This window comes from Triturus cristatus, chromosome 4_1 (genome assembly GCF_964204655.1).
Source record: "Triturus cristatus chromosome 4_1, aTriCri1.1, whole genome shotgun sequence".
In the NCBI taxonomy this organism is placed as follows: domain Eukaryota; kingdom Metazoa; phylum Chordata; class Amphibia; order Caudata; family Salamandridae; genus Triturus; species Triturus cristatus.
The window spans coordinates 3,324,458-3,396,546 of NC_140585.1; the positions used below are offsets into that span (position 1 = coordinate 3,324,458).

Here is a 72,089-nt window from a genome sequence, read left to right on the forward strand (position 1 = left end):
CAAGTAAAAAGGTTCATCTGACCAGAGTGGGTTCCAGTAGATGATTGCGAGATACTAAAATGGGCCGGAGCATCTGTCTCTGGGCTATACTAGATTTCGGCTTGGGTTATCGGTATTGTAAGTGGGTACAAGTTCTGTATAACAAACCTCGGGCTAAACTGGTCTATTTACAATTACAGTCTACCTCTTTTCAGATTTATCGGGGCATCCGTCAGGGATGCCCCTTTCTCCATTGCTTTTTCATTATATATTGAACCAGAGGCGCAACTAGAGCCAAATTTCGGGGGGGGGGGGGGGGGCTGAGCAAAAATTTCTGGGGGGGCTGAACTTTAATCAATAGGCAGAGTGGAGCTGCAGGGGCTCTTAGAAGGGGTGAAACAACAGCGCGGCCTCATTAACATGCAAATGGTCTTTTAAACACCTGTGAAGTGCTCGGGTGCGGCTGCTTTTTTGCCCGGGAAGGTGTCTCATCCCGGGCTGCCACACACGACGGGGGGGGGGCTGAAGCCCTTTGAGTCCAATGGGTGTTGCGCGCCTGTATTGAACCATTTATACTGTCACTACTTCTGAGTACGCATATACTTCTGGTGCAATCTGGGTTAGGTGAGTTAAAGGCCGCCATCTTTGCTGATGATATAGCTGCTTTATCTGCTGACCTGGCAACTTCCATAGAGGCATATCAACAACAACCGGCGATAATTATCTCTAAGCGCACTTAGCGCTAGGATAATTATCGCCGGCTAGCGTGAATTTTTATCGCTGAGATAGCGTGCTATTAGCAACGCTTATCTCAATAGCGATAAAAATCCTCACGCTAACAGGCTAACGTGAGATTATAGCTGGAAACCCAGCGATAATCTCACGTTACCTTGTTGATAGGGACAGGCAAACTTAGCCATGATATCCACCTTCCATAGGATATCATGGCTAAGTCAGAAAAATACCAGACGTAAAAAAGCAGCGTTAACCGCGGTTAGCGCTGCATTTTTTGTCTCTAACAGGGTTAGCGACATTCTTGATAATAGGAGAAATGTCGCTTAGCGACATTTCTCCTATTATTTTACTCTGGAACGCCCCCTTTGCATCTCATTAGAGATGCAAGGGGAAGCGTAGAGTAAAAGGGTGCTAACATGCAAATTTGCATGTTAGCACCCTGTTGCTGATAGGGCGCTAGTTTTATCTCTGCTTTTTTGGCTTTTAAAGCCAAAAAAGCAGAGATAAAGCCCTTGTTGATATGCCCCTAAGTCTTACTAGACACGCTCCTCAAGTTCCTATTCGTAGCAGGTATACCAACGAAGAAATGACCAAAGAATGAAAAGTACCTGCGTGATACTTGCTCCCTGGAAAAGACTGCAGGCAAACAAGAAAAGAAGACATGTAGCCAATTCCTACACCGCAGCGTTCCAGTGAGGCTTCAACGTTCACAAAATTTTATTGAAACACCACACTTCTCGCATTGCCACAATGACGAAGGCACGGTTGGCAAACAAATAATAATGGATGTTGAAATCATCAAACCCAAAATGGAGACACGCTGCGTCATGCCACGCCGGGTGGCTCCCGGCACCAGCGTGCCCCAAATACGTCAAACAGGATCGCCGGAGCTGAGGAGAACATGTCCGTCACAGTAGCTGATGTAGGACACTGTACGAGACGAAAATACTTCAGAAAGGTAAGCGCGTGCAGAACTAGTCACGAGCTTCGTTTGAATTTCATCATGAAGATGTCAGTTGGGTAAAGCTGCAGACAATGGAGTCTCAGCGTTGCCCAACAATCAAAGACAAAACAATGTCTCACCAAACTTTGCTCCTGAGAGCTGTAGTATGAAACTGGCTCAACCGGTAAACAGATGTGTGGATAAAGGTGGTGCTAAAACAGGAATATGAGCCCATGAGGAGGTTCAACTGAAACCGTTCCCAACAACACAAAAAGAAAACAGTTGCTACCCTTAAGAAAGTCCATCCTCCTTGTTGGTCACACTCACGTTGTGCTGACACTTTCCTTGAAGTTACATTGCAAGTAGCTAGACGTGTCAAACGAACACCACCACGTACAAAAATTTAGCAAGTGCACACCGCACATGCCTGTCCCCGCCAAAACACTCATCTTATGGAAACACAGGTTGGCATGGAGGATGACACACAGCATAGCGTCCCTGAAATAAGAGTGGCGGCATACTTTGCATGAAAGCATAGTTCTTGTCGTTGCAGGTACAGCACGCTTGCAATGGGCACTGGTGGGGCTGCCTTGCGTGCTGTTTACATTCCCTTTGTGACTCCTTAAGTTTCTTTGTTTCATCTTGTGGCTCCTGCTTTTTGGGTCTTGTTCCAGTCGTTTGCGCCTGACGTCTTCTCCCTGTTGTTGCGTCTTCCCACCATGTTGTAGAGGCATCTTGAAGTCTCTTCAGGCTACTTGTACCAACTGTAGAGCATAGGGACGTCTCCAACTCGTCGCTAAAATTAATGTGGTAATGAAGACACGCTGGTATGATGTAATCCAAGTAGGTTTATTTAGGTAAGTACACAAGTAGTGTAAATCGTCATCAGCAGGTGTATAAGTGCTGTAGGCCAGCCTGTTAGTCATCATCAACAGCCCCACCAGGAGCAGCCTGCTAGCTGCTCAGGCCCATCCACCAACCGTCATCACTCACCCAGACACTCAAGCATTTCACTCAGAGCACTCACACAGGCTGAGCAGCTAGGAACAGGATAACATAGGAGAAAAACCATAACATCAGAATACTACACACGGGCGTTCCCATACAACCACCCATGCTTTTTGACGCAAAACCCTATCTACTAACAGGAGTAAACAGGGTTTGGTGCCAAAAATTAACGCTGCTGGAAAGACATTTTTCATTTCTCCTTGATTTTTGGACTTTGCATGTGTGCAGCACTGTACAGCAAACACGCAAAAAAGGAAAAGGTGTTTAACTTGTTGAGCCACAGTGATTTGTTCTGGAAAGGTACTCTTCCTGTATAAAACATGTGTGAATCTCTATGACTATGGCGCTCTCCTGCTGTCTCCCTGTCACACAAGGCAGCCTCTTTGGGTGCTGCGCTGCGTTGCGTGACACCTTTGTGAATCTGGGCTTATGCTTGGTTTGATGGACAATTACTGCGTGTAGGGCAGACTGTCTGAATGACATGCTGTACCAAGTAATACTGGGGCTGCCTGGCCAGCGCTGGCTGGTTATACACCGCATATTATCACATTATAGGGATTCTATAAGGAGGAATTATAACCATCTACAGTACCACTCCATATAATCAGAACTCTCACACAGGTAACCGGATGGTGTATCTACACAACTCACACAGTGTCAGTTGAGATAGTGGAGGGACGGACACACACATGTGTTACGATGAGAACCCTCACTCACCCTAAGGTGACATGCTTCATCATTGGGCTCTCTCGTGCTCACTGGGACCGCAAGGTACCCAGTGTGGGCTGCAGCTCTCCTGCAGGAGAGGAGCGTGAGGTGTGTTAAGTCATCCAATGTTGGATAAAGTGAGGGGCAGAGTGCAAAAAAAGTCAAAACGTGAGTTAAAACCATCTCCTTGATAGACAAAGTCAATCCTTTAATCGTGTCCCCAGTGGATAGGTTTAAAAACAGCTAAGTGAGAATAGGGATATGGATGTTTCCCATTGCGTTCTGGTCAACATGTTTCTGCCTGGTTAGACCAAATGGTTCTTGGCATTCCTCAGGATCAAAATGCTTCGTGACTCTGCTAAAAAGGTGAGTAAATCTTAAAGAGTTAACGAATGTACCATACTTTATCTGATAATAGTCAGGTCCACCTTTAATTGGAGACTACTAGTGTACCTCCTCCTTCGAAAAGTCCTTCAGTAACAGGTCGCGGGACTCTGATTCTCCTGTTTCCTGTCGTTTATCTAAAGGCTTACCTCTGACCCAGAGCATCACACGTTTGTCTTGGCCCAGAGCAGCGCATGTTTGTCATGGCCCAGAGCAGATAGTGTGTGTCATGGCCCAGAGTGGCACATGTTTGCCATGACTCAGAGCAGCACATGTGTGTCATGGCCCAGAGCAGTACATGTGTGTCATGGCCCAGAGCGGCACATGTTTGCCATGGCCCAGAGCAGTACATGTGTGTCATGGCCCAGAGCGGCACATGTTTGCCATGGCCCAGAGGGGCACATGTGTGTCATGGCCCAGAGCAGTACATGTGTGTCATGGCCCAGAGCAGCACATGTTTGCCATGGCCCAGAGTGGCACATGTGTATCATGGCCCAGAACAGCACATGTGTGCCATGGCCCAGAGCATCTCACGTTTGTCATGGCCCAGAGCAGTGCATTTTTGCCATGGCCCAGAGCAGATAGTGTGTGTCATGGTCCAGAGCAGCACATATGTGTCATGACCCAGAGCAGCACGTTTTTCATGGCCCAGAGCGGCCCATGTTTGTCATGGCCCAGAGCAGCACGTTTGTCATGGTCCAGAGCAGCACATTTATCATGGCCCAGAGTGGCACATGTTTGCCATGACCCAGAGCAGCACATGTGTGTCATGGCCCAGAGCATCACATGTGTGTCATTGCCCAGAGCAGCACATGTATGTCATGGCTCAGAGCAGCACATGTGTGTCATGGCCCAGAGCGGCACATGTTTGCCATAGCCCATAGTGGCACATGTGTGTCATGGCGCAGAGTATCACGCGTTTGTCATGGCCCAGAGCAGCGCATGTTTGTCATGGCCCTGAGCAGATAGTGTGTGTCATGGCCAAGCGTGGCACATGTTTGTCATGACCCAGAGCAGCACACATGTGTCATGGCCCAGAGCATCATATGTGTGTCATGGCCCAGAGCAGCACGTTTGTCACGCCCACAGTGGCACATGTTTGTCATGGCCCGGGACAGCATGTTTGTCATGGCCCAGAGCGGTACATGTTTACCATGATCCAGAGTAGAACATGTGTGTCATGGCCCAGAGCAGCACATGTGTCATTGCCTAGAGCAGTACATTGAAGTACTGGGTATTTTATTATTATTATTATTATGTGTTCTTATATAGCGCTCAACTTACCCATGGGCATCTTGGCGCTTGCATTGGGAACCCGTCCTGGTTTTTCCCTGTGAGATAACCAGTACTGGGCATCCCCAAGGTGAAAGCCAGGCATCCCGCCGCGGGGGGGCCGTTGTGGAGATTAAGCAAGCTTGTTGCCCAGAGCTGCATAGTGTGAACTCGTGCTTAGAGTGGGCACCGAAGCGAGAATTATCGAGTCCGTGGACAATTGGGCTCCGGACCCTGCCGCGTCGGGAATTGAACCCTGGTCCCGGGTCTGACCTCTGCTTCAGGGTATGCCTCCTCTAACCAGTGAGCTACACTTCTCCACTTTAGACCCAGTGGTGCAGGGGCACACACCCTATGACTTCTGGGTTCACCCTGTTCCAGACCTACAGAAACACAGAGTCTTCTGGGTGAAGTCAAAGATTCGTTTATTGGCTGCAGACCAATTACAGGTATCCTAGAAGTACAACAGCGTGTATGTTCTCAGGAGACTGCCGAAAATCATAGGAACGGGCTTCTCCTTAAGTACAAAATATCATGCTCCAGGCACACATTCCTTGGTTTACGATATGGCCATTATAAGTATACATTACAAACGAAAAAGCAGAGTCATGATGACCATCCCACATTCCAGTTCGGCCAGCCCACAATGATTTACACAGTAAGGTTCAGATCCCACATTTGATGTCAATAGACCCCCCAATAAACATGAGCATCTCCTGTTTTGGGAAACAAGTCATAAAGCAGGAACAAGCAGGTGTGGAAGAGATTAGCCGGGGGATTGTATAGAATGAAAGGGTTTTATGACGGGTCAAGCCCTGATGCTAATCACAGGTGGACGGAGGAAGGGGAGCTCGTGAGACCGGTTTGACCTGGGGCAGCAGAGCCAGCTGCCCAGGTCACAGAGAAGTCAGAGGGAAAGCCCATGTACTGTGAGGCCCGTATTTACTCCATTATAGCCTATGTGAGGGCAATGACAAGATGGCCACTGCTTCCTAAATGGAACCCGCGTAGTGAAGCTGAATAACGTGTACACAGTGCATTTATAGCTAGAACGATATATAAAGCACTCGTACATGCCGCATTTACCATTTGCGGTTTGTTAATACCAAGATAGACAGGGGTAGGGCCCTGTCCCCTACGCGGTCCCGAATATTAAAGTACGACAGACCCTCCTTTTGCCCTTACATAGGCAATCACTATACTCATCTTAATCCGAATCTAGGTCAATGTTCACAAAGTCATGGAGATGTTGCTGTAGCATCATCCTATTACTTAGTTCGTCCCTCGATACAGGTTTCCTTACACATAAGGTAGCACAGAGGCCACATATCGCAGGAGCACACTGTATGCACAGACAGAACAGGAAAAGAATGGCTAAGATCATTCCAATGACCATCAGAACTTTCCAACCCCAGGCAGATATCAATTCCCAGAACCACCCCACCAGTGACCACTCTCCCTTATCCATGTGTATGGATTCAGATATTTTATGGAGTTTGGAGATGGCTTGATACACTGTTGGAGCATTATCTGGTATGAAAATGCAGCAACTGGATTGGATGACCTTGCATACCCCACCGCGGTCTGCAAGAATAACGTCTAGAACCATGCGGTTCTGTAGAGTCATAAGGCGATCCGCTTGGAGCTCAGCCGTCAGATTACTAAGGGCACCAGCCGTTACATTGACAGTGGATTCAACCACACGAGTCAGTTGTCTCAGGTTCCTACTATTGACCATAGGTCCCCAAAACGGCAGGAAACCCAAGAAGAAGTCTCCCGCTTCCTGACCGGCAGTATCCTCCTTACTAATCACACCTCTCACAACTCTGGTCTTGTGATAGTCAGAGACAGCAGTAAATGTCGGCGGTAGCAAGTTCGCAATATAACATGTGCCCGAGAAATCAGGGGGCAGCCATGTATATGCTCGGTCATTACAGATGAAATATGTGCCCTTGGCAGCCAAAAACGCAGGGGAAAACTGTGACGGGAAGGTGTACGTTTCAGTACAGTCACTTCTTCCCAGTTGAGCTCTAGGATTCTGACCATTACCCTGTAAGCAGAACCGACCCATGTGGGGTACGACCCAGATTGGAGATGAGATTTTTCGCTGTCTTTCACCCAGACTAATACTATACCCCGTCGCGTTCCATCCTACATAAGGTCTTAACTCTTCTTTGGGAATGGATGAGTATGCATCGATATCTCTACTCATATCGGCAACTCCTTTCATCAAAGCCTTATTATTGGTGATAGGTCTGATGGAACGCGGTTGGCGAGGGGAATATGTATCTAGAGCATAGAGAAACATGGTCTGGAATGCCCATGACGATCCATTGTAACTATACGGCAGCACCAGGTAGGGAATACCCTTGTTAATGGTATGTGGCATTAACCCACACACCCAGCAATTGGTCGTATTCATTACCAGTTGGTGCTGGTGCAAGAGTTGGATAAACAAGTTATTTACGAACTCTGATCGTCTGGTCTGTTCGTGCTCAGGCAAAGGGTGAAAAGAGTGAGAGGAGGCGGTGGAAAGAGGTATAGGCTGTTCAGTGGGTTCAATGGGCTTTTGAGCGGAGAAAAACACAAATCCTACAATAAACATTGTTATGCTACACAGTGTAAAAAGGCATAAAAAGACAAAACATTTACTTTTTACAATTCTACACATCCTTGCGTTAAAGTTCCTTTCCTCAATCGGTCTCTCCATCTTAAAAAACTCCATCCTCTACTCGGGCCGCTCGCGGCGGATGAGTTTCTTCTGCTAAGGAGTACGCCTGTCAGTCCAGGGAAACGCCCTAGACCAACCAGAACCGTTGACCTAGCGTCTTCGGCCTGTACCCCAAAGTCTTGGCACCGCGACCCTGCGGCAGAACCCGGATGGTGGTTCGAAAAACAAAAATCAAGAAAGTCCTTCAGATGGGAGAGCAAAAAATGTTAAAAAGGAAATAGTGAGGAAATCTTTATTTGTCCATGGGCCTAGGTCTCAAATTATAGCGGAGACGGCCAGGTGCTGTTTGGTCTTGAAACAAAAGTTCAGGCTCAGTGGTGTCCAGTCGATTTGATGGTGGCACAGCTTCCTGCAGAATATTGTCACTCTCTTGGTCTGAAACTGTGTCTCTTATGCGTGCGTCACTGAATGGTACAAAACGAGGTACAGTGTCTGTCTCAGAGTCGGCGATACCCTCCTTGACCCACTGGTCATATGGCAGAGGCAAGGGGACTACTTTACAGCGGGTACCATGGATCCAGTGTTTCTTCCCTTTTACTCGCACTGCTGATCTTGTCGACAGTAGAACAAGATGAGGGCCGATCCAGCGAGGCTCGTCGTTGCTCTTTCGCTGGAAATTTCGGACTAGCACCCACGTACCAGGGTTGATAGGGTGTCCAGGAGTTTTAGAGGCTTGAGGGAGAGTATCGTGTACCTGTTGGTGCAAAACACGCAGTTTAACAGTCAAATCATACAGGTAATCAAGCAGTACTGGATGCTCTATCTCACTGAACTTCGTAGGCCTCGGTACACCCCATATGTTGGCCGGACGGCCAAAAACAACCTCGTAAGGACTAAGTCCCACTCGTGAGTGTATGGTCATTCTGGTGGACAGGAGTGCTAGAGGCAGAGCGTCAGGCCATTTAAGACCGGTGCTCGCCTGGATTTTGGCCAGCTTGAGCTTTAAGGCTCCATTGTAGCGTTCTACTAATCCAGCTGATTGAGGGTGATTTGCAGCATGGAATTTCTGCTGGATGCCTAAACCTTCACATACATTCTTCATCACTTTACCCACGAACTCACTTCCGTTATCACACCACACCATTCTTGGCATCCCAAACCTAGGGAAAAACTCTTTCACAAGGGCTTTTGTTGTGGATAGGGCAGTGTTATCTTTCAGAGGATAAGCCTCTATCCATTTTGAGAAAGCACAAACAACCACCAGTACATATTTCAGGTTGTTGCATCTTTCCATGTGAATAAAGTCCAGCTGCAAAACTTCAAATGGACATGATGGGGGTGCAAAGTGACCAGCTGGAGTTGGGGTTCCCCTACCAGGGTTGTACTTCAAGCATACTATGCAATTTTTGACCACATTCTCTGCACACTTGGGAATCCCAGCATTCTGCCATACTGGAGCCAACAACTTGCATATACCTTTCGTACTGATATGTGCCATTCCATGTGCCATAGTAACAACTGGAAGCACATATGCATCAGGCAACAACCATCGCCTATGTTCTGTCAGATCAATCCAACAACCATTCTCATCCAACTTACCCATACTTTCTCTCCACTTGCTTAACTCTTCCTCTGTGGCTTCAGCTTGAAGCGACTTCACACTCTCTATTGTGTTCTCACACATTCCCACATCATTAACCCATCTTGCGGGGCCTGCAACATACATTCTAGTCTTCACATTCTGTGCTGTTTCTTTCGCGGTCTCATCAGCAAACGCATTCCCACGTCCAACATCATCTGTGACTTTCCTGTGCGCACTGCATTTCATGATCGCGACTTGCAACGGTAGGGTCAGTGACTCAAGGAGATCATTCACCAACTTGCCATTCCGAATTTTAGCTCCATGAGACGTCAGGAACCCACGCTCCTTCCACAGTCGCCCAAAATTATGAGCCACGCCAAAGGCGTACTGACTATCTGTGTATATATTTACTCTCATTCCTTCAGATAACACGCATGCTCTCGTGAGGGCGATTAATTCCGCTGCTTGGGCCGAATTATGTGGCACTCGTGCAGTTTCCACGACCGTGTGCAAAGTCGTGATAGCATATGCAGCAGTCGTGTCACCATTAGGGAGCTTGAAACATGAACCATCTACCCATAAAGTGCCATCACACTCAGTCAGGGGAGTATCTTTTAGATCTACTCTCCCTTTCGTCTCTTCTTCTGTTCTGAACAGACAGTCATGTTGCTCAATCTCATCTGAGTCTGCTGGAATTGGTAACAATGTAGCTGGATTCAGCGTATTGCATCTCTTTATGTGTATGTGATTTGCTAACAGTGTAAGTTCATAACCTGATAATCGCGCACTAGTCAAGTGTTGTGTCTTGGTTCTATTTAATAATGTGTCTACAGCGTGTGGAACCATAACAATCAATGTATTGTCCATTACCAAACCAGCAGATTGTCGGATAGACATCGCTGCAGCAGCTGTCGCTCTCAGACAGCTTGGCAATGCCCTCGCTACAGGGTCCAAGGTTGATGAAAAATATGCGCATGGGCGCGGTCTGTCGCCAAAAGGCTGTGTTAACACTGATAATGCACATCCATCTTTCTCGTGAACATACAATGTAAAAGGCTTACTGTAGTCGGGGGTACCCAACACAGGTGCTGAACATAATGCATTACGCAATTCCACAAAACTTTTCTGGCATTCTTCAGACCATGGGATAGGATCCGGTGTGTCTTTGCATGTTAAGGCTAACAAAGGTTTTGCCAACAAAGAAAAACTAGGGATCCAATGCCTACAGTATGAAGTGATGCCCAAGAAAGCGCGCACTTCTCTCTGTGTTCTTGGCACACTCAACTGTGCAATGGCTTGAATTCTTTCTGGGGTCAGTTTCCTTCCCTCCTTCGATAAGAGATGACCTAAGTAGGTCACTTCTTGTCGACAATATTGCAGCTTAGAGAGAGACACTTTGTGATGGAAAGCAGATAAATGGCGCAACAATGACAATGTGGCTTCTTTACAAATCTTTTCAGTATCCGCAGCGATCAGTAAATCGTCCACGTACTGAATCAGGATAGCGCCACTAGGTAAAACAAGTGCATCAAGCTGCGCTTTCAAAGCTTGACTATATATTGATGGACTTTCACAGTAGCCCTGGGGAGCGCGTTTGAAGCGGAAGCTTCGGCCTCCCAGACTAAAACCAAAAATATCTCTGCTCTCTTCTGCAATTGGGATGCTAAAGAAAGCATTCTTTAAATCAATCACTGAAAACCATGCAGCAGAGGCTGGAATCATCGTTAACAAGGCGGTTATATCGGGGACAACCGGAAACTGTGGCACAACAATCTTATTAACCTTTCTGAGATCGATCACAAATCTGTAAACAGGTGGCTGTGAAGGATCCGTTCGTTTTAAGACAGGTAAAATCGGACTATTGCAAACGTTGCCTCTTGTCTCTTCAATCACACCCTTATTAATCAAGTCGCTGACAATGTCTAACAATGCTTTCTGCCCTTCATTAGAGATCTTGTACTGGGGAATACGTGGCAGTCTGACATTAGCCTTTAAAGTCACCACATATGGCGGTATCTCCAAGAGGCCCACATCATTGGGACCAGTAGCCCAAAGGGCATCCGAAAGGGATGACAATTCAGGCGGCATTGTGTTTTTAGACAAGTACATTGGGGAAATCACTTTCTTGCCTAATGTAAGTTGCACTCCTGAAGGAGAACAATACAGTGTAGCGTGCAATCTTTTCAACAAATCTAATCCCAGCAAATTCTCACCACAACCTGTTGTCAGAATCAGGGGTGCTTTCAGCTCGCAAGGTCCAACAGAAAGTGACATGGGACTAGAAATCGGGTTCCTAACTGGGGCGCCAGAAAAACCTACCGAAACATTGATATCGCCAGACAAAGGTGCGCCAGGGAGTTTTGAATGCATGATTGAACTCTTTGCAGCACCAGTGTCTAGCAGAAAAGGCTCCGTTACATTTGCTGTAGTCACCTCAACATACGGTCCACTCTGATCCACTGGCACTGAAACAACTCCCTCTCTCTGTCTATGGCTGTCCTAGTAATCATTATTTTCTGCATCACCGTCCTCTGCATAATAATCATTATTATAATACTGGGCCGTATTACTAATCGCGTTAGCTTGCTGATCAAAGCTATTGATGGTACTTTGAGGCGGCAGAGGACGCGCATTCTGTGGAACACTTCCACGCCCTCTGCCTCTAGGAGCTTGCTGACCACCCCTACCTCTTGCGCCATACGCATTACCGTTCCGCTGCATTAATTTAGGGCAACTATATTTATAATGACCTTCCTCTTTGCAGTATGAACATTGGTTGGGACCTACAGGGACACGTGGTTGGTAATACCCATTCATTTGCTGATTGTTCTGAAACTGTTGGGGTTGGTGATAGACACCTTGGGGTTGCCTATAATTATTCTGACCTCCACGTGGCGGATAGGCCTGCTGTAAAAGGACCTTTGTCTTTAGTTCCTTCGTTTTCTTCTCTGTTCTATCTTTCTCGTCCTTATCTCTATTCTCAAAATACTGTGCAGTAGCCAGTATTTGCGCTGAAGAAGAAACAGCCCAAGAACTTTCTGAATCTTTTAACTTTTTACACAGGTCAGGAAGTAGATTCTGCACAAACTTATCCACAAACAGCCGTTGGCCACCCTCAGTACTCATATCCTGCCCACTGTGGTCAATAAACGTTTCTTCAAACCTAGTAAAGAAGTCTGACACTGTCTCATCTTTCTTCTGCTTGCATGCAGATAACTTGTCCCAATTTACGCGCATCGCAGGCATTATTGTCTTCATATACGTGATGATTCTACCAGGCAGTTCAGCTACTAAAGGTTCTGGTTTCGCACCACCAGTTTGTCTAGCATCAGCAGCAACAATGTTAGCCCATGTATCCCCTAGTTCTGCATTGTGGTCTACATTACGAATTGACCCCCATAGAGGCTGTGGAACAACATTACCAAACAACATGTCTATGTCTGCCAGATTCATAATGCATGACCCTGCCGTCTGCGACAACTCTTTATAATAACCTGCTGGGTTTTTACGGGGATCAGGCAAGGACTGCTTAAGCGCTAACACCTCAGAGCGCTTCCATGGAACATGCACCCAAACACGCTGGAAATGCGCTGCCACAGCGGGGTTACCACCGGCAGCTGCAACCGCTTCCTTCCATACCGGGGGAACTTCTCTCATAGGGTATTGTCGCGCTTTTACCTTTTTCCCCACAAGGACATCTTGTTCAAACAATGACTGTTGACAATCATCATTCCTAAAGGACAATACAACCGCAACTGCTTTATCTACTCCGCGGTCCACAATTATACCAGTTCCAAAATCGAACCTCACTCTACACAATTCCTGCGGGTTCGGATTTTTACCACTATCCTCCAATTCTTCACAGAGGATTTCGCACATTTTCTCAAACACATATCTCTGTTTTGGGGCATCCCATTGATGGAAAACGTTGACAACTGATTCCACATCATACAGTGAAGGAAAAACAATCCATCTACGCGCCATGTTATCTATTACCTTTTTCTCATCGGGGTTAGGCAATTGGCTACGCAATTGCTTACGCTGTAAACCAGGAGTCGCACCAGATGACTCAAAGAGAGGAGACATTAATGTAGTAACCACATTAGCTAAGCGCTGTCGCGCTGAAGGAGAAGCTGAGGCGAGAACAGGGGGAAAAACAGAGGGAAGAAAAGAGGATGTAGAGACAGGTACTGGAGTGGTGGAAGGAAGAGTGTCAGGGGAGGCACCTGCTGTATTAGGCAAAGTCGCAGGAAGTGCGGGGGCAGTTGGAAGCACAACTGGCGGTCCTTGAGAGGGCTGCGCTACATGGATAAGAGCCGGCTGCAAAGCAACTGGCGGTTGCGGCAAGGCTTGCAGTATATTCACTGGAGGTGGCATATTTACAAGCTGGGGAGGCGCCGTGCCATTTTGAGCATACGGGGGTGGCGAACTCAACAAATGTGACATCAGGGGATCTTTCTCCTTTTCTTCTAACTCATTCTGCTTAGAATGTGGTAAAGCTGGGTAACATTTGTCAATCCCTAACTTGCGCTGCCTATGCAATTGCTCACTCATCTGCTCCTCCTCATTGTCTTTAAATTGTACAGCTGCTTGCATTACTGTCATACCTTTCTCTCTCTTATTCTTTTTCGCTAACTTAATTTCCTTTTGTTTGGCTTCCTTTCGCCATAAGCGGAAAGAGTCAAACATCGCCGGCCGGGCTTTCTTCTTAAACAATTTAATTTCCAAATTATCTAAAATATCGGTATCAAAACTACCATTTTGGGGCTATTTTAAAACACCATCTTTCCTGGTGTAGTGGATCCATACTTCATTATATGCAATGGGGCCTACGCCATGTTTTACATAGAGCTCATAAGTTGGAGTTCCAACCGGAGGAACCGGACATGATTCCTCTAGCTGGAAATCCTTTCCACAACCCAAACAGAATAATCTACCAAATAGTCCAGAACCAGGCATCTTTGCTCACTAGTCTAGATCCAAACGTCAAAGGATTATCGATTACGATAGTCTCGTGAATACACGAGTCCTCTGGCTTTGGCGTTTGCAAACTCCAAAGTACCAATTCAAATGATCCCGAAGGATACCAAAACAAATGGGAGACGCTCCACTTATACTTAACTGAATATTGTTGATCGATGGCGTCACCAGAAGACTCTCTCGATTGTTTCGCTCTCTCAAATTCGTCAAGGGTCCAAAACAGGTCGATTAATCAGGGCAGCAGTCCTTCGTAGCCGTCGGGACGCGGAGAACCTCGCAGAAAAGACTTTCGGACCACGTCGACATGCAGGGGTCGATGAAGTGGCGGCCTTCCTCCGGAATTTCCACACGAAGCTCCTCACGAACCTCTGGCTTGGACTGGTACCGCTGAAATCGTCCCGAGTTGGGCGCCAAACTGAAGTACTGGGTATTTTAGACCCAGCGGTGCAGGGGCACACACCATATGACTTCTGGGTTCACCCTGTTCCAGACCTACAGAAACACAGAGTCTTCTGGGTGAAGTCAAAGATTCGTTTATTGGCTGCAGACCAATTACAGGTATCCTAGAAGTACAACAGCGTGTATGTTCTCAGGAGACTGCCGAAAATCATAGGAACGGGCTTCTCCTTAAGTACAAAATATCATGCTCCAGGCACACATTCCTTGGTTTACGATATGGCCATTATAAGTATACATTACAAACGAAAAAGCAGAGTCATGATGACCATCCCACATTCCAGTTCGGCCAGCCCACAATGATTTACACAGTAAGGTTCAGATCCCACATTTGATGTCAATAGACCCCCCAATAAACATGAGCATCTCCTGTTTTGGGAAACAAGTCATAAAGCAGGAACAAGCAGGTGTGGAAGAGATTAGCCGGGGGATTGTATAGAATGAAAGGGTTTTATGACGGGTCAAGCCCTGATGCTAATCACAGGTGGACGGAGGAAGGGGAGCTCGTGAGACCGGTTTGACCTGGGGCAGCAGAGCCAGCTGCCCAGGTCACAGAGAAGTCAGAGGGAAAGCCCATGTACTGTGAGGCCCGTATTTACTCCATTATAGCCTATGTGAGGGCAATGAGAAGATGGCCACTGCTTCCAAAATGGAACCCGCGTAGTGAAGCTGAATAACGTGTACACAGTGCATTTATAGCTAGAACGATATATAAAGCACTCGTACATGCCGCATTTACCATTTGCGGTTTGTTAATACCAAGATAGACAGGGGTAGGGCCCTGTCCCCTACGCGGTCCCGAATATTAAAGTACGACAACATGTGTGTCATGGCTCAAAGCATCACATGTGTGTCATGGCCCAGAGTAGCACATGTGTGTCATGGCCCAGAGCAGCACATTTGTGTCCTGTCCCAGAGCAGCACATGTGTGTCATGGCTCAGTGCAACACATGTGTGTCATGGCCCAGAACAGTACATGTGTGTCATGGCCAAGAGCGGCACATGTTTGCCATGGCCCATAGCAGCGTGTTTGTCATGGCCTAGAGCAGTACATGTGTGTCATGGCCAAGAGCAGCACACATGTGTCATGGCCTAAAGCATCACACGTTTGTCATGGCCCAGAGCAGCACATGTCTGTTGTGGCCCAGAGCAGATGTTGCAGGGATTCTGCTCATGCACAGAACTATGCGCAGGAAACCAGGACCTCGGTGTATTGTTGTGTACCAAAAAAGCCACATCAATGCCCAGAACCCCAACCCGACTAGCATTAGTGTCTCATGTGTTCTCCGTACTACAGAGAAGCTACCAATGATTAGACAACCTAGAACATGCGACTTAGTAAACTCTCAGGAATAGTGGGAAACAAGAACACTCTTTCGGTCACACTTATACTTGTCCACAACATGAGTAAACAGAGACACTGTATAGTTTAAAATGTTTATTTTAACTAACGTGCTCTGAGGTGCAGTACTCTAGGCAACACAAGCAGCATAATGCATTAAAACAATATAATTATCATTGTTACAATTTCATAAAGCACAAAAGAGGAAACCATATTATAATGACAGTGGAAACAGAACTATAGCTCCTTTGACCACCCTCCCCGTGCTCATGAGCTAGTTTAGAATAATTATAGAAGACCTCTGGGCTTTGTCAGCGAGACCCCATACCTACGAGATCAGATGCAGTGAATCACATCTCAGGACCAGCACAGCTCTTCTATGTTGGAAAGGTTTTCTCCAAGTGCTCTCGCATGCAGGTAATGACATATTAAAAGCACCCGAGTTTCAGTTGGGTCACTGTGCTTCATGTTATGTCTGTGTGCGTGGGACTGGCCAAAGTGAATCAACAGCATACATTGTTATTCAACCTTGAACACACTGTGCAGATAGAGCGCGCGGTGCCCCGCTGGATATGTGAAAGGTAGACAGTTCTCATGTGAAGCAGCGCCAGCAAAGTATTTCAGGAGAACAGAGCCCTGTAGTGTTGTGTTCAAAAGCGGTAGAATGGCAGCCAAGCGTATACTTCTCATGCTAACTTAGCAATGTCTGCAGTTAACCCCATTTCCTCACTACACAGATAGTGTGTGTCATGGCCCAGAGCAGCACTTTTGCCATGACCCAGAGAAGAACATGTATGGCATGGCCCAGAGCAGCACATGTGTGTCATTGCTCAGAGCAGCACACCTGTGTCATGACCCAGAGCGGCACATGTTTGTCATGGCCCAGAGCTGCACATATGTGTCATGGCCCAGAGCAGCATGTTTGTTACTGCCCTGAGCAGCACATGTGTGCCATGGCCCAGAGCAGCTCGTTTTTCATGGCCCAGAGCAGCACATGTTTGCCATGACCCAGAGTAGCACATGTGTGTCATGGCCCAGAGAAGCATGTTGTTCATGGCTCAGAGCAGCACATGTTTGCCATGACCCATACCAGCACATGTGTGTCATGGCCCAGAGCAGCACGTTTTTCATGGCCCAGAGCAGCACATGTTTGCCATGACCCAGAGCAGAACATGTGTGTCACGGCCCAGAGCAGCATGTGTGGTATTGCCCAGAGCAGCACATGTTTACCATGGCCCAGAGCAGCACATGGGTGTCATGGCCCAGAGCAGCACGTTTGTCATGGCCCAGAAATGCACATAATTGTCATGGCCCAGAGCAGCACAAGTGTATTGTGGCCCAGAGCAGCCCGTTTGTCATGGCCCAGAGCGGCACATGTTTGCCATGACCGAGGGCAGCACATGTGTGCATGGCCCTAGAGCAGCACATTCATGTCATGGCCCAGAGCAGCACGTTTGTCGTGGCCCAGAGTGGCACGTTTGTCATGGTCCAGAGCAGCACATGCTTACCAGGGCCCAGAGCACCACATGTGTGTCATGGCCCACAGTGGCACATGTTTGTCATGGCCCAGAGCAGCACATGTTTGTTGTGGCCCAGAGCAGCACATGCTTGCCATGGCCTGAGTGGCACATGTTTGTCATGGCCCAGAGCGGCACATGTTTGCCATGACCCAGAGCAGCACATGTGTGTCATAGCCCAGAGCGGCACATTTGTCATGGCCCAGAGCGGCACATGTTTTCCGTGGCCCAGAGCAGCACATGTGTGTCATGGCCCAGAGCGGCATATTTGTCATGGCCCAGAGCGGCACACTTTTGTCATGGCCCAGAGCAGCACATGATTACCATGGCCCAGAGCACCACATTTGAGTCATGGCCCAGAGCTGCACATGTTTGTCATGGCCCAAAGCTGCACATGTTTGTCTTGGCCCAGATCAGCGCATGCTTACCATGGCCTGAGTGGCACATGTTTGCCATGGCCCAGAGTGGCACGTGTTTGCCATGGCCCAGAGTGGCACATGTTTGTTGTGGCCCAGAGCAGCACATGCTTACCATGGCCCAGAGCACCACATGTGTGTCATGGCCCAGAACTGCACATGTTTGTGATGGCCCGGAGCTCCACCTGTTTGTAGTCGCCCAGAGCAGCGCATGCTTACCATGACCCAAGTGGCACATGTTTGCTATGGCCCAGAGTGGCACATGTTTGCCATGGCCCAGAGAGGCATGTGTGTGTCATGGCCCAGAGCGACACATGTACATTGGCCCAGAGCGGCACATGTGTGTCATGGCCCAGAGCGGCACATGTTTGTCATGTCCCGGTGTGTACACTTCCCGCTGAAGTGTTCCCTTGGTGATTCCTCCTGGTTCAGTTGGTCATGGGGTCCGGGTACTCGTTTCCACTGATTCCGCTTCTATCAAGAGCCCTACTGAAGGCGCGAAAGAAGAGGAACCTTGACGTTGACTCTGATTACTACAAGGGAGAAGAGGCTTGTGCGTCTATTGGGATCAAATCCCGAAGGAATGCCATAAGGGAGCACCTGGTCCTCCTGTAACATTAACTCATCATGGCCCAGAAATGCACATAATTGTCATGGCCCAGAGCAGCACAAGTGTATTGTGGCCCAGAGCAGCCCGTTTGTCATGGCCCAGAGCGGCACATGTTTGCCATGACCGAGGGCAGCACATGTGTGCATGGCCCTAGAGCAGCACATTCATGTCATGGCCCAGAGCAGCACGTTTGTCGTGGCCCAGAGTGGCACGTTTGTCATGGTCCAGAGCAGCACATGCTTACCAGGGCCCAGAGCACCACATGTGTGTCATGGCCCACAGTGGCACATGTTTGTCATGGCCCAGAGCAGCACATGTTTGTTGTGGCCCAGAGCAGCACATGCTTGCCATGGCCTGAGTGGCACATGTTTGTCATGGCCCAGAGCGGCACATGTTTGCCATGACCCAGAGCAGCACATGTGTGTCATAGCCCAGAGCGGCACATTTGTCATGGCCCAGAGCGGCACATGTTTTCCGTGGCCCAGAGCAGCACATGTGTGTCATGGCCCAGAGCGGCATATTTGTCATGGCCCAGAGCGGCACACTTTTGTCATGGCCCAGAGCAGCACATGATTACCATGGCCCAGAGCACCACATTTGAGTCATGGCCCAGAGCTGCACATGTTTGTCATGGCCCAAAGCTGCACATGTTTGTCTTGGCCCAGATCAGCGCATGCTTACCATGGCCTGAGTGGCACATGTTTGCCATGGCCCAGAGTGGCACGTGTTTGCCATGGCCCAGAGTGGCACATGTTTGTTGTGGCCCAGAGCAGCACATGCTTACCATGGCCCAGAGCACCACATGTGTGTCATGGCCCAGAACTGCACATGTTTGTGATGGCCCGGAGCTCCACCTGTTTGTAGTCGCCCAGAGCAGCGCATGCTTACCATGACCCAAGTGGCACATGTTTGCTATGGCCCAGAGTGGCACATGTTTGCCATGGCCCAGAGAGGCATGTGTGTGTCATGGCCCAGAGCGACACATGTACATTGGCCCAGAGCGGCACATGTGTGTCATGGCCCAGAGCGGCACATGTTTGTCATGTCCCGGTGTGTACACTTCCCGCTGAAGTGTTCCCTTGGTGATTCCTCCTGGTTCAGTTGGTCATGGGGTCCGGGTACTCGTTTCCACTGATTCCGCTTCTATCAAGAGCCCTACTGAAGGCGCGAAAGAAGAGGAACCTTGACGTTGACTCTGATTACTACAAGGGAGAAGAGGCTTGTGCGTCTATTGGGATCAAATCCCGAAGGAATGCCATAAGGGAGCACCTGGTCCTCCTGTAACATTAACTCATCAGATGTTCAGGATTGAAGCTGATGTATGAATGAATGAAGTCAGAAAACCTTTTAGGTTTGGCAGATTAGAGATGGCAGGAAAATGGTACCTAAAAGGAGGCGATGATATCAACAAAGGGTGTGTGGTGGATGCTAAATGCAGGGCTCGGAATTGGCACTCAATCTGCAGAGAAGTGACTGCTAAATCCAGGACATGCGTGTTAGTCCCCATTCCAGGCCCTGGAGCTAGGAATAGGCCAGTGAAGGGATGGAAATTCTGGGTGGAATGTATAATCCTGGCCCTAGTGTTTCTGGGCCCTGTACCAGCCACCTCTAAATGAGAGCATATGAAGCTAGACAGTAGTGAGGGCTCCACCATGTAAAGATGGTTTGGAGAGTTCTTGAGAACGGTCACGTATGATCTACTGGATTCAAACCAGAGTGATAGCTTCGAATGAAGGGCACCACCTTTCCAAACACCCCGCTCGTCTGAAGATCACTAGCACTCCGTAGGCGGGGGCTTATGACTCGATTGGATGACCACACGCGACTGGAGTTTAAATTATATACTTTCACTATTTTAAGAGACTAGGTCAATAATCTCCAGAAATCACAGAACCCTCTGCCTCTAGTCTGCTCCTCCTCACTCCTCTCTTACACCCTACGTTCACATCCTTGCTCCCGCCACATTTATGAGTGAGCGAGCATGCTTACTTTTTCTGCTCTCATGCATAACTCTAATGCGGTGATAATGCTAAGGATGGGGCTCTACAGACTGAACGTCCACAAACTCAAGAATTAGATTATTTCAGGGGTCTTCAATCCCTTCTAAAAAGAAAACTACTTCTAGTCAATGAAGTTCATCCTGCGTTACTGTGAAATATAATAACTAATACACTAGTTACCACCTCAGACAAGGTCATCAGATTTTTATGAAGCTTGCACGCCTACATTCCTGCACTCAAGCTTTTCTGCTCTTCCTCCCAGCCCTGTGCTCGCACATACACTGTGACTAGCAGTGCAGGCCTGGTTTACGACCAGTGAGATGGCTGCTTTTCTGTCTGATGAGTGGTCCCATTGTAGGCCGTGCGGTGGAACTCACCTTGTGTATGTGCTCTAGCCTGGGTTTTGGCCTGGGCTTTGGCTAGCTGTCACTTCAAATGTCTGCAGAGCAGTTCTATTGCCTCCTTCTGTATCCAAGACGCAACATTACTCCGGACCCTCTGAATCATGTGCTATGCTCAATTCCATGTCCAAGAGCTACTTATTGACACTTGTGCTGCCAGTAGCTCCCAAGCTCCCGTTGGAGACCCCTGCTTTAGTTCAAAGGATACAGTGGGGCGAGAAGGCTCAGAGGTGATGTGCTCTGTGTGTATGTCCAAGTTTATCTCCTCACTGAGTTGTGCCCGGGTTCTGACTGTACTATGCCGTGCTGTGTCTAGACACAGTACAGTCAGAAGTTTGACACAATGTCTTACCAATGTCAATGTCATATGCAAATCTGCCATCATTGGTTTATCTTTCTGAAATGCTGAAAATATTGAAGGCAACTTTATTATGTTTACATTTGTTTGATTTATTCAGCATAGAATTTACTTTATTTTGTAAACTGTGAGTAGTTAATTTATTGATTTTGCTTATTTTAAAAGCGGAGATGGGAACAATAGTCAACGTATTATAGATTTGTTTTAGATCTTATGTAGTTAAATTTCATCAGAGCCTCTTCTAATGATGATTCCAAATGTTTTTATATCCAACAGGGAGAGAGTCCTTAAATATATATGATATTGGAGGAAACATCTAAAAGACTGACTACATCTGATATCCCCTGGGAGAACCTGAGCATAAGGCCCTCATAATTCAGAAACAGACTGTTTCTCAATCCCCGGTGCACAACTTCGAGGGTGCCTCAGAAGCTGCGCTTTAAGTTACTAGCCACTTTTCCCAGGTAGCCGGTCCCACGTCGCTCGTCGCCTCCACGGATCTCAGCTCTGCTGTAGATGTGGATCAGGGTCGGAGAAGTCTGGAAGTCAAGGCTCTGGTCAAGCTCTGCAGTCGGTTCCTCGTAGAACGTGGGCAAAGCAAAGGGTAGTCTCTTGATGGTGCCTGTTTGCACAGGGTAGCCACTCCTTGGCTACAAGGGAGATTCTTCAGTCTTCTTCTTTCGTCGAATGTCGAAGGTCCAGAGTTTCTGTTCAGTTTTGCAGGTTCAGGATAATCTAAAGTCTTGAGGCCCAACTCCCACTCTTATACTAATCTGGGGGGCTGGGATACCTGCTAGGTCACGCCTTATGGGTGGGACCTGGGAGGGGGTGTTACACCCACTTCCCTTTGTCCAGTTTCGCGCCAGAGCTGGGGCTGGAGTGCCCCAGCGCCGGTTTGAACTGGACTATGCAAGGAACACCTTGTGTGCCCCAGGCATGTCTCATTCCTTTCAGCCCACCCTGCCCCAATCCACTAAAGGCTGTCTGGGGAGGTGCTAGCACCTCCCCAAGCAGGAAACCTATTGTCCAAGCCTCCCTTGCCAGGGTCACTCCCAGCAGCAGGGGGTCAGACTCGTGTCCGTGGCAGCAGCATCCATTTTGTGATGCTGAGGCTTTGGTTAGAGTTAAACAGTTGAAGTATGATCTTAACATGTCTTTCCCTCTAGAAGGGGGGAATAATATTCTCATGTCCAGAAATGGCATGGGGGTATTATTCCACAGTGTTAGACACCTTACACGACATGTTTATAGTTACCATAACCGTCTAAGATTATAAGGCACTTTAAGAGTATATGGTAGGCTATATCATAGAACAGCTATAAGGACAAGGTTCCGAAAGCTGCAGACAGGCTCAGCTCATGCTAGAGCACCATCTCACATGTTACCAAGCACTCTGCCTCCAGGATTGTTAAGGCCTGCCATAGGAGTGACTGATAGGTACACATGTGTCTATATGTAAGTTAGGTATAGGAATACTACACCTAAGCAAGGGGTGATTACACGACCTTGCCCCAGCTGAGTGATCAGCCAGTTGTGTCAAAATGGAAGGCCAGGCCAGGGGTGGCATAATACATGCTGCAGCCCCTGGTAGGCCTAGGGTACACCTATGCCCTGGGTACCTAGGGTACACTGTACAGGGGCCAATAAGGTGATCCTATCCAAATGGGTTATGCACCTAAAGTACATAGTATTAATTTAGAGAGAGAACAGCAGGGCTGTGGGTCTGATTAGCAGGCCCACAGCCACATCTAAGTCGAAAACCAGTAAAGCAAAAGCAAAAAGTGGGGGTGAACATAGAAAGCAGACCCTACTCTCCTACACAGACTAATCAATCGAAAGACAGATGAACTCATGCGTGAACAGACATTATCCCATAAGAAGCATGACAGATGGCCTTGTCAGTTCAAGAATCTGAGCTGAGGTCTGTTATGGAATTGGAGTGAAATACCTCAAGTCTAATCAGTCATGTCAAAGGTACTGATATGCAGTACAACCCATTTTAACAAGAGACATAAATCGGTCGCAGTGTAAGCTGGTTATCACAGTGCCCAGAGGTCTAAGTGTTTAACTGCATGCATGCATCCATTTTAAAACCTGTGTACAAAATCACCATAACAGTTCTAGAAGGTACAGGGGTAGAGAAAATAAACCAGACCTCTGCTGCGTAGGAGGATGAGCGTTATCCCAATAATCTCTGTCTTTGCAATGCTGCCAGTTCTTTGATCCTGTGTTTGGAAAACAAGCTTGAATGGGGACTAGAGAAGCCAGACTTCTGTCATGGGTGGCTCAAACAGTTTGAGGACCATCCAACTTTGATTTGTCAACCCACAGCAGAACTATCACAGGTAGCAGCTAATAGGAGACATCTCTTGAAATTCACCAATTATGAAACATCTACAGAAACAGTCATTGAACGTATGCAAAAATGTACAAAAATTAAAGACTAGATCACCAAGGCAAAAATCATACACATGCAGCAAGTGTAAGAAGACCTTTAGTTTTATCTCCCAACTAAAGCGTCACGAGCAAACACATACAGGAAAGAAGCTTTTCCGATGCCTTGAATGTGGTAAAAACTTTAACTACTCATCACATCTAAGGGACAATCCGAAAAGACACACTGGAGAAAACCATATGTATGCAGTGAATGTGGGAAGAGTTTTAATAGATCATACGACCTAAGGAGCCATCAGCGAACACACACTGGAGAAAAACCGTACAAGTGCAGTGTATGCAAAAAAAGCTTTATAGATAATTCAGCGCTAAGGCGTCACCACCGGACGCACACGGGAGAGAAGCCCTACAGATGCAGTCAATGCGAAAAGAGCTTTATTAGGTCATCCCACCTTAACGCTCATGAGAGAACACACACTGGAGAAAAACCCTACAGGTGCAGTGAATGTGGGAAGAATTTTAGTGCCCCATCAGGACTTCGATACCATCATCAAATACACACAGGAGAGAAACCATTCAAGTGCAATGAATGTGGGAAGGAATTGAAAGGTTAACACCAGTGGTATTTATTTTAGGTAAAGGCGCCACAGAGAATGTTCACATATATAGTTGTCCAGAACTGAGTAATCGACGGTGCTAAAAGGTGAGAAGAACCACCCAACTTCCCAGAATCATGGGCCTTGACCCTGTACAATATAAAACAATCCTTAGCACACGTTATAATTTTCAATGCCAATACATATAGCGTGTTTCCACATAAGCTTCAAACAAATAAGCATAAGAATGAATTTGTCTTTCTTCTTCTTGGTTGTTCTTTTATTAATTGCAAGTCTTCTCAGTTATTCAAAACAGCCACAAGCAAACACGTGTTTCGTCGCTACTGGGGAGTGTTGTCCCGCGACTTTTTCAAGGCTGTGTTCACATGAGAGAATAAAGACTGGTGTATATATATTGTGAAAATATATATGTTGAAAACAGTATTAATACCACAACACCCAGGTAGTGGAACAGAAACCAATGCGGGGTGTAAACAAAGTTTACATCCAGTTGAATACTTATATCTTAGGAAGAAGTTGCCATAATAAACACATAGTGTACCTCTGTGAGTAAGAAACAGAAGGTCTATAATCCTAATCAAGATGGAGAGAGCTGCCAAGAGTGCACTAGGTGAAATTTATCTGTTCATAATCGACTTCAATAAGTGCTGAAAGTTGACCTGTTGGATTTAACGATATAATGTGAAGGGAAAAATTCTAGGTGTTCAAACAGTCCAAGAGAGTGAATTAACGGTCCTTGACTAAGTAAAAACACTCGTGCTGTGCAATAGTGCAATTACTGTGATTCGAGCTTAATTCGTTTAAAACATAGCTACCTATTTCCTGCTTGATTGTAGCATCTGGAAAAATTAATGTCACATAGTCAGACAAACGTCAGTAGAGCCATTTACTGTGACATTTATTAGTAAATAGCAGTAATAAAAATCGAAGTGAGACCTACTTAATAGGCGGTGATAATTCCAAACCGCCAATGGTTTCTGGTGTGGCGGCGTCACACGTAACCTCAAGAATCTGTAATCCTGTCCTTGCATATTCAGTTTACCTTTCAGTGCTGTAAATATTAAGTGAATTCCACATTTAGGCTGTTGCTAGTAACATAACTTTCAATAAAACTACAAATATCCATCTACTAGTACAATCTATAATATAATGCTCATACCAGATACGAGTCGCATCTGAAACAATATACTAGTATCTAAATATACATAGGTGAGTATGCCCATACAGATGCCTTCAAAACTAGCGTGTGTATCCCAAACGGGAAAATATAATCTCACTGAAATCCCCATATCTAAAACTGGTCGAGTCTCTATCCACACGTTGAACATTAGCTCCTATCATTCCTCAACTATCTAAACCAAGGGTAACAAGTTTCGTTCGTAAATTAACACGGTACATTCCCTCTACATTGCCTTTCTAACAACCTTCGATCAGTATGTATATACACTATTCAAGCCTTTGAAGGCATTCTTTCATAAAGTCTTGGTCTCGACCTCTAAGTGCTCACCTTATTCGACTGGTAAGGTAGTCCATATGTGACGCCTGTCCAAAATCAGTGCCGAGTGCGCTCATGCAGGTGGTATCCTTCCCGTATTTAAAGTTGGAAACCGGAACCGTGTGTTCTCGTTAGTTAGTGAGTCCCGTTCCAACTCTCAAAGGGAAAATAAAGGTAGGACAAAGAGTGTCTGTCTAATCCGGTGGCCATTTTAAGACGTGACTAGGTGTCACCTTATTAATCTATATTCCGGTATTTAAACACGATTTTGGCTGGGTAAGCCGCAATTAGTATGCTTGACGAAAATAAGCATATATTTAATGCCAAATGGTCTCTCCATCTATTAGACTCAGTACATTAAAGAGCCTAAGACTTGTCATTTCATTTAAAATAATTCCTATGAATCATTAGCAACATGGTAAATAAGAAACATTATTACACAATATCAACCAAAATGTAATTCATCTGGAAAGGGAAAAAACGCAGATTGCACAGTAGAAAAACAATAATGTCCAACAAGTTCATAGTATAAACACATTAAGTCTATCTTCTGGACTTGATAGCGTTCTATTCAAAGTGTCCGGAGTTAAAGTGAGTAATAATGTTCCTAATAGGTTTTGTTAGTTGGTACTTATATATGTTATATCTATTCTTATTTCGTAGGGGTATACTTTCTTAGGAGTCCAAGTGTAACCTGATCAAATAAAGTCTGATAAAATTATCAGATATGGTATTACTTGCCTAAAAAGTAGTGTAGTTCATGGTCAATATTAAGACCCTGTTCCACACTATGCAATTTCAAAATCCAGTGAGCCTCTTTCTGTCTTAATGTGAGTTCCCTATTCCCCCCCTCGGGTTTCTTGGGACATGTTCTATTCCGTAAAATTTGAAAACACGATTAGTTGATTGGGCAGAGCAGATTGACATGTGTGCTGCAAGAGGGTATCTCATGTCACCCTGTTTGTCTGCTCTCGTGTGTTCTCCTATTCGTTCACGTAGTGTTCTGATCGTACTGCCAATATATTGTTTTTTACATTTACATTCAATTATGTACACTACAAATTTTATTAGGCAGTTGATGTTAGTATGAATTTAAATTTCCTGCCTCCTGGTCCTACAAAGTCAGTCTTTCTGTCTTCTGACCTAGTCACGTCTTAAAATGGCTGCCGGATTCGACAGACACTCTTTGTCCTACCTTTATTTTCCCTTTGAGAGTTGGAACGGGACTCACTAACTAACGAGAACACACGGTTCCGGTTTCCAACTTTAAATACGGGAAGGATACCACCTGAATGAGCGCACTCGGCACTGATTTTGGACAGGCGTCACATATGGACTACCTTACCAGTCGAATAAGGTGAGCACTTAGAAGTCGAGACCAAGACTTTATGAAAGAATGCCTTCAAAGGCTTGAATAGTGTATATACATACTGATCGAAGGTTGTTAGAAAGGCAATGTAGAGGGAACGTACCGTGTTAATTTACGAACGGAACTTGTTACCCTTGGTTTAGATAGTTGAGGAATGATAGGAGCTAATGTTCAACGTGTGGATAGAGACTCGACCAGTTTTAGATATGGGGATTTCAGTGAGATTATATTTTCCCGTTTGGGATACACACGCTAGTTTTGAAGGCATCTGTATGGGCATACTCACCTATGTATATTTAGATACTAGTATATTGTTTCAGATGCGACTCGTATCTGGTATGAGCATTATATTATAGATTGTACTAGTAGATGGATATTTGTAGTTTTATTGAAAGTTATGTTACTAGCAACAGCCTAAATGTGGAATTCACTCAATATTTACAGCACTGAAAGGTAAACTGAATATACAAGGACAGGATTACAGATTCTTGAGGTTACGTGTGACGCCGCCACACCAGAAACCATTGGCGGTTTGGAATTATCACCGCCTATTAAGTAGGTCTCACTTCGATTTTTATTACTGCTATTTACTAATAAATGTCACAGTAAATGGCTCTACTGACGTTTGTCTGACTATGTGACATTAATTTTTCCAGATGCTACAATCAAGCAGGAAATAGGTAGCTATGTTTTAAGCGAATTAAGCTCGAATCACAGTAATTGCCCTATTGCACAGCACGAGTGTTTTTACTTAGTCAAGGACCGTTAATTCACTCTCTTGGACTGTTTGAACACCTAGAATTTTTCACTTCACATTATATCGTTAAATCCAACAGGTCAACTTTCAGCACTTATTGAAGTCGATTATGAACAGATAAATTTCACCTAGTGCACTCTTGGCAGCTCTCTCCATCTTGATTAGGATCATAGACCTTCTGTTTCTTACTCACAGAGGTACACTATGTGTTTATTATGGCAACTTCTTCCTAAGATATAAGTATTCAACTGGATGTAAACTTTGTTTACACCCCGCATTGGTTTCTGTTCCACTACCTGGGTGTTGTGGTATTAATACTGTTTTCAACATATATATTTTCACAATATATATACACCAGTCTTTATTCTCTCATGTGAACACAGCCTTGAAAAAGTCGCGGGACAACACTTCCCAGTAGCGACGAAACACGTGTTGGCTTGTGGCTGTTTTGAATAACTGAGAAGACTTGCAATTAATAAAAGAACAACCAAGAAGAAGAAAGACAAATTCATTCTTATGCTTATTTGTTTGAAGCTTATGTGGAAACACGCTATATGTATTGGCATTGAAAATTATAACGTGTGCTAAGGATTGTTTTAGAATGTGGGAAGGATTTTATTTTCTCATCCCATTTAAAGCAGCATGAACGAACAAACACAGGAGAGAAACCATAGAGGTGCAGTGAATGCGGTAAAAACTTCAACCACTCATCACACTTAAGGAACCATAAGCGACTACATACTGGCAAAAGGACATACATATGCAGTGAATGTGGGAAGAGCTTTAATCGATCATCAGATTTAAGAAACCATCTGCGAACACACTCTGGAGAAAAACCATACAGGTGCAATGAATGTGAGAGGTGCTTCAGTGATCCCTCCACATTAAGAAGACGTGGAGAAGTGTGGCTCAATGGTTAGAGCGGCAGACCCTGATGCAGAGGTCTGGCCCGGCACCAGGGTTCAATTCCCGCCTCGGCGGGTCTTGGCGGGTCTTGGGCTCATAATTCCTCGGACCTCGGTGCCTATTCTAATCATGGGTTCCACGCTGCAACTCTGGGCAATAGCTTGCTTAATCTCCACAACAGCCCCAACAGCGCGGGGATGCCTGGCTTCACCCTGGGGATGCCCAGGAGTGGACATTTCACAGGGAAAAGCCAGGAAGGGTTCCCTAGCGGTATGAGTACAGCGCCGGGAAACCCCGAAATGGGGTAGCTGTGCGCTATATAAGTACAAACACATTTAAGGCGCCATCATCGAGGACACACCGGAGAGAAACCATACAAGTGCAAGGAGTGTGGCAAGAGCTTTATTAGACCATCACATCTAACCGCACATGAGAGAACACACTCTGGAGAAAAACCATACAAGTGCTATGAATGTGGGAAGAGCTTTAGTGATCCCTCAACTCTAAGGTGCCATCATTGGGTACACACAGGAGAGAGACCATACAAGTGCAGTGAATGTGGGAAGAGCTTTCAGAGCGCATCAATTTTAAAGACCCATCAGCGAACACACACCACAGAAGGAATGATAAATGTGATAATAATAAAGGAAGAACCTTAATCACCTTTCAAACCTAAGATGCCATCATCAGAGGAACACAGGATGAAATCCATACAGATGCCATGCATGTGAAAACAACTTGTTTCAAAGACAAAGAGACTTTTACTAGACTGTCAAATATAGGAAGCCGGCTAATGCCCAGAGCCTATCAAGTATATATGCTATATACACACATACGTGAACACTCGTTGGTCCGAGAGATGGACCAGGTTTTAGAAACAATCATGCACGGTTCTGTTGCCTGTGCAGACTGTCATCAATAACGTTACTATGAATGCTGTCTGTAAACAGCTCTTGGTGAGGCGGTCACTCACTAAACCCTTCTCCATTTCGAACATGCAGTGACGGCCGAAGAGATGGGCTTGATCTTTCATTGGCATATATTATTGAGTGAAGGGAATTCAATGGGTAATCTTGCGGTCACGGTCCTACTTTCTGATAAATACAGTTACATTAGGAGCTGTCTGGCGTCTCTTGTACAGCTGAACAGCTTGTGGCATTGCTAAGAACCTGAAAGCTTGACCGCACAGACCTCAAATCCCACATTTAAAGACGGCTTGTTTTGGTTCACTGGTTCTGGATCCACTCACAGCCTGTTTCAAAGTTAGTTTATGTTAGTATTCTGTATTTACACTTTTCTCTGTAATGTTATTTACCGTAATCTCGATGCAGATTGGAGGAAGAAGTGTTTGTGGTCTTAGCACTTGCAATTACATATTTGGGAATTTTTTGGTCTGTTAGCAGAGGGAGACAATGGGTTGTTTAGGTAGAAGTTAGTGCTTGTATTAGTTACTGGTAATGTTTATTCCTTTGAGTCCGGATTGATTTCATCCCAGTCCTTCCTTCATGAGGAGGTCTCCCTCAACGAGATAGGTTTCCCAGTAGATAAGTAGATAAGGTGAAACTGGGAAGAAGGCTTTTTGCGTCTGTCTTCCCTTTCTATGGTAACGTTTCGCCCTTCCCCCTTCTAACACCTCTTCCCCTGCAGTGTCACCTGTAAAAGCTAAAATAAATAAATACAGACTTCAGAGTGTTCTGTGCAAGAGATAAAGACTGGACTGTGGGAATAAGACTGGACTGTGGGAATAGGACTGGAATGTGGGAATGAAACTGGACTGTGCGAATAGGACTAGACTGTGGGAATAATACTGGACTGTGGGATGCGGGGATAAAACTGGACTGCAGGGATAAGACTGGACTGTGGGAATACGACTGGACTGTGGGATGCGGGGATAAAACTGGACTGCGGGGATAAGACTGGACTGTGGGAATAGGACTGGACTGTGGGAATAAGACTGGACTATGGGATGTGTGGGTAAGACGGGAATGTGGGAATAAGACTGGGCTGTCGGAATAGGACTGTACTGTGGGATAGGACAGGACTGTGGGAATAGTACTTGACTGTGCGAATAGGACTGGACTGTGGGAATAACACTGGACTGTGGGATGTGGGGATAAAACACGGACTGTCAGGATAAGACTGGACTGTGGGAATAAAACTGGACTGCGGGAATAGGACTGTACTCTGGGAATAAGACTGGAGTTGTGGTAAATATTTCTCCTTTACCGGGACTGAATTTGGTACAGAAACATTATAAAATAGCTCAGTAAAATGAGAGGCAGAATCCGTGATATTAGAGTTTCGGAATGGGCTTTATTACAATAAGCGATTATAATCGGATGCCTCAAGTTCCATCACCACGGGGGTTCAGGAAGTGAAGTACATACTTTATTGACAAGCAGTAACTTTTATAATACATACATTGTAATGAAGTGAATACAGTAGGTGTAACAATTGATAAGGACATTGACGTTTGGTTTGCGTAACCGAAAATGGGTGTAATAATGAGTAAAAAGGAACATGATTGGTTGTGATGTCATGTATAGGTGGATCTATAAGATAATACTTGGCATGGATGCGCGCGCAGCAGTATGACGTGTAATTGACGTGTAACTAGGGGGTGACGGGGACTTGACATTTAGCTCTATATGTGGAGACGAGAAGTCTGGGAGGTCAAGTCAACCTAATCCCAAATCATATCTAACATCCTATGTTTAAAGAACTATGTTATCCAAAAAGGAGGACTCTCGGACAGAATCTATTCTATACTGACTGTGCGTGTACAAGCGTCTAAGTGTCTACACTGAATGCGAGGGGGTAGGAATATTCCATGGTAACAAGGCTATGAATTACTTGCATGAGGACAGAGAAGATGGGTCTTTTTGCTTGGTAACTGGAAGAATGTTTACTTAAACTACTAGGCAGGAATGTATCGGCTGAGGGGGAAGCAGATAATTCGAAGGTGAAATACAGTTCTTGGCAGAGAGTAAGCTGATGTCAGGCTTCGTGAGCAGCGCAGAGAATGAGACAAAGTTCATGGTCACAGATGCAGGCTCGGGCTGGAGCTTTTAGAGGCAGAAGGCAAGAAGAGTTTGATGACAGAATCAGGGCCTACTTGCCTGGACTGAAAAGTGGCATAAGTGAACCATATAAAGCCGGTGGCCTTTCATATTTAAGAATGGAATATCCGGCCTATTCATGGCGGATCTGGCAGAGGACATGTTGACGGTGGACACGCATGTGTTTGCGTCATCAATACTGGAACTGGAGGGAACATACATGTACTTGCGACATGCACATAGAACCGTTGGGGTCCAAGATAGGGGACATAACTGACCAGGAAAATCCACATTTCCACATTCCCTCCTTGTCCCCTACTTGCCCTTCAAGAGATATCAATCTTCATCAATCCATTGATCTGTTCATGTAGCATCATTTGTTCTTCTTTCTTCTTCCGGGATCTTGAATGAAAATCTTGATGTGGGATACACGATGTGGCACACAGACCACAAATCGCTGGTCCACATTGTAGACATAGACAGCAACTGAATAGTATGAGAAGGCCAATACCTAGGAAGGATAGAACTCTCCATCCCCAGGCTGATACCACATTCCAAAACCAACTGGACCAAGTCCAAGTGCCTGGGTTCTGGTGTATCTGGCTTACAATCTTATGAAGGCGAGTGATGGCTTTATATACAGATGGCGAATTTTCTGGTATGAATACGCAACAGCTTGATCCGATGACCCTACAAGCTCCGCCCCTATCAGCCAGGATGACGTCAAGGACAAGACGATTTTGAAGCACAACAATCCGTATAGCAGACTGCTCTTCCGTTAAATTGCCTAAGGCGGAAATAGTCTCATTCACTACTGCTTCAAGGGTTCTAGTTAATCTACGTATCAGCTTACTATTAGTAACAGTACCTATATAGGGAAAGATGCCTTTATTAAAATCTACATACTTGTCCCATGCCGTCTCAGTATAATCGACAATGGGGAGATCTCTCCGTTTTCTGTTGTGTACTAAATGAATATTTCTGTAATAGTCAGGAGGAGCTAGGAAAACAGGTGGCAAAAGGAATGCAATGTAGCAGGTACCATCCCAATCTAGGGGTAGACGCATACATGCAGTCTGACCACATATAAAGTAGGAGTGGCGAGAAGCTCTGAATGAAGATTTGCCTTGGTCACTGAATTCTACGGTAGTAGTGCATTGACTGTGGCCCATATGTATGGAACCAACCTTTCTTACACATAATTCACCTTTTGCTGGGAATACTGACATGGTGGGTAAGACTAGCTCAACTTCGGATACGACATTTAGAATCATGAGATTAGGTGTAAAATTACCTAATCCATATACTTCATTTTCTAGATCAGTTCCTGTTCTTTTGGGGCGACCCTCCTTGTCAGGGTAACAGACTTTGAATAAAACTAGGTTCAGGTTTCCCCATATCCAATGGTCTTGGTAAACTGCTGTGTCTGAGTCTATGGAATTAATTAAACTAAACCATGCTCCACAGGAGCCATTATGTGTAAATGGATGTGGAAAGAAAGGCAGGACTCCTTCATAATTCTGGTAGGGAGGGAGTCGGCCACACACCCAACAATTGGTGGCGTTACTAGTCTGATGGGAATGATGTAACATACTAATGAAAGTGTTATTGCGCAGCGCAAGTCTATAAGACAATTCATGCGGAGGTAAGTCACTAAAAGAATGTTCAGCAGCAACATTATAAACATGTCTAGAAATAGGGTAATATATGTGCAACAACATACTTGTAATAATTATTAAAAGACTCAATAAAAACAAAATTAATAATGTCACTATGCAGTGGCTACGCAGTGATTTACAATACGCCTGTCGTTTCAACATTTTTCGGGTATTTTCTCTACTCAGGTCCAAGGGATACATGTCAGAGACAATTCAACCGCTTCACCTTGGAGAGGACTTAAACAATCAAATTGCTCGACTTGGTGGGCCTAAGCTTTAGTTTGTAATTTTCAGATTTGTTCGGTTCAACAAAAGGAAGCTTTGTATCAGTCTGTGAGGGAGTGCAGGGCACAATGTCTATATCCGAAGATAGTCCATGAAATTTCTTGATGTGGCTTGAATGAATCCAGCCCTTGCGGCCCTCGATCTTCACGGCTGTTCTTGTGGTCAACAGGACCAACTTGGGTGCTTTCCACCTGGGCTCCAGTTGAGTCTTTCGGTCGAAATTTCTCACAAAGACAAGATCCCCCGGAACCACGTCATGGGGTTTCACCTCAGTGTTGTCGGGAAAGGCTGCAGCTACCTGTGAACGAGAAGATTGTAGTGCAGACATCAAGGAAGCCAAGTAATCTGTCAGCATATTACAGTCAATATCAGTTATTTTGCGTGGTATAGGCGTCCCCCACATATTCGGTGGTCTACCGAAGATCACCTCATACGGGGATAGCCCTGTTCTAGAGTGTGCTACCATTCTCATGTAAAAAAGTGCAACTGGTAATGCTACTATCCAGTCGACCCCTTTCTCTCTGCATATTTTGGACAGTCTGATTTTCAGTGTCTGATTATGTCTTTCTACGAGACCTGCTGCCTCGGGATGTCGGACACAGTGGAATTTCCACTGATATCCCAGCAGAAGTGAAACGTGTTTCATTAATTCGGATGAGAACGGCTGGCCGTTATCTGAGTAGACAACACGTGGTAAACCGTATCGTGGGAAGAATTCTCGAACCAACTGTTTGGCAGTAGTCGGGGCAGTGTAATCTGAAACCGGGTACGCCTCTGTCCAACGGGACAGAGCGCAGACAACTACGAGAACATATTTGAATCCTCGACATCGTTCCATCTGGATATAATCCATCTGTAGGACTTCAAAAGGGTGATCAGGAGGATGAAATCCACCCTGTTCTACGGGAACACTTTTTCCTGGGTTGAACTGGCAACAGATCATACAGGTACGGACCTTTTGTTTTGCTGCTGCTCGTAAATGTTTATTGAACCAAATGTGTTGAATGCTGTCTAGCATAGCTTTTTCTCCTAGATGTGCCGGACTATGTATAGTGTTAATTACGATTTGGACCATTGAATCAGGAAGGAACCATACAGACCTTTCCTTCATCATCCATCCTTGGTCCGTTTGGATCCCTCCTAACTCGGTCCATTTCTTTATTTCGTCTGGTGTAGCATGTGTCTGTATGTCAATTACGTCAAGAGTAGGATCTTTAACGGTCATACAATGTGTCGGTGTCGGGACTATTGTCTTTGTCATGTCGGGGGTCTGAGCTTGAGCAGTCAGTTTAGCTGTTCTGTCGGCTAGATCATTGCCTTGGGAAATGATATCAGTAACCTTCGTATGGGCCTTACATTTCATAATTGATATTTCAGTGGGTAGATGTATTGCATTTAATAATGCGTGAATGAGGGGTCCGTGCTGAATGTGGGCACCGTGGGAAGTTAAATAACCTCTCTCTCGCCACAGCACGCCGAAGTCATGTACAACTCCGAATGCATAACGTGAATCAGTGTATATGTTGACTTTTTTATTCGTGGCTTGAATACAGGCTTGCGTCAGAGCGATGAGCTCTGCGGCTTGAGCTGACAAAGTATTTATACGATTAGTTTCAATGACTTCAGTATCTGTTGTGACTGCATAAGCGGCTACTAACTCTCCTGTACTTGTTCTCATGCATGAACCATCGACATAAAATGTCAAGTCTGGATCTGACAATGGAACATCGGTCAAGTCTTGTCTGGGTTTTGTCGTTACAGTAATAACTTCAATACAGTCATGGGCTAGTGGGTCTGTTCCGGTTACTGGCAAAAGTGTGGCTGGATTCAATGTGTTACAGCGTCTTATTTCTATATGTGGCTGAAACAATGTAAGTTCATATCCTGTAAGTCGCGCTATAGTCAAGTGTTGTGTTTGCGTTCTATTTACAAGAACCTCTACTGCGTGGGGTACTTGAACTGTCAATGGATGTCCTAACACTATGGCATCGCTTTGTCTGATTGCTAAAGCTGTCGCTGCTACTGATTTCAGGCACGCAGGCAGAGCCTGAGCTACGGGATCTAATGTACTAGAGAAATAGGCACATGGTTTGTGTGCTCCTGCTTGATCCTGTGTGAGTACTGACAAAGCAGTACCTTCGCGTTCTGTAACAAAGAGTGTAAACAGTTTTTTGTAACATGGCGTTGCTAAAACGGGTGCTTGACATAAAGCTTTCTTTAGGCTTTCAAAAGCTTGTGTGTGTTCCTGAGTCCAAGGGAGAACAGTCGATGTGGCTGCCTCCTGTGTTGTCAATTGAATGAGTGGTTTTGCTAGAAATGCATACTGAGGGATCCACTGCCTACAATATGAAGTGAGGCCTATGAAAGCCCGTACCTCCTTTTGTGTCTTGGGTATTGGCATGTTAGCTATTAACTGAATACGGTCGGGTGTAAGCTGCCTTCCCTCCTTGTCCAGCGAGTGTCCAAGATAAACAACTTGCTGGACACAGAATTGCAGCTTAGAAGGGGACACCTTGTGCCCTTTTTCGGCCAGAAATTGTAAAACTGTCAGTGATGCTTTCTCACATTCAGGTTCGCTTCTTGCGGTAATCAGCAGGTCATCGACATATTGAAGCAAAGCAGTGTTGACTGGCATGTGGATACTGTCAAGTTCTCGTTTCAGTGCTTGGCTATAGATGCTGGGGCTTTCTGTAAATCCTTGAGGTGCGCGTGTGAATTTAAAGCTACGCCCATTTAAACTAAATGCGAACAAATATTGGCTTTCCTGATCTATTGGGACGCTGAAAAAGGCGTTTTTGAGATCAATTACAGTAAAGAATGTCGCTTCGGAATCAATGGCTGTCAGTAATGACGAGATATCTGGAACCACAGGGAATTGTGGCACAATGCATTTGTTTAATTCGCGCAGATCAATAACCAATCGATATACTGGCGGCGCTGTAGGATCTGTTCGTTTAAGAATCGGTATTATCGGTGAATTACATATATTGGAGTCTGTTTCCACAACTACTCCTTGGGCAATGAGCTCGTCAATGATTTGTAGTAAAGCCACTACAGCATCTGGTGGTAACTTGTATTGTCGCATTCGTGGTAGCACCACTCCTGCCTTTAGTGTGACTCGATATGGTGTAATATTCATGCAACCAACATCAGTAGGGCCTTGTGCCCATAGGTGTGTAGGTAAAGTCTGCAGTCGGGGATCCATGTCTCTAGATACATAGTGACCTTTAAAATCACGTAAAAACAACCTTACTCCTTCCGGAGAACAACATATTATGGCTCCTAGGGCTTTCAACGTTTTTATTCCTAACAAGTTTTCTGGACATGATTTAGTAAGCAGTAAATCTGTAGTTCGGGTCAGAGGTCCTATCGTAAGTGGCAAAGGCTGTGACACTTCATTAACAATAGGTTTTCCTGAAAAACCAAGGGAAATATTCTGTGAGCCTGAGAGGGGTGCCCCTGGAACTTCACTACCTTTTATAGTTGTTCGACTTGCCCCTGTATCGAGTAAAAAATTTCTATCTTGACCTAATAATTTACTATGTACATAAGGTCCTTCTTGATCTACAGGAATCTCGATAAGGGGTAAGTCAACTTCCCTCTCTAGGCTTGTTCATGCGTAACGCTGATACTCGGGATATTCATACTGTGCGGTCTGATACATTTGTCGTGTTGTCGTCTGTGTGGCAGCAGCAGGCAACGGTGGTGCAGCTGGCACAAACTGTATTGGCTGTTGTGAGGCTGGCATGGCCTGGGTATGCTGCATAGCTCCTTGTTCATTCTGATCTTGTCTTAGTGGCCGTGATCTTTCTTGTGTTTTACCTATGGCGATATTATGTTTTAAAACTGGACAATCGTGTACGTAATGGCCTGGCTTTTTACAATAATTGCATGTCCCCTTTACAGGTCCTGCTGAATCGGAATGTGTCATACCCTTTTTATGTCCTTCAGCTGGAACTGTCTGGGAAACTAGCATTTCCATTTTCGTGTCTTTCATGCGTCTGTGTTCATGTTCTTGTTCCTCTTTAATTCTATTGTGGTGGTACTGTAACATTTGTAACATTTGTGTTGGAGTGTTACCTTGCCAGGTACTCTCGAATTTTAATACTCTATTCTTTACTGGGGGCAGAGCATTTTCTACTAATTTTGTTACAAACAGATGTGGGTATGATTCGCTACTTGCTTTTATGCCACTATTTATACCAAAACATTTTTCAAAACGGGCATAGTAATCACTAGTGTCTTCGTCTTGCTTCTGTTTACAGGCTGAAATTGTACCCCAATCTTCCTTTTTCGTAGTTAATAAACGTGGCAGTACCTGTACTAGTAGTCCTGGTAATGCCTTAGTTTTGTCCCCAAGCCCCGAACCTGGACCTCGGGCCCTTTCTTCTGCTTCTAATGCTGACCATTCTATCTTTTGATCACCTACCTCCCACTCTTTTTCCTTGAGTTTCTCATAAATGCCAGCAGGCATCAACACCTTTAATATTGTCATAATGTCGGGGTAGGTATATTCTCCCATGAGTAACATGTCTTTAATTTCTCGGTGAAACCCCGCTGGGTCCTTGTCATGACTGGGTACTACTTTCTTCATTTCTAACAATTCTATTTTCGATATAGGCGTATATACAAATACGCGTTTAAACTCGTTGTCCTCACCCTTTATTGGGTGCACTTCTCGTAAGGGATTCTGTCTATCTATGTGATACGTAGTTCTTTCCTTGACAGACAATGGAACATGTTCTGAACATACAAAAAGAATATACTGCTTTCTTGATTCTAGAATTTCTTTAATTAATTCAGTACCTGGACCTCTCCATTTATTCATAAGTAATTCAGTCAGTATGTCAGGCAAGGGACCAGGGTCCGAATGCTGACTCCGATATAGTATAATGAGTTGTTGAATCATATAAATCCCAGCTAACCTTTGTTCATCTGGGGTAAGATTCAAAAATGTGCGTACTACTGTATCATCACTGTATTTTCCGGGACTGTCCACCCAATGGACAGCTGCCCTGGCTAAATCTTGTTCATCCATAGAATCGAGGAAATGATAACCCCTTCGTTCTTGTAGTAGTTTGTCGGCGGTTTGGAACGAATGCTCGTTAGACCTTATGTTAATTATAGGTATTTGAAAATTTCTGTTATTATCTGGACATATCGGATGTATTGAGTCAGTGTGATATCTAGTCTTACTCCTATTACAAGATCTTCCTCTACCTACATAGGCTATGGTGTCCGACTGTCCTGTGGGCAGTCCTGACCCTTCTTCCTCGTTTTGTTCGAACTCGTCTACCTCTAATCGCTCTTCGTGTAGGCGTTCTATTTCTTTACGGATCTTTCGGCACATGGCTATTATACAGTTTTGTTTATCATGTCTCCCTTCCGATATATTCTGGCTCCATCTTGTAAGAATTTTCATGGCTTCCGGGTCTACCCCCGGTCGGTCTTGATTTCTGATCACACAGTTTATGAGGAAACGTAACAGTTCCCCCTGTATCTCTACTTTCTGGTATTCCATAGCTCTGTAAATACATTCTGGATCTCGCCCTGTTTGGACAAAATGATATATATTATCTAGATGCGCAGTCATTCCTGGTAACTTCGCTAAATACACTGCGGCTCGTCTGATACGCAATGATGCTAGGGTCATTTCGTCCTCCTTTCCAGGCACCGGGTCATATCTACAGTCTATCAGAAGTTCCTTAAGCGTACGGGTACTAAGGAGTTTGGGTGTACGTGAATGCGCTGACTCTTGAAAAGTAAGTTTATTTATTCTGGGTGGCGTAGAAAAGACATTGGTAGCTCCTCCCGCGGCCCCATCTGGGGCGTCGGGTGTAAAAGGATTCGTCGAACGTGACACAGCAACTACAGGTGTGGACACAGCCATAGAAGTAGCTGTAGGAGCGGATACAGAAACAGATGTGCTTGCCGGAACTTGTGACTCGATTTGTTGCTGCAGGGATACGGGTACTGGATCTTGGCGTTGAACCTCCCTGGTATGCGGTCTATGTAGGGCAGAGTTAGCATACTCGGGAGCTGCGTCATCTAAATATGAGGAAAGAAAAACATCTTCTGCGGTTCTAGGATGCCCCTTAGGATGTACCTTTATTGGGAACAATGGGGTTGGCAAGTCTTTTGGTGTCTCTGGAGTAGCCTTAGGTAATCCTTCGGCCAGGAGAGGATACATACCATTCATAAGGGCATTTCTTTGTCTGTCTACTTGTTCTGATTTTACTCGGATACCTTCCTCAATTAATAGATTCTCTCGAACTTTATTGGAATTCTCTTTACTCTTCTCCTCCTGTCTACGTGCTTTTTCTGTTCGTCTATGTGATTCTTTACGCCATAATTCAACGGCGTCTTTCTGTGACTGTCTGACTTTTCTTTTCCATAACTCTTCCTCGACTTTCATGATGCACTCTGCATCCCAGGTCCCCGCTGTGGGCCACCTTTGACTTTCTGGTAATCCCTTGGTATAGTCTACCCATAAATCAAGAAATAATATAGCGTCTAAGCCATGTTTGTGATACATAAAGTGCCCTGGAGTGTCCCTAGGAGGAATAGGGACGGCTTCTTCGAGAACCCCTTTTCTGGTAGTGATCTGTCTTAATTTCGAAAAGAGCGGCATATTGAGAACTGACCTTATACTTGATTTTGACCTGATACTTGAATTTGAACAGACTTAATACAATAAACACGATAATGAACAGTCATTCATACCACGATATTCAGAACATACTTAAACACTTTAAACATTTAACATTAAACCATTAACTGAAACGACAATGATGATCGTCTGCATAACTAATCACCAAGCTTAATTCTCGACAATAACTAGACAATAACTAGACACTTCGGAATACTTCGGAATACTTGATATACTGCTAAACAGTACAGATACACTGCTAAAACAGTGCAGACCGGATTTGTGTACCCAAACCCGTCTTGACCGGCACAACCTATGTGCACGTCAGAAATGCCTCCCCAGCAATGGTACTCACCGGGTAGCTTCGGAAACGGAAGGCCTCAGTAACTTGAACTTGAACCGGACCGGACTCGACTCGACTCGACTCGACTCGTCGGACACTGGGCTTGACTTCGGACTGGTGGGTCTCTGTATACCTCGGATCTTGCTCTCTCAGCTAGGCTCTGGTCGGGATACTTCGCACTTCTCACCGCCTCGTCTGGGTGTTGATTGCAGTCTCAGTCGCCCCCGCTTGACCGGAGGGAGATACAGGAAATCCTGCTGGTACGCGTTATTGTCCGTCCAGCTGTGGCAGGAGACCGGGCCTGCAACACACCGCCGGCGCGTGAGATGAGAAAGTGTCCCTGTTCGGGCGCCATCATGTGGTAAATATTTCTCCTTTACCGGGACTGAATTTGGTACAGAAACATTATAAAATAGCTCAGTAAAATGAGAGGCAGAATCCGTGATATTAGAGTTTCGGAATGGGCTTTATTCCAATAAGCGATTATAATCGGATGCCTCAAGTTCCATCACCACGGGGGTTCAGGAAGTGAAGTACATACTTTATTGACAAGCAGTAACTTTTATAATACATACATTGTAATGAAGTGAATACAGTAGGCGTAACAATTGATAAGGACATTGACGTTTGGTTTGCGTAACCGAAAATGGGTGTAATAATGAGTAAAAAGGAACATGATTGGTTGTGATGTCATGTATAGGTGGATCTATAAGATAATACTTGGCATGGATGCGCGCGCAGCAGTATGACGTGTAATTGACGTGTAACTAGGGGGTGACGGGGACTTGACATTTAGCTCTATATGTGGAGACGAGAAGTCTGGGAGGTCAAGTCAACCTAATCCCAAATCATATCTAACATCCTATGTTTAAAGAACTATGTTATCCAAAAAGGAGGACTCTCGGACAGAATCTATTCTATACTGACTGTGCGTGTACAAGCGTCTAAGTGTCTACACTGAATGCGAGGGGGTAGGAATATTCCATGGTAACAAGGCTATGAATTACTTGCATGAGGACAGAGAAGATGGGTCTTTTTGCTTGGTAACTGGAAGAATGTTTACTTAAACTACTAGGCAGGAATGTATCGGCTGAGGGGGAAGCAGATAATTCGAAGGTGAAATACAGTTCTTGGCAGAGAGTAAGCTGATGTCAGGCTTCGTGAGCAGCGCAGAGAATGAGACAAAGTTCATGGTCACAGATGCAGGCTCGGGCTGGAGCTTTTAGAGGCAGAAGGCAAGAAGAGTTTGATGACAGAATCAGGGCCTACTTGCCTGGACTGAAAAGTGGCATAAGTGAACCATATAAAGCCGGTGGCCTTTCATATTTAAGAATGGAATATCCGGCCTATTCATGGTGGATCTGGCAGAGGACATGTTGACGGTGGACACGCATGTGTTTGCGTCATCAATACTGGAACTGGAGGGAACATACATGTACTTGCGACATGCACATAGAACCGTTGGGGTCCAAGATAGGGGACATAACTGACCAGGAAAATCCACATTTCCACAGAGTACGTGAATTAGACTAGACTCTGGGAATAAGACTGATCTGTGGGAATAAGACTGGACTGTGGGATGTGGGGATAACACTGGACTATGGGAATAGGACTGAACTGTGGGAATAAGACTGGACTGTGGGATGTGGGGATAAAACTGGACTGTGGGGATAAGACTGGACTGTGGGAATTGGACTGGACTGTGGGGTTAAGACTGGACTGTGGGAATAGGACTGAACTGTGAGAATAAGACAGGATGGTGGGAATAGGACTTGACTTTGGGAATATCGATAAGACTGTAGGAATAGGACTTGACTTTAGGGATCGGACTGGACTGTGGGAATAAGACTGGACTGTGGGAACAGGACTTGACCTTAGGGATCGGACTGGACTGTGGGAATAAGACTAGACTGTGGGAACAGGACTTGACTTTAGGGATCGGACTGGACTGTGGGAAGAAGACTGGACTGTGGGAACTGGACTGGCTAAATGCAGTCTAGGGCTCAGTATAATAGAGATTGCTGGGCAGTGTAGGACACTGTAATAAAGCTTGCCGGGCAGCGTAGGACTCAGTGTTATAAAACTTGCCTGGGCAGCATAGGACCCAGTGTAATAAAGCTTGCCGGGCAGTGTAGGACTCAGTGTAATAAAGCTTGCCGGGCAGTGTAGGACTCAGTGTAATAAAGCTTGCCAGGCAGCATAGTACTCAGTGTAATAAAGCTTGCAAGGCAGCGTAGGACCCAGTGTAATAAAGCTTGCAGGGCAGCGTAGGACCCAGTGTAATACATTTTGCCGGGCAGCATAGGACTGAGTGTAATAAAGCTTGCCGGGCAGCGTAGGACCCAGTGTAATACATTTTGCCAGGCAGTGTAGCACTCAGTGTAATAAAGCTTGCTGGGCAGCGTAGGACTCAGTGTAATAAAGCTTGCAGGGCAGTGTAGGACCCAGTGTAATAAAGCTTTCCGGGCAGCGTAGGACTCAGTGAAATAAAGCTTGCAGGGCAGTGTAGGACTCAGTGTAATAAAGCTTGCTGGGCAGTGTAGGACTCAGTGCAATAAAGCTTGCAGGGCAGCGTAGGACTTAGTGTAATAAAGCTTTCAGGGCAGCCTAGGACCCAGTGTAATAAAGCTTGCCAGGCAGCGCAGGACTCAGTATAATAAAGCTTGCAGGGCAGCATAGGACTCAGTGTAATAAAGCTTGCCGGTAAGTCTGTACGATTTTCCTTCTTTCCTATTTTCCTAGTCCCAGTCTTGAGGACTGAGCTCATAGTTGAGAGCATCAAAACTAAGCCATGATGCCGCCTCTCACAAAATACCGGCTCTATTTATAAATGATGTACAATTTTTTTAATATTATCAGAGAACTTACCCTAAATTTAAAATATCCAGTCAATGGTAATTAACAAAGGCAGTGCTTAATTTGTGCACATTTTTATGACAAACCACCACATTGTGGTGCGGTGTGTGTATTTTGAAGCAATATTCATTAGTGAAGCATTGAGCTGTTTGGTATATGCTTAAAAATGATACAACTTTTTTCAATACTTTGGTCTTTTTCTGAAAATTCAATAAAAACATTTTGAGATAAAAAAAATGATAAACTTTAACTTAAACCTGCACTTTAAAATGACGTGGGTTGTGCCAGCTGCAGTGGACCAGTGAGTAATACCTTGAGCTCCGGCACTTATTTCTTTACAAATGAAGCCCGGAACAAAGGTATATGGACCAGTACACGTCGCTGCTCTGCAGATCTGTTGGGGTGGGGTGCTGCCCGCGTCTGCTCAGAGGCCTCTAGTAGAGAGACCGTGAATTGGAGGTTTTTCACCGACTGCGGATTAACATCGAGGAGTTGCAGTGAATTGATGTCGCTAGGGCTGGCTTTAGGGCAGTGCGACTGGTGCTGCCGCACTGGGCTCTGACCGTAGGAGGGGGCACCGACCTCAGGGGGGGCGGCGCTGTGTTTAGCAATAACTTATGGTTGGAAAGATGAGGGGCACTTTTGCCTGGTGGTAGTGAGAGAATCCAAAGAGGCGGTCTTAGGGTGTGGGGGCGCCAAAAATGATAGTGGCACCGGGGCGCCGCCAGCGCTAAAGCCGGCCCTGGATGTCGCTATGGAGGTTTTTTTTTATCCTGCTTCGTTCGCCCAATGATACAAGAATTCATAAGAATTAAATATTGTTGCGCAATCTAAATAAATGGATGCAGCTCCATGAATGTCTAGAGACCGAGGAGCACATTTCCCACAGTGGACAAAAAAAGCACATTTATTTCTTGGGAACAATAAAACTGAGAGTAAATCGTCAGGATGAATCGCAGCCCAGGTCTAAGAATTTTCTAGTCTGGAAAAAATGTAAATATTGAGGAGAAATCAGTAAAGATCCTTTTTTGCACAATCGTCAGGCTGAAGTCATGGCATTGAGAGCGCCGCCTTTGCTGACAGCAGTATCCATTCGAGGAGGCCAGAGGTGCAAAGTGGAGCTGCTGCGAATCTTGTAGAGCAATATGGAAACCCCAAAAAAGAATTGTAGAAAGAAAAATTGGCCCTTTCTTCCCATATCTCTTAAGAACCTTTAAGACCCAAGAGAGTCAAGAAACTCCAAGATTCTCTGAGCATTTAAGCTGGAAAAGCAAGACTTTTTGTAAATGCTTCACTATGAAAATCCAAAATGAAAAATTGATTTTTGGAATTTAAATGTCACTGATTATTAGATCGTGTTTTCAAAGTGAGTCCAATGCTTTGTATAAAGTCCCATGGTAGATGGTTCTGAAGCCCCCTCGATAGCTGAAGCGACCTGTGATTGGAGACCGATCCTCTCCAGGTCCAGGCAGTGAGGTGAGGACCGCTGAGGGCACCATGGCCATACCATGCCTTATTTATTTACCCGAGGGTATCGGAGTGCTTTACAGAATATACATTGCAGAGATTCACAACAAACGAGACAAAAGAATGACACAATAAAATTGCAGGACGCTGGTTGAGGGGTCTGCTTCATAGACATGGGACATCTGTTTCGTAGTCTCGAGGACATGATGTTGGAGAAGTGCGGGGTGTCTGTTATACCGTTCCGAATGCTCCTATCTGCTCCTATCGACTCCCTAGGGAGCGGTTGAGGAACAGGGTTTTGAGTTGGCTTTTGAATTTTACAAAAGAGGGAATGGTTCTGATGTGAGGGGGAATGGAGTTCCAGATTTTTGGTGCGCTTCTGGCAAAGGAACGAGCCACAGTTTTTAATTTTTGAGTTTTTGGTGGGATGAGTAGTAGGGGTTTGAGCTTCTGAGGTTCCTGGCCTGACCAGCTTTTTTGAGTTTGGCCGGCAGGTATTCGGGTTTACCGGTATGTAGGGCTTTATGAGTGAGGCAGGCTGTTCTGAAGCTGATCCGTATTTCAACTGGGAGCCACTTAAGTTCTCTGAGTGCAGGGGAGATGTGGTCGAATTTCTTGATTCCGGTGACCATTCTGGCTGCCGCATTCAGAGTGGTTTTGATGGGAGCTAGGTGTGACTTTGCAGTTCCGGATAGGACTGCATTCAGTCTTGACAGCACCAGTGTTTGAGTGTCCTATTTGAGATCACTGGGCGGAATGAAAGGTTTTATTTTGTTCAGTAGTTTAAGGTTAAGGAAGGCACTCTTGGACGAATTCTTCATGTTTAGTTTCGGGTCTAGTGTGATGCCTAGTGATTTGACAGAGTCAGCTAGGGTGAGATTCCCGTTGAGCGCATCCATGGCCTTTAGCCATTTAACAATTTGAGGGTTCTCCTCCTTGTTCGAAATGAGAAGTATCTCAGTTTTGTCGGGGTTTAGTTTAAGGTGATTCGATGACAGCCAGTGTTGGACATCTCTCAGTACGTTATTGAGTCTTTGAATGTCACTGAGGGAGGTATATCTGAATATCGTCTGCGTAAAGATGGAAACGGATGTTGGCTGTTTTGAGTAGTTTGGTGAGAGGTTCCATGTAGATGTTAAAGAGTTGCGGGGAAAGCACTGAGCCTTGAGGGACTCCCTTGTTGACAGGGTGAGAGTCAGAGGCAAAGTTTCTGATTTTTATTTTTTGAGTGAGATTGTGCGGGAAGGAGGAAAACCATTGGAGGACCGCCTCACCAAGACCGTCTCTTTCTTGGAGAGCCCTAATGAGGAGTTTGTGGTCTACTGTGTCGAATGCTGCCGATAGGTCAAGGAGAATGAGGAGGCAGCATTGATCAGATTCTAGTGAATTGTGTATATCGCCGATGATGTTGAGGATCGCGGTTACTGTGCTACAGTCTTTTCTGAAGCCAGATTGGTGGGAGTCCAGGAGGTTGATGTTATCCAGGTGTTGGGTTAGCTGTTGGAGTACGCACTTATCTAGGATTTTGGACAGAAGGGGAAGGTTAGATACAGGTCTAAAGTTATTCAAATCCGTTGTGTAAAGGCCGGGTTTTTTCAGCAGGGGTGGGACTTGTCCTACTTTAAGGCAGTCTGGAACGTCTCCATTTTTCATGGAGCTGTTTATTATCATGCACCAAAGCGGTGCTAGGGAGTGCTTCAGCTTTTTGGTTAGTAGGGGCGGAATGGGGTCAAGGACATGAGAAGAGGGTTTGGAGGTGGAGATCAGCGTGATTATCTCATGTTCCTGAATGGGGCGGAAGCTTAGCCAAGATTTGAAGGAGGGGCAGGGAGCGATAACGACTGCCTCGGGTGTGGTACTCTTAGTGGTTCGAGTGTTGACGGTGTCCAGTGAGTGTTCGATTTTAGTAATCTTGTCGTTAAAGAAGTTGGCGAAGTTGTCACAGAGTTCTTTGGACGCCTATATTGAGGAGGTCACGAGCTTGGAAGTTTGTTGCCTGATGATGCTATAGAGCTCTTTGGGTCTATTTTTTGCACTGTCCAGCCCAGAGGGAAAAAACGAGGATTTCTTGTTTTTGATGTGATTGTTGTATTTCCTGCAAGCTGTTTTGAGTTGTTCGCGGAGGGAGGAGGTAGGGTTCTTCCTCCAGCTTCTTTCTTTGGCTCTTAGTTTTCTCCTTTCGGAATTAGTGTCAGTGTTGAACCAAGACCTGGACGGAATGGCTTGGCTTTTTTTCAACTTTCGAGGAGCGAGTTGAGCATAGTCACCAAGTTAGGGGCATATCAACAACAACCGGCGATAATTATCTCTAAGCGCACTTAGCGCTAGGATAATTATCGCCGGCTAGCGTGAATTTTTATCGCTGAGATAGCGTGCTATTAGCAATGCTTATCTCAATAGCGATAAAAATCCTCACGCTAACAGGCTAACGTGAGATTATCGCTGGAAACCCAGCGATAATCACACGTTACCTTGTTGATAGGGACAGGCAAACTTAGCCATGATATCCTCCTTCCATAGGATATCATGGCTAAGTCAGAAAAATACCAGACGTAAAAAAGCAGCGTTAACCGCGGTTAGCGCTGCATTTTTTGTCTCTAACAGGGTTAGCGACATTCTTGATAATAGGAGAAATGTCGCTTAGCGACATTTCTCCTATTATTTTACTCTGGAACGCCCCCTTTGCATCTCATTAGAGATGCAAGGGGAAGCGTAGAGTAAAAGGGTGCTAACATGCAAATTTGCATGTTAGCACCCTGTTGTTGATAGGGCGCTAGTTTTATCTCTCCTTTTTTGGCTTTTAAAGCCAAAAAAGCAGAGATAAAGCCCTTGTTGACATGCCCCTTAGAGTTGTACCACGCAGTGAGTTGGGTAGTGGAAAGGTGTTCGTTGGTGCAGGGAAGGAGCGAGCTTATCCTTTCTTCGAAGACTTCCATGGGAATCTAGGAGAAGTTTCTGACCCATTTGGGGGAGTCTTGCATAGGTGGTTGAGAGAAAATTTGTTGGTTTATATGAAATAGGATCATGTGGTGGTCCGACCAGTCCACGGGGAGTACATGTTCGATCGAAATTGCATCTCGTTGGGCAATGATGGCATCTAAGATAGCTCCTTTGTAGTGCGTCTCCTCTGTGCAATGTTGGGTTAAATTATTGTCACAGAGAAGATTGGATAGCGTTTAAATTAGCGGGTTATGTGTTTCATTCCATCACAGGTTAAGATCACCAAGAATTAGGTTGTTGGAGTCTCCCAGAGCACAGTGAGCAATCAGGTCTGATAACTGTTCCCCAAATGTCGAGGTGTTGCCTGGTGGGCGATAGAGAAGGTGACAGAGTAGTGTTCCATTATCTTTGGTCTTTATGTTGGCGGTAAGACATTCAAAGGTGTTGTACTTGCATGAGTCTATTTCCATGATGGCGATGTTGTCTTTATGGATGATGGCTACCCCACCCCCTCATTGGTCTTTTCTGTTTTTATTAATAATGGAAAAACCTGGGGCACAAGCATGTCTAAGCATGTTGAGGAGAGCTCATTGAGCCAGGTCTCCGTGATGAACGCAATGTCAACGTCCTGCGAGAGGATGGCTTCTGCTAGTTCGGTTGCATGCATGGGTGCCGATCTGCAGTTGATGAGCATGCAGTTGGTGAAAAGCTCTTTTTTGCTAGGGTTCTTTTCCTTGGGCTCCCTAGGAAGGGAGGTGAGGAAGGGCGGTCTAGGGAGTTTTGTGCACGGAGGGTCGCTTTCGAAACCCGTGATCACTTGGATTTTGGATTTTGGGGAGTCAAAGGGGGCTGCGTCGTATGAATAGGCTAGATCGGCCGCTTCTTTGTCAGACATCGCGGCTTCGGTCCTAGTAGGTCTTGAGGAGAAGGGCTCTATGTCGGTATTTGAGCGACTCTGAGCCCTAGTGACGCGGACTGTGTTTCTTACGGTTTTTTGAGACAAGTCCTCCGTGTCCGTTCTTGAGGGTCTCTGTACTTGTGTCTCGGAGGTTGCTACAGGCCTAGTGGGGCGCTGGTGGTGGTTGGAGTTGAATGGAGAAGGTACGCTGGGAGGGGATTGTTGGGGCCTTCGGTCCTTGTCGAGGTTGGTGAGGATTTCGCTCCAGCCCCGGGAAATAGCTTCTAGCTGGTTTTCTAGTGAAGCGAGATGCTGCGCCATGGTGTTGTGGGCAGGGGTGAGGGCATCATGGGGAGGGTCGACCTGTGTGGTGTAGGTCGTGTGTATGATTAGATGCCTATTACAACTGGTGTAGAACATGTTGTCCCCTCTTGGTACCCTGGGAGGGGGGTGCATTGGGTCATGGCGTGAAATCGACCTTCTGAGATCTGGGTGAGTACTAGTGTGATTAGGGGTCGATGGCGACCGAGCGGGTTCAAGGAGTTGCGGAGGGTGGACCAAATTAGGACATCGAGTTTGCCATTTCCTTGAGAGTTGGAGAACACTCTTTGTAGAGGCGCTGGAGTGAGGGGTGACTCGGGGGTGGAAAGAGGAGGTGTGGGGCGAGGCGGGGACAGTTTGTTTTTCCTGTTGGGGCCGGTTATCTGTAGGTGGGAGCTGGGTCGGGAAGGATCGAGGCAAGTGAGGAAGAGCGGAGCGGAGAATGGGGAAGAGGGAGTCGAAAGCCTCTAGGTTCTCATTATTAGCCTGAATCAGGACAGTGCCGTTAGTGTAGATGGTCACAGACGTGATCCCACCTATTGACGAACGGTTAGGGAGCGAGGTAGTTAGTTTGCAGCTATGTGAGGTAGTTGTGGTTTTGGAGATGTAGAGTTGTGTTCTGAGAGAAGTGTTCCATTCCTCTGGTCTTTCAGTGTGAAAGATTAAGTCCATCTTAATCTGTCCTTTAGAGGGGCAGTGATATGTGTCTGTAAATAGAATTTCTTTGTGTTGTCTGATCAATTTCTGCTTGAAATTTCGTCTTGCTTTAGGAGAAAGATTGGGGGGAAGCTAATCGTGAATGCGTTCGTGCTGTGAGGTTTCAAGTGGGTCGATGAGGGTTGGTTGGAGTGGGTTGGCGTGCCCGCTGCCATTGTGGGAATTTCTAAGAGAAGGGGACCCTGTATCAGAAAGGGAGTCTAGAACAGTTTGGTGAGGTTGGGCAGATCAGCTGGGGGTGGGATGAAAATTGTCGCCTAAAGATGTGTCAGGGAGGGTAAGATTGCAGCTGTGCGGTCCCTTACTAACCCGCCGGTGAAGATCAAGGGGGATTGACTTCGGGGAGCAATCCGATTTGTGTTCAGGCCTTTGGGTCTGGTATGGAATGGGATTGAGCCACCGTAGTTAGGAATCCCTCTCGTTTCGGATTCGTCCTGACAGGTTCGATATTTCACCTTGTCACTGCAGTTTTGGCGAGTGTGGCTTCTGTCAGGGAGGATTAGCTGAAAAAGCTGTGGGAGGTGTTTGTTTATGTTTTACCGGGCAGGGATACTTAGCAGTTGATTCGGGTAGGTAGATAGAATAACAACTGGGAGCTGTAGTTCTTTTGCTATTATCTTGAGGAGACCTGATCATATTGAGATTGAAGAATTCTGGTCACCCTGTAATACACACTATGTTTAACTGTTTCCTCAATGAGGGGTCACCTCAGCAGGGATGAGTCGTGGTGTAGCTCGATCTCATGGTAAGGGGGTGATCACTGTGGTGACAAGGGTGGCCATCTTGGAGATGGTTGTATCCACCTTATAGATGGTTGTATCCACCCCAGCTCATTTTGAGGGTCAGAGGTTGATTGCTGTTGTTGCTGTTGAATTTGAGGCTTAGATTTACTAACCAGCACAGCCCCGGGCTCAGGTGCAGATGACTTTATCCACGATCAGTTTACTTGTTTGCTTGGGTTCTTATCCCCATGTCGCTGTTAGTAGAAGGTCAGTGTCCTTTGTGCTTCCTTCAGTGGGAGCTCAGTCACTCAGCCCTATGATCTCAGGAGCCCACAGGCATTGCTTGCTGTGGTTGCAGCTCCCGCAGAGGGAGTCTAGGCGCCTTGACTCTTCTCCAAGCTGGGTGCCCTGAGTGGTCTGGTGTCTGTCAGTCTTTCGTCCTGTCCTTGCGTTCATGGCAGTTGTAGCCCACTTCTCCCTGACGTGGCTGCCTGCCTCAGCAGTTGCGACCCGGAATCTGGCTGGTACTCACGTCGAGGCCAGGGACTTCGCCGGTTCACACAGACGCTTGCAGACCAATCTGGGACAATACACATGGCACAACGAATGCATCCTGACCTGGGCCGATGCGCACAGCAAGGAACATATCACAACAACCTGCTCTCATATCCACAACCAGGTGGTTGCGCCCCTCAGGCTGATATGCCAATATAGGTAGATCTTCACTTTCGTGCCAGAAACCCCTCAATTGTGTGTCTTTTGCTTTCTCGCCCTAAGTGCGCCAGGTATGCCTAGACGTCGGTCCCGGGCTCACTGTGCCACTGGATTCAAGCTATCCTGGCTGAAGAGGGATGAAACCCCGAAACCGGTCCTAGGATGCTTGTTTCCGGTCCAGGGAGGACCTGGCTTGGCAGTTTGGGCTCGACTGTTCCCATGAGGCACAGGGTCAAGACTGATTTGCATATGGCCAGGTCTAAACTGGGGTGGCATGGTGAGCAAAAGAATGATGGATCTAACCCAGATCTCTTGACTGGGGGAGAATATTTTGATTTGTTCTGCATTCCATCCATCAATTGTGTGTCTTTTGCTTTCTCGCCCTAAGTGTGCCGGGTATGCCTAGACGTAGGTCCCGGGCTCACTATGCCACGGGATTCAAGCTATCCTGGCTGAAGAGGGGTGAAACCCCGAAACTGGTCCTAGGATGCTTGTTGCCGGTCCAGGGAGGACCTGGCTTGGCAGTTTGGGCTGGACTGTTCCCATAAGGCACTGGGTTAAGACTGATTTGCAGATGGCCAGGTCTAAACTGGGGTAGCATGGTGAGCAAAAGAATGATGGATTTAACCCAGATCTCTTGACTGGGGGAGAATGTTTTGATTTGTTCTACATTCCGTCCATCAATTGTGTGTCTTTTGCTTTCTCGCCCTAAGTGCGCCAGGTATGACTAGACGTAGGTCCCGGGCTCACTGTGCCACTGGATTCGAGCTATCCTGGCTGAAGAGGGGTGAAACCCCAAAACCGGTCCGAGGATGCTTGATTCCGGTCCAGGGAGGACCTGGCTTGACAGTTTGGGCACGACTGTTCCCATGAGGCACAGGGTCAAGACTGATTTGCACATGGCCAGGTCTAAACTGGGGTGGCATGGTGAGCAAAAGAATGATGGATTTAACCCAGATCGCTTGACTGGGGGAGAATGTTTTGATTTGTTCTGCATTCCGTCCATCAATTGTGTGTATTTTGCTTTCTCGCCCTAAGTGCGCCGGGTATGCCTAGACGTAGGTCCCGGGCTCACTGTGCCACTGGATTCAAAGCTGAAGGAGTGTGAAACCCCGAAACTGGTCCTAGGATGCTTGTTTCCGGTCCAGGGAGGACCTGGCTTGGCAGTTCGGACTGGACTGTTCCCATGAGGCACAGGGTCAAGACTGATTTGCATATGGCCAGGTCTAAACTGGGGTGGCATGGTGAGCAAAAGAATGATGGATTTAACCCAGATCTCTTGACTGGGGGAGAATGTTTTGATTTGTTCTGCATTCCGTCCATCAATTGTGTGTGTTTTGCTTAGGAACCCCTCAGGGGCCTGGAGAACCTCTGCACCTCCTGGGTGGCTTTGGAGAGGCTGCATCTCCAGTGTCCCTCAGGCTAGGAGCATTTAAGGATTCTTCTGAAGTAGAGTCTCTCCTGTTGCAGGGCCAGACAGACTCATTCCCTCACAGCAGGCAGGCATGCTACTATGCACTATCCACACCCTTCATCAATCCTCCTGCAGAGGGTGCAGACTTCAGATACTGCCTATCACCTTTGGGAGACAGGCTATCCGCAGACATCAGCCTGGCTGCACAGCACACCCTTGAGCACTCTGTGAAGGTTTGCCTTCCTTGATCATGAAGATATTGGCACTGCAGTAAAGTGGGGGGCTTGGGGCCCACCTTTCTGCACAATTTGTAAACGGGGAATATATCTCCACATCTCTCAAGCCTCAGAACTCTTTAGGGTGCTTCTCTTTTAAAGTGTCCTTTTCAGGCTGTTCTCCAGACACAGCCTTTGTGTAAAGTGATGCTTCTTGCTGGAGCACCCACAACTTGGGCACAATAAAGTGTGAGGTTTCTACACCTGGCTGTCATCAGCCTCCCTGAAGCAGTAATCAGGAATAGACAAAAGGACAAAATAACCTTCCTACCTTGAACAATAGAAATTGTAGTTCCATCAGTAGCGGCTGCTACCAGACGGGGGTGGTAGGGCAATAAGAAGAGGGGATTGAAAAAGATTCAATTAAAAATACACTTACCTGCCTGCACCTGGCTGGCCGGATCTTGTCCATCCTCTTAATCCTCTTCGAGTCCAGCAGCAGGAAACACCCGGGCTCCCCATAGTCAATCACATTACTGCTATGCAGCATTGTGATTGGTCTGAGCCCCTTAATTTGGCGTTCAAACAGGAAGTAGGAGTCTGGGCATGTTCTCGACTCAGGCTGTACTGCAGTCTGGGTGGAGAACATGCAAAGTGCGCATGACAATTCGGCCGGCCCCAGAAGGCCGACAAACAGACAGAGTGTTCCGACCACTCCTCCCCCTGCAGTGCTCTGTCACGGAGCCCAGCTCCGCCCGCACTTAATGAAATTAGCCACTGCAGAACACAAAATAAAATGATAACAACTCTGCATTATTATCATTTTATTTTTCCTTGTTGAACTGCTCAAAGAGCAGGGGGGCGATGCACTTCCGCTTAGTGGAGGAGCCGCCACTGAGTCTCACCCTCCACCCCCTACTATCTACCAAATGGCATAACTCTGGAAGAAATTACGAGCAGCCGCTTCCTAACAAGTCTTCATGGAATTCTGAAGACAGCCCTATCTCCACTCTTCTCACTTCAGTGTCTGGGATCGCCACACTGCAGCCACAGTGGCGCAGGCAATATGCTTCATCTGTCTGGAGAAGATATCCTCGTCTTCCATCTTGTGCATGGTAAACCAGGGATGTAGGAAGGTGGAATCTGACTGCATGTTTGCCCCCACTTTTTTCCTTATGTTTTGCTGGTTTTTTACTTAGTTTGGCTGGGATCCTGCTATTCAGGACCCCAACCTCTCTGCTTTCCCCTTTAAATTGATTACAAGTACTTTAAGTACACTCCAAATTGGATTCTGGGGTACCCTTATTGTAGGAGAGTAGGATCTGCTTCACATGGGTACCCCCACTTTTTTCTGGTGTTTCACTGTTTTTCGACCTTAGTCTGGCAGTGGCCCTGCTAATCAGGACCACAGCCTAGCTGCTTCCTCTCTAAAATGGTTTCCATGTACATTAGGTACATATCTAATTGGATCCTGGAGTGCCTTATAAGCCCCTAGTATATGGTATACTATGTACCTAGGGCATAGGTACCTCAGAGGCCTACCAGGGGCTGAAGCATGTATTATGCCACCCCTGGGAAGCACTCCAAAATGGCACCACAGGTCCGCTACTGCAGCCTAGGTAAGGTGGTGCTTGCACTCCTTACAGTGGTATAGGCTACCGATATCACTACCATTGCACACACATATAAAACCCATAGGTCACTCCTATGGCAGGCCTTAACAATCCTGAAGGCAGAGTGCTTGGTTTTTATGTGAGAGGGTGCCCCTGCATGAGCAGAGCCCCTCTGCAGCGTTCAGAGTATCTCCTCTGATGCTGTTTGTGGTGCAGCCTGACCATATACTCTTAAGTGCATTATAACCTCGCAGTGAATGCTAACTGGCTGCACGGAAACATGTGGTGTTTGGTGTCAAACGCTTTGGAATACTACCCCCCGCCAGTTCTGGCAGCGGGGGTAGCATTCCACCCTTCTAGAGGGAGACACATGTTCACACTAGTCTAACCCGGTAGGACTTTCCTGAGCCCTGGCATCACAAAATGGATGCTTCTGCCACAGACACAGGTCTGGCCTCCTGCTGCTGAGCGAAACTCCGGCAGGGGAGGCCTGGACAATAGGTTTCCTGTCGAAGGGAGGTGTAACCACCTCCCCAGACAGGCAGATGTGTATTGGGGCTGGGCGGGACTCTCTGGTGCTTTGAAGTCCTGCACTGGGGGCACACTTGGTGTCCCTGTGCATAGTCCAGTTCAAATCGGTTGCAGGGACTACCTACAACCACCCCTCTTTCCAAACCCTCCCATAGGTGGGTCCCTAGAGTATGTCCATCCCCCAAACTTAGTATAAGTATGGGAACCCAGTCTTCGTGACTTTAGTTTACCCTGGACGAAACTCTGCAACATATATCCTGGACCTTCGACTTTCTATCATGACTAGAAGACGGAAGAAATCTCCCTTGGGGTCAAGGAGTGACTCCCCTGCGTGGTAGGCACCAATGAAGCAACTGACCGGTCTGCATCGCTAAAGCTCCTGCCGGACGCCGAAGTCTTTGCATCACCAGAGGTGGATTTACAGACTTCCCCGAGGCTACCCTGAGTCCACAGCAAAGCTGAGGCCCATGGCTATCGTGGGTGGCGTGGAACCGTGACCCCTGGACACCGTGAACTTTTGCAGCAACACTATCTTCCTGGTCCTCCTCGAAATTGTGCTTTGGGCTCTGAGTAGCCCCAGCCTTGAGCACCTCTTGCACCGAAGATTGCTGGCCTCCACTCCACGAGTGACCCGTGGGCCAGTTTCCAGTGGGACTGCTCGAGGCTCCTTCGTGATCACTAGCCCATTGGCTAGCAGGTCCCCACGAAGGCAACTCCTCTTCTAATTGGGCTTTCCTGGTTACGTGCCCTGACTTACCCTCACTGGGTGAGTCCCTCAGGCCTTGCTGGTCTGCACCGTAGTCCTTTTTCTGAATTCCAGTGACTTGCCGTTGCCAAGGCTTGTTGGGTCCATTCTGGTCGCCGACACCGCAGCACTCGACAGACTTCGTGGGACAGCTCGAATCCGGCTCGTGGACTTCGTCGACGCCTCCTGGACCTCGTGGCTGAAGAGTCAAGACACCCATCAACTCCCCTGAAGCACCCGACATCTGTCGTCATTGGTCTATCCTGCCCTCGGTCACTGGCTAGTGACCCAGACTCTGTCCCCTCTGCGCTCAGGTTCCTTCCATCCTAGATCCAGGCTTGGATCTCTTCGGACACTTCTCTTCACGGCAGCAGAAGTTCTTTACAGGCTTCCATTACAATCAATGACGCGACCCGACACCAAAAGACACCTATGCACCCTGCTTCCCTGGGTGAGGTAACTTGAGTTCTCCGGTGCTCCTGTGGGTGCTAACCCTAGAACTTCTTAAGTCCAACAGGGTTTGGTCCTGACTCAATTCTAAGTGTCCCTAATCTTTAAATTTCCAACTGCGACATTGCATATAGAAGCTAACGGGAATCAGCGGTTGTGTTTACACACTGCATACAGTCACCGTGGGTCCCCTGTGTCACTACCTTGGGTGGTTTCTTGGGGTCCCAGCGATTCTACAGGCTCTAGGCCTTGTATCTATCCCAGTCGTGGTTCTTATACCACTTGTTCATGTTTGGACCCCAAGGACCCAAACGTGTATTTGTGCTATTACTGTCGCTAACTAACTTGTGAATTAAGTACTTCAAACTCCAGTCCCATAAAGAGACTAAAGGGGTGTGTTTTATCCTAAATACATATATTTTGAATATATACCTGGTGTGGTTTTCCTTTCATTTGATCTTTCAAGAGATTATAGACTGGTAAAACTAGCTGCTTTACATTCCTTCAAGACTTAGCCTGAAGGCTGCTCTCCATAGCTATCACTAGGATAGCTTTTAAGGGGTTGTTTGGACTGATACAAAGTGCCCACTAGAATTAGTGGACAGCATATATCAGGCCACCTTCTCACAAAGGTGCCTTGAGATTGCGTAACACAACTCATATGTGCAGCTCGGCCAGCAGTGATGTTTTGGCTGTGCAGCCTCTGCTTCCACAGGTCGTGTGTGGATGCCATTCAAAGTAGACCCAGTCATGTGGCCAATATGAAGTCAACACCACAGGGATGTAGCATTGTCTGTCACTGTACCAATTCACATTATGAATATGCCACGTTTGTTAAAGTTTGCTAACAACACATATTTACATTTGTCCTCTCACATATGGACGTCAACCATTCACCCAGGGGCACTTTGACAGATTCCGGGACCCACACACCACTGGTGAGTAGTGACAATAAATATTGGCATAATTCGGGGTCATGAGTGTCTGTGCCAAATGCAACACGTTGTTGATTAGCAGTATGGGTGTGTATTGCATGTCCCTTGCCTACGATGTGAAGAGGTATTTTGCATTTCATATTTGTGTACAAAATGGTAGTTTGAGGGGGTACAATGCATCTTATTCAGAGTTGTGACTTTGTCCATCAACAGTCAGTGATACACATGTCAATTTATGTGCCTATTTTCGAGCAACTAATGCCGCCAACTTGAAGTAGTGTTGGCAATAGGCCACTTGGATTTTCTCCCATGTTGATTTGCGCAGCCTAGTCAAGAAGGCACACTTACGTGCTGTGTACATCGTCCAAGGGGCGTGCAGTGGGTGATACATTGTGCACAAGGAGGCAGTGCATTTCTGTCCGTCCAAGGTCAGACATGTTGGGACAGTGATTTCTAAGGTATGCTGCACAGCAGATAACCAGAAGTGGCAGTGTGTAGCTCAGAGCCAAAATTGTCAATGGCATGTTACACAAACACATTCAATAGATGTGTATGTTAATTGAAATTGAATCTTTGTGCACTGCAATGGTGTTGTCAGGCTGTGTCCGTGGGGACATTCCATGCTGGACTCAGGATCATGTGTACCAACTCAGCTGACACAATTGGTGACATTACTCAACACACATTTCATACGCATGCATTAGCTATGCATCATTTGATGTCACATAGATTTGACAATCCTGCCTGCGCCAACAATATCTGTGAGTACGCATTAGCCATAACAATTACACAACCCTCATGACCCCAGGGTGCCATTACAATGTGTAATCCATTGTAACAGTTTGCGTAGTTGATGCATGCGTGTTCATCTCTACTATGGAGTGAGATTGGGGGTTACAACACATGCATGACTGGCAGTTGTGGTTCAATGATGTCTCCCCCTCGCAGTGGATGACTATCACCAATTGCAAAGTAATGGTGGAGTGAGTAAGGGCCTAAGTCAGCATTCATACAGCAAACATGTTTCCTTGTGTGCGGCATGATGCAGCATGATTGAAAGTGTGAGTAGGGCTGTCTCAGTCATGTTCCTGTGCAAGTAGGGTGAGCTTACAATAGGTTGATATTCACACCTGCACACAAACACCCTTGCACGCTTGTGCAAGAGTGCCTGTCTTGGCACTGACTTGATGTACTGCACACAGTTCCTGGGGGACACACATGGCTGCACATGTGCATTGTACTTTTGATGCAGCTGTCTGTCACAGGATAGGAGAGGGTGGTGCTGAGCACGTAGGGGTAATACCTCCAGACTCAAGTCAATTGTACATGTCACCCACAGCCCGGTTGTCCAATGGTGCCATGTTTGTATCGTGACATTAGCTTTTAGTAGTGTCAGTGCATGTCCCATGCCATGCACTGTCATGTCAGTCTCCACAGCATGTAGTGATTGAATCATGCTTTGACATTGGCTTGAACAGGTCAGTCTTTGACTCAACAGAGTGAAGCGGGTGTGTTGCCTCCAATGTTGTTTTGAACTTGTAATACAGATATCATGTTGGACGTTTACATAGTGTAGGGGACAGAAAAATGACATTGAGTTAATTTTTACAGACAACATGACACCGGAGGAGCAACACACTTCCAAGGTTGCCAAGGACCGGTACCTCCATGTGAAGAAGGTCCACAAGGGGTATCGTCTTATGGCAAGGAGGTATCAAGCCGTGAAGAAGGCTGGGACCTGAAAGTCGCTTCCGGAATGTGATGTGACCGGCAGCAAGACCATCCCCTCAACCTCAGGTGCCAGTGTGGGCTCCCAAATGGTTAATCCCCCTGCTACCACACCCGCACAGGTGCCAGTCCAACCTGCACCGGCACCTGCACCTGCACCAAGTGATCCGGTTCTTGGCCAGCTTATGCGGATGGTAACTCATAACAATGCCATGCTGAAGGAAATTCGCAGAGAAATATTGTATCTCAACCGGCACCTACATGAGATACGTACCCACCTGGGAATGCAGTAATGACTCCCCATGTTCTCACCCATCCCCCTCTTCTCCCTTCCCACAATGTCCCTATTTTTGTGTAATGTTGTGGTAGTTCATTGTTGTGTGTTTTAGTTAGAATAGTTTTAGTCTAGGTATAGTTAGTTGTAGATTTAGACTTTTTTACTTCTTGAATGTGATAGGATTTGGGGATAGGTTTCATTTAGCTTTGGGTGGGGGGTTGATGTCTTTATTCATTTTGTGTGTTCGTAAATAGTTAGGGTAGATAGTTTTGGTTAGTATAAATGTTTGTAATTAGTTTAGGTTTAGAGTTAGGGTAATATATTAGTGTTAGTGTAGGGTATTCTGAACTTTTATCTTGTTAAATACATCTTGTTATTTTTGATTTCTGCTTGCACTTATATCAGGGCTGATGCAGGGTAGTGGGGCTTGCTCCATTGTATGCAACTCATACAATCACTGGAGTAATCATTGTATGTGTAACTATGGTCCTGACCTGTTACTCAGCAGGATGGATTGAGTCCAGATACCTTAGATGTGAGCACAATGACCTTGCATGTCTGATAGATTTGCAAATATGGTTTACGGCCTACTCTGGTGACAGTTTATTGTGACCTCCAACATCTTAAGTGTGATGCACATAGTTGTACTGCACATTGGTGCACATTTACAACTCAACGTAGGGACATAGCATTGTGAGTATATCAAAGTTACACATATAGCGTCAAAAACATGCATATCAGGTTGGAGTCCATCTCCATTGCACAGACCTTTGCACACTTGATGCGTGGTGCCAGTGCATCAGATAGCTTTGCCTTACATGTTCCTGGGCATGGCCAATCAATCTCCATTCCATGCATGCTGTTGGTCATTTGTGGGTCCATTGTTAACGTCACATGGCACAACAGTGTTAGTGAGTCACATGAGTTATATGAGACTGAGTCATGACTTTGGAATAGAGGTCATTCACAGGTGTCTTTTTGGATTTGCACTGTTCGGTATACTGACTTAACTTCGAGTCTCTTGCTTTTGTGACACCCTTAATCAGTTGAGTTATGCTTTTGTACCTGATGATGTTTGGTTGCAGGCACACAGTTCTGCTGCACACAAGTGGTGCCATGCTGCATTGCTCCCTGTACCAAGTGTCATAGCCACTCATCCCAGCTGTGACTTTGGCATTGGCTCATAGTGATGACACCCATGTAATCTTGCCACTGATTCAGACTACATGCTAAGTGCAGTTCAACTGACATCCGTGGGCACCTTAGCCAATATGTGGGCACTTCATGCGAGGACTCTGAAGTTGGTTTTGGCATTGTTTGTGCACACGTAGGGGCTGACTGACCCTTTGCACTATGGCTTCAGTCACTATTGTAGACTCAACTTCAGTGTGGCTTACTTTGTAGTTCCATGTATGTATGTTAGACCTGTGCCCTTGAATCTCATCAGCAATGTGAATCTGTTGTGAACACCTAGAGATGTGACATGCACAACAATCTTTGACCAACACGTCCAGTGTAAGGCGATATGCCAGGAGATTATGCTTTGCTATCCTTCTGGGTGACACTACTTGTGTCCTGCAACAGACTTGTACATGTTATCACACATGCATATTTCCTACATGGACCTGGGTCAGAGTTGGTATATTGCTAGATTGTGCTATCTGATCAATGTAGGCAGTGCAATTTGGCCCATGTAATCTCGTATGACCCCCTGTGCCCCTTCTTCACTGTCTGCCTTCCGTTTTTTCATCTGTACCCTTTGTTGCAAGTGTAATTTAGTTTGGCCCACTGTGCCCCCTTCTGCCTGGTTTAGTTGTATTGCTCATTTACCTTTTTTACCCTGTATTCGGACACGTGTTTTTCCACCCGTCTTCGCTCTCCCTTCCCGCCGCAGTATCCCTTGCTGACCCACACAGCAACACACCCATTCGTACCGCCCACATGCCAGGCTGATCCTCCCTCCCACCTCCCCTTCCTCTGGCGTCCGTCCACGCCTGAACCACGTAAAGTGCAGGACCATCCTGGCCCCGCAAACGCAACTACACACGTCGCCGCTACGATGCCAGCACCCTCAACACCCTCAACATAGGACGATCACACACCTGCTTCCTGCCCGGACCAAAACGCACACAAGGACCCTTCTCCTGCTGGAACAGCATCGTCACCAGCATCCGATCTGCAAATCCACCCACTGGGTAAGAACCCAACTACCTCAGATGCATTGTCCTCAACACCTGCCACGAACGCAAACCCGCCGGTGAACTCTGGGACCTAATCGACTCAAACTCCCCAGACATAGCCTTCATAACAGTGACCTGGATGTACCCCTCCTCAGAACACTACCTTGCCATAGCCATCCTGTGCGGCTACAAGATCAACCACAGGAACCGCACCAACGGAGTAGGAGTAGGAATTGCCATCGTCAACAGGAACACTCTGAGTCTCGACCAACACCGACAACATTCTCAGCAACGCCGAACACCTGCACTTCCAGATCCACACCGATCCCAACACCACCCTTAGAGGAACCCTTGTCTACAGATCCTCCAGACCCCAAACACAGTTCACCGACTCTATCGCCGATTTAGTCAGTACACACGCCCTCACATCCACAGACTACATCCTTCACGTTGACCTGAACTTCCACCTCGTGTACAACAACGGCACCAGCGCCACCACTCTGATCGACAACCTGGCCAACCTCGGACTCAAACAACTCGTCACAGCACCCACCCACTCCGCCAGCCACACGCTTGACCACATATTCTCCGCAAGCTCCCACGTCTACTCCAACCACACAACCAACCTCCACTGGAACAACCAACTTCGCCTTCCAGAAAGCCACCACACACCACCACACCCAACAGATCCCCTGGCGCTGCTGGAGCAAAGTCACAGAAGCTCAGCTAACCACCAGCCTCGCCCGGAGCACACCCACCGACACAGACTCCACTGCCCGGAACCTCAGACAAAGGTTTGATGACTGCGCCAACACCCTCGCCCAGATCAAGAAACACACCAACAGACACACCAGCAAGTAAGCCAGCTGGTTCAATGCAGACCACCAGGCCTCAATGCAGACCTGCCATAAGCCAGAGAAGAAATGGCACCATGAACAGACACTGGATAGCTACGCAACCCACAAAGACGCCACCCACAGACACCATCACCACATCAGATCCACAATAGGGCCTCCTTCAAAGACCGCATAGCCAACAACGCACACAACAGCAAAGTGCTCTTCAACATAGTGAATGAACTCTCCAACACCAGCTCCAACACCAACAACATCCCACCTTTGGAAGACCTGTGCAACTCCCTTGACACTTTCGTCCATCGCAAGAGTGCAGACATCCACGACAGCTCCAACGTCACGACCGCCACGAATTGCACTGAGACCTCCATCCCCATGGACAACATCCGCACCAACCCCCTGCTCTCCTGGACCAACATAAACGACACCAACACCATCAAAATCATGAACACCATCCACTCCGGATCAACGTCAGACACATGCCCACACCACATCTGCTACAAAGCCAGCACCATCATTGCACCCCATATCCAGAAAACCATCAACATCTCCTTCGAAAACTCAACATTCACGGAGAGCTGGAAGCACGCCGAGATCAACACCTTACTCCACAAACACAAGACTGACCCAAAGGACCTCATGAACTTCCGACCCATCTCCCTGCTACCATTCGTGGGAGAAGTCATCGAGAAGACCGTCAACAGACAACTAACCCACTACCTCTATGGAAACAGCATCCTGGATCCGTCCCATTCACGCTTCCGCAGCAACTCCTGCAGCAAAACTGCCCTCATCTCCGCCACCAATCACATAATGGCCCGGCTGGACAACGGAGAAACAGCGGCACTCATCTTCCAGGACCTGTAATCCGCCTTCAACACTGTCTTACACCGCACACTACGCACACGCATACACGACACAGAGATCAGAGACAAGGCTTGTGACTGGACCACCTCCTTCCTCTACAGCAAAACCCAGGGCATCCGCCTCCACCCTTCCTGCTCCGAATCCATATAAATCATGAGCGGCTTACCCCAGGGCTCATCCCTCACCCAACATTGTTCAACATGTACATGTCACCGCTTGCCCACGTTACCCGACTGCACAACCTCAACATCATCTCCTACGACAACGACAGCCAGCTGATCTTCTCCCTCACCATGGCCACCCTCACTTCCACAACCAACCACCATGTAGGAATGTAAGCCGTTGCCGAGTGGATGAAGAACTGCCAACTGGAGCTAAACTCGGACAAGACAGAAATGCTCATACTCGGATCCACCCCCTCCGCCTGGGACAACTCCTGATGGGCGGCCACACTGGGAACAGATCCAACACCAACCAACCACGCACGCAACATGGAGTTCATCATCAACTCTACTCTCTCCATGACAATGCAGGTCAACGCCGTCTTATCCTCCTGCTTAAACACTCTCCAGATGCTTGGCAAGTTCTACAGGTGGCTTCCCACTGAAACATGGAGAACAGTCACCCAGGCACTCGTCAGCAGCAAGTTGGACTACGGAAACACCCTCTACGCAGGAGCCTCGGCCAAACTCTAGAAACGATTTCAACACATTCAAAACGCCTCTGCACACCTGGTCCTCGACATCCCTCGCCGCAAGCACATCACACACCACTTGAGAGACCTGCACTGGCTCCCCGCCAACAAGTGTATCACCTTCAGCATGTATAGCAATTGTTGTTGCTGTCTGAGCAGACAGTGTCCACACCCATTATCCACAAATTTGGGCCCACATGTGGAGTGTGTGTGGCAGTGGTGGGCCGTTTTGTGCATCATACCAGGCGGTGACCTTCTGTACTCTGCATAAGCGATTTGATTTAAGAGGGGGGGACTTCCTACTCCATGCAGAAGATCACTGCGGATATTCATGCACATTGTAAAGGGGATTGTCGGAGGGACGGTCGGAAGCAGAAGCGGGGAGGCCGTATGTGGTCAATAGTGAGATTTTTATTATAGAAAGGAGCACACACTTGGGGTAAAAAAAATAAAAGTCTGGTTAAGCACAGTAGGCGATTGGAGTACTAATGATGGTTTCCTGTTGGCTACACCGGATAGCAAATAGAGCCAGTGGAAGCATGTCTTCCCACTTGCGGGCTTCGAGGTTCAATAACTTCCTTAGGGTAGTTTTTAGGGTGGAGGTATAACGTTCCACATACCTGTCTCATGAGTTTTGAGGAAAAGGGAGTGCCCTGATCGGTCAATATTTCTTTTGGAAGTCCTACCCGGGCAAAGATATTGATCATTGCTTTGGTGATCTGAGTGGTATTAGGTTGTCGCAAGGCCACGGCCTCTGGGAATCTTGTAGCATAATCTACTAGTACAAGCACATAACGATACCCGCTACGGGAGGGTAGAAGTGGGCCTATTATATCCATTCCCACCCGTGAGAAGGGAACATCAATGACCGGTAACGGTCTTAAAGGTACACGGGGTGGGATAGAATGGCTGGTCTTTTGGCATATTACACACTCTCTGCAGTATTTCCTGACTTGTTGATAGATCCCTGGCCAATAAAACCTCTCTAATATGGCTTTCTCCGTTTTCTGCCCGCCAAAATGACCACCTAGTAGGTGGCTGTGGGCTAAGTACAGGACTTTCTCCCTGAAAGGTACGGGGACCAGGAGCAGGGAAGGAAGTGTTTTCCTTTCTTTTTGGTATAACAATCCCTTGTTAGTGAAGAACTGAGGACCTACTTGGAGGGAATCTTCCTGCTTGCGGGCTTGTCTCCAAGCTTCCTGCAAGGTATGATCCTCCCTTTGAGCAGAGAGAAAGTTCCTGTAATGTTCTTTTTCTCTCTGCGTCTTTGTTGTTTACTTTTTCTGTCTTTCCCCGGTTCCCAATCGGGATAGGGTTCTGAAAAGAAGGGTGCTTCCTCTCTCCAGTCTTTCTTTTCTGTTTCTGGGTCTACTAAGAGGTGGTTGATGTGGGGATAATCAGTGGCAAGTATCATGGGTTCAGGTAGATGTGGAAGAACACCGACTCTCATTTTTATGGGGTTTTGAGTTGGCTGGTGTTGTACAGTCACTTCTGTCATAGGATATTGCTTTTTGTCACCATGAATACACTGTAGGGATAGGTGCTCCCCCGGGGACAACTTGGGGTTTCATGAGGGTTTGTCTACTTCAGGTATCCACCAGGGCTTCTCTGGGTTCCCCGTTTACAGCTACTTGTCGGTGGAATGGTCGGGGTTCATTATCCGGACCACAATATAGCACCCGTGTATAGCCAACCTCCATAGGTTCTTCTTTTTGTGGGCAGACTGCACAACCTCAACATCATCTCCTATGACAACGACAGCCAGCTGATCTTCTCCCTCACCATGGCCACCCTCACTTCCACAACCAACCACCATGTAGGAATGTAAGCCGTTGCCGAGTGGATGAAGAACTGCCAACTGGAGCTAAACTCGGACAAGACAGAAATGCTCATCCTCGGATCCACCCCCTCCGCCTGGGACAACTCCTGATGGGCAGCCTCACTGGGAACAAATCCAACACCAACCAACCACGCACGCAACATGGAGTTCATCATCAACTCTACTCTCTCCATGACAATGCAGGTCAACGCCGTCTCGTCCTCCTGCTTAAACACCCTCCAGATGCTTGGCAAGTTCTACAGGTGGCTTCCCACAGAAACATGGAGAACAGTCACCCAGGCACTCGTCAGCAGCAAGTTGGACTACGGAAACACCCTCTACGCAGGAGCCTCGGCCAAACTCTAGAAACGATTTCAACGCATTCAAAATGCCTCTGCACGCCTGGTCCTCGACATCCCTCGCCGCAAGCACATCACACACTACTTGGGAGACCTGCACTGGCTCCCCACCAACAAGTGGATCACCTCACGCTCCTAACCCATGCTCAAAAGCAACTCCACAACACCGGACCTGCATACCTCAACAGATGACACAGTTTCTGCACCCCAAACCGGAAGGTCTGCTCCGCTGACATCGCACTCGCCACAGTCCCCTGCATCCGAAGAGCGACCTCCTGTGGAAGATCGTTCTGCCACCTCGCCGCAAAGAACTGGAACACCCTCCCCATCCTCCTACGGCAGACCCAGGACCTGCTAACCTTAATAAGACTCCTCAAAACCGGGCTTTTCAAGCAGTGGCAGACTACCCCCCCTCCCCCCCAGTGCCTTGAGACACTCACGGGTTAGTACTGCACTTTAAAGATGTTCTGATTGATAAATTGATTGATTGCTTTTGCACATACACAGTCATCTCACTGCCTATCCGTGTCAGGTAACACATGTACATTGATTGTATTTCCCTTGCTGGACCTTCTTGTGTATTCACAGCCCCTCACTTATTGCCTTAGTTAAATACTTGATTGGTCATGGAAACACATCTGTGTGAATTTAGGGAATTTATTTACAATACAAGGGTTAGACTGGACCAGAAGTAGCCCATACAACACAAGATTATATGGATGCCCGTTAGAGTGGCAGACAGAGTCCATTGTGAGTGACAGAGCCGGGGAAGAGGCAGAGTTTGCAGTGCCATTGTTAAGGAAAAGAAGATTTGCTGCGGGTCCATGTGTGGGTCCAAGGTGAGTGCTGGTGGACGTCGGAAGACAGTGGAAGAGGAAGGTCAGTGGAATGATGTTACGAAGAATACAATGGTGAGACAGGCCTTTGTACGTCACTGGTAGGTGTACTTGCGCCTTACCAGTGTGACACTTTCATCCTCAGATTTGTCCTCTGATGTGTCATGTGTCTCACATGTGGGTGGTGGTATGGTGGGAGCAGCACTGTGAGGCACAAACACATCAGGGTGCGGAGCTGAGGATGTGGATGCGCCAGCAGCAGCAGATGTTGGCGCAAGACCATGGGGAGACGCAGATGTGACATGATGTAGCAGGGCCTGGCATATCCCCGCAAGATTGCGCTGGTGTTCAGCCGTGGCAGCCATCTGTTGGAGTTCCCTCCGCTCCCTGGTTTCCATTATCCATGAAAGTCTGGACAATTCGGCACAGACACTACTGGAGCCACCCTGCTGGGACAGTGTGTCAGCTCTCTGGATCATGACCCCAGCAATGTCATCCAGGGTGCGTTGGATAGCATTGAGGGGGATGTGGATGTCTGTCATCCTGTGCATGTGGTCAGGGTGTGACAAGCTGCTTTGAGGATGTGTTCCACTCTCCGCAACATCAGTGAGGTGTCCTGCACGTGTAAATCTCTTTGTCCTGCAGGCATGCTAGTCATCATGCCCTGTCACTTGCCTTGTCAGTATGGCTCAAGGAGTTGCAGCTTTGTAGGGTCTTGCACATGTGCATGTGTTTTGTGTGCAATTAGTTATGTGTGAGGAGGGCCCACTTTTGGCACATTGGCAATGAGGGCCTACTTGGGGGCATATTATCAGGGACGGCCTTAAAATTATCGCTGCTTTAGCGGCAGGAAACTTCCGCTAAAAGCAGCGATGATGTGCTTGATAATATGCCACAGAGAATTCCAAAAGAAGCACATGTTCTGGTGTGAATATGGGCTTCTATTGGAATTCTCTGCGGCATATTATCAAGCACATCATCCCCGCTTTAGTGGCAGTTTCCTGTGCATTGCGTCTGTCATGTTTAATCTTGCATGGTTTGCTTTCTGCACTTCTTTTGGATTACCCTTTCAGAGTATGGTGCAGCATGTATATCAATTGTTGTTGCTGTCTGAGCAGACAGTGTCCACACCCATTATCCACAAATTTGGGTCCACATGTGGAGTGTGTGTGGCAGTGGTGCACCGTTTTGTGCATCATACCAGGCGGTGACCTTCTGTACTCTGCATAAGCGATTTGATTTAAGAGGGGGGGACTTCCTACTCCATGCAGCGATCACTGCGGATATTCGTGCACATTGTAAAGGGGACCAAGCAGAATGTCGGAGGGACGGTCGGAAGCAGAAGCGGGGAGGCCGTATGTGGTCAATAGTGAGATTTTTATTATAGAAAGGAGCACACACTTGGGGTAAAAAAAATAAAAGTCTGGTTAAGCACAGTAGACGATTGGAGTACAAATGATGGTTTCCTGGCTCCAAGGATAACTCCAGGGGAAGAGGTGGGAAACGCCCTCAAGGCCTGGTTGGCGCTGCTTGTAGTCGTCACAGTGGTGGGAAACCTATTACGGGTTGCGGGTGCTCTGTCGGGATCCCGGTGCAGGCTCAGAAGAAAAAAAGAAATAACGGTCAGATTTGAGTCCTACGAAGTACATGACACCGTCACCAAACCATGTGAGGAGAGTTTGCTAGGAAAGAAGGAGGAGCGTGAGGGCAGTGTTGGGGTACTGTGCAAGGGTGCGAGGATATCAGGGAAGGGCCACGGCTTTCGGGTCTTGAAAGAGGGAGTGCACCGAAATATTTAAAAGGGGGCGTAGTGCACAAGAAGAAGGCGGCCACGGGAGTAATGCTGTTCTCCCCCCCTTATCAGCTATCAGATGGGACTACTCGTTTCCCCTATCTCCCGCCCCGCTACCCTTACACCTTCCCTTCCCCCTCCCTAAGTCTCTTTGTCCGCTACGTACTGCTGAGAGCCACAACTCTCCTGAGTTGTGGTGGCTCGTGCGTCCTCCGGGATCCACCAGTCTTCGCTCCACGTCTCTGGTCCCTCGTCTTCGTTCTCTCCCTCTCCGGCGTCTGCGTTGCTCCTCGGCTGGGCTCGACATTCTTCTTCGGGGTCTTTGCTTGCTGACGCCCTTGCTGTTATGCCTCCTTCCCTTTTCTGCCACTCGCGACCTTCCGCTTTGGCTCCTGATTGGTCGTTGTGATTTCCTGTCCCGCCTTCCACATCTGGGTGACATCCGGGACTCTGCTGAGGGAGGCAAGAGGCATCCATTATTTGCACGGGCCCGGAGCTGTCTTCGTCTCTGTAATGGTAAGGAGTCCATGCCGTCTCCCGTGGAACGCCGTCCTCGATGGTGAGAACGCGCTCCCAGACCCCCTCACACAGAACCTGAGGTTTCTTTAGGGTGCCAATACATATTGACAGCAGCGGGTAAGTTTAAGGCAGTCACATGCATGTACATGCGCATGACTCTTGAGAAGCTGCCCCCTTTGGACATACTTAATTGAAATGGGAGGTAGATGTAGGGAGAGAGATACCGGAAAGGGCTTGGGCTGAGAATGTAGAGTAAGCGTGGAGGAGCAACAGGCACGCCCACTTTCAAAGGCTTCTTTTTAATGTTTTACATCGCCTTACATCACACCGGCAAAGAGTCAATGCATGTTTCAACACTGACTCATGCGTATGCCCAAGGGGTCGTGGAGAGGGGGCAAACTTCCCTCACATGATTTGGGGGTGACCACTTTTGGCTACTTATTGGACTGTAGTGATGGCACTATTGAAGGTGGTGATGGACAGGGAGGTAGATCTGGCGTGGGGGGCTTGTATACTGCATTGCTTCCCACACACAGCTCAAACTGGGATCGCAGCAAGTTTATAGATAGGGGATTAGTAGTGGCCATGAGGGAAATTACGATGCACTGGAAGGCAAGTGGGGCCACGAGTTTAGATCAATGGGAGTGAGAGTTCACCAAATGGGCAGAGTGTGATGGGATAGTTAGGCTACTACTGGTCAAGGGTACGGTGAGCAAGGGATCACTTGAGGCGGATAGGGCATGGGAACATTTATTTGGACTATTGGTGGACGAAGACAGCGAGAGCGATGTCAACACTGAGCCAGGTGAGCTGGTACCAGGGTAGAGCCTTTATATCAAGTAGATGTAACCATTCAACACCATTGTAGACATGCATGATGGGTGAATCTAAAGCGTCAGCCTGTATATTGGGTTTTGTTGGAAAGGCGTTCTCCGGGGGGGGCTTGGAATACGTTCCTGACCACCCTTTGACCCACCTCTCCCAGAGTTAGGCCGAGCAAGTGCGGGGAGGCCCTTCCTGGAAGGGACTCGTTCCTAGGATCGCACACGCTGAGCTTGCACTATCTGACAGAGGGACACCACACAGTAGTTCTTCGTAAGACAGTATTCTTTATCGATAGTTTCAGGGGATCTTTATGATCCGAGATGCAGTTATCAAATCAATGCCACAAGCGGCGGCGGTCTCGTGATGGGGGTATTGGGGTAGCGGGACAGTCTTTGAATTCAGTGTCTCTGCGGAGTATCCTTCGCACAGCTCCCAATCCTCGAGCTGGAGGATGTTATTCCTCTCGGCAATCTCTGCCGATTCTCCTGGAGGGGAGTGCCGCGAGTCACTCAGCAGGCACAGGTGGTTTCGGAGTCGGGGAGCCGCGACAGCGTCAGCAGGGCACAGATGGTTCAGAGTTCGGGGAGCCGCAACAGCGTCAGCAGGGCTCAGATGGTTCAGAGTTCGGGGGAGCCGCGACAGCGTCAGCAGGTCTCAGATGGTTCAGAGTTCGGGGAGCCACGACAGCGTCAGCAGGGCTCAGATGGTTCAGAGTTCGGGGAGCGTTCTTCGGTTCAGGGATCGATCGAGCCGCGACCAGGTCAGCAGGGCTCTCGTAGGTCCAGGTCTTCTCTGCCTCCCGTACCTTCAGCACCCCTTGTTATACTCCCCCTCCTCTTTGAAGACCGGAGTCCTCGCTGAGAGGGGTCTTGGTGCCTGGGGGAGGTGTGTCGGGATTTCCTGTCGCTCGGCCCTTTGATCTGTTCAGGTGGGTCTGGGAGGGACTCCAGACGCCCAGCAGGCGAGGCGCCCGCTCACCGGGGGCCTGGTGGCCGATCGAAACCCTCCTTGAGGAGGAGATCAGAGGTGTGATCGAGACGGCGTCTCCTGGTCTTACTTGGGGGTTTCCCGCTCCCTCGGCCGGGCATGCGCGGTAGTGTTGTGGGTTCGGCTGGTGCCCCGGCCGGCCATCGGGTTTGTGGGGTCATGGTGGCCGGAAGTCTGTGACATCGGGGATCAGGTGCGGTTGCAGGGTTGCTCGCTGGTCGGGAGGGTCCACGCCACGAGGCCGGTCTCACAGGTTTTTAGTGTTTACCTTCTGGAGACCACAGATTACGCACTGCTAATGGATATCAAAGAGAGGGGAGAGGGAGAGGAGTTGGCCTAACGGCTAGGGCGCTCGACCTCAGACTTGGGGAACTGGGTTCGAGTCTCGGTAATGACACTGAACATCCTGTGATTCTGGGCAAATCACTTAATCTCCCGTGCCTAACAAAGAATGAATGTGTGTCCTAATGTAACGTAACTGGTGCTATGTAAAGCGCTCTGATACCTGATTGGATTCGGGTCAAGTTTGCGCTATATAAAACTCTGCAAAAAAAAAAAAAGAGTACAGAGTAACATGGGTTGTGACATGCCTGGAGGGAGGGTGAAATTGACTTTAGGCTAGATTTATTTGTGATAATGATGTTTGTTTATATGGCCTGCGTTAAATATTGATTGTTATTCCCCTTATTACATGGTTCTTCATCTTCAAGGTAGTAGAGGAGAAATGTCATAGTAACGAGCCAAGGATCCCCAGCTCAGACACTTGTACAACTAGGTTGGTGATATTGGTAGATTTCAAGATCTAGCTTTCTCAGACCTAATGAGTTTTTTCATTTGAAAGAGGAAATAGTACATGCCAGGCGTTGACGTGGGGAGGGGGAGGGTGGTGGGTAGTATGGACAGGAATACGTGTGAATGCA

At 47.1% G+C, this 72,089-nt stretch overlaps 1 long non-coding RNA gene and 1 pseudogene across 1 annotated transcript; both read left to right on the forward strand.

Moving 5' to 3' along the window:
• The first annotated feature begins 1,559 nt into the window (after positions 1-1,559).
• Positions 1,560-59,820, forward strand: LOC146839255 (uncharacterized). The gene is made up of 2 exons (XR_014981053.1): positions 1,560-1,672; positions 59,044-59,820. It is a non-coding gene; the product is annotated as an uncharacterized LOC146839255 (long non-coding RNA).
• On the forward strand, positions 23,748-29,559 carry LOC146839256 (uncharacterized; annotated as a pseudogene).
• Positions 59,821-72,089: the final 12,269 nt, after the last annotated feature.